This window comes from Pipra filicauda, unplaced genomic scaffold, assembly GCF_003945595.2.
Source record: "Pipra filicauda isolate LSUMZ 115617 unplaced genomic scaffold, ASM394559v2 scaffold32_size4067784_pilon, whole genome shotgun sequence".
NCBI classification, from domain to species: domain Eukaryota; kingdom Metazoa; phylum Chordata; class Aves; order Passeriformes; family Pipridae; genus Pipra; species Pipra filicauda.
This window is the reverse complement of record NW_024104454.1, coordinates 469815-541903: the sequence shown is the minus strand read 5'-3', so window position 1 is coordinate 541903 and position 72089 is coordinate 469815. Positions and strand designations below refer to the sequence as shown.

The following is a 72089-nucleotide window of genomic DNA, read 5'->3' as shown; positions in this document are numbered from 1 at the left end:
GCGCTCACGTATTAACTTTTCCAAATTGTCCTGACAATTTGGAAGGACAAAGTGCTGAATATAACATGATTATCTTTGTTAGACCCAGAGTTAAACTGGAGTGATGTGGGTGTGACAGGGCCATGAGACTCATGTTCCCCTGCTTGTGCCCAGGGATGGACACACCTGCTGCTCAGTAAATGCAGAGCAGAAGAGTTTTTGTCAATGAGAGGCCTCCCAGGATGCATTTTCCAAATTAATTTCCTCTGTGGGTGGAGAGCTGTAATGTCTTGAGAAAGGTCTTCGTCCATCAAGGGACTTGGACAGAAGCACCCCTTTTTTTCAGGAAATGATGGAGTTGAGAGAAACCACGGACAAGCAACACATTGGCTTATTGCATGCAAAATACACCTGTCTCATCAGGGTCTTCCAAGTGCAGCTTTGGACCATTTCCAAAGCCTGGAGCAGTGCAAAAAACACCTGAATTCCCAGTGTTGGAAACACCTGTTATACAAGAAACAGACCTACAGGTCATAAATTGTTTGTTGCATTCTGATTTTTACCTGGGATTTTCCCTTCAAAGGGTGGGTATGTGGAGCTGTTCTATCCAGGCTGACTCCCAAGTGCATACTACAGTTTGGAGGGAATAAATAAGCAGTAGGTGCAGAGCACCCCTACCTTGTGCTATGAACATTGGTGTACCTGCTATAATGTGCGAGTCAGAAGCTTTATCAGCTCTTTTAGCAAAATAGATTGAATGTTGCAAGCCCAAGAGGAACTGGAAGGGACATTAATATTTATCACTAACATTGTGGAGGGGCAGTACTATAAAAGGCAAGTAAGGTAAGTGGGTAGGTAGGGAAGAGAAAGAAGGGGGAAATTAAAGAGACAGTGTATTCAGATTGAGGCAAAAACAGTCTCGTCAGCTGCATTCTCCAAGGCCTGGAAAAGATGTATTAGAAAAATCAATGAGGTGGACTCAAGTGGGGTCACAGTTTTGGGAATCAGAAACTCCAAATCTGGTTAAAAACCTCTGTGAGCATTTCATGTAACTTTCCATGATGAAAATTGTCAATGTTTTCATGGAACATCAAGAAAAAAATCACGTTAGAGTAAAACTTACTTTTTTTTATATGTACTGAAAGACACATGTTTCTGTGGACTGGAAAGAGTGGCTCCTACCTGTCTGTAGGTGTCTGTGTACAGACAATGGGAGGACACCTGGTGATTATTATTCACTAAAGCTCCTGTACTAGGCAAAGATACAGTTCCAGTCAGTCTAACAGAAACCCACCCCTTCCCAGGCCCACAGTTCTTACTCACAAGCCAGCATTTAGATATGCAAATAACAACATATTGTTATCAGCAGTTTGTCCAATAATATTTCCTTTGTTTCATCAAAAAGGCGTATCAGTTCTGTACAGTTGGCAGTGAATATGCAAAGAGGAATTTGAAAAAGCAAGACCAGCCAGAACAGCAGCCTCTGCCAGTCTGATTGCAGGCATCGCTGATGTCAGACAATGCATCAGAAGGTTAGGGTGCTAACGACTTGTTGATGTGTTTGACATTCTGCAGCTATCTCTTACCAGGTATTTTCACAGTAGGTATTGTTTTTATAGATGTTTCCCTATTACTCATGAGCTGGAAGTTTCAAGGGAAAATTTTGAAAACAAGACAAAAGCTCGAAGGGACAGGGAAGAAGTGAGAGAGAAAGCTTGTCTGAGCCCTCATATATACTTAGTCCAAAACACGGAAACATGAAATACCATGTCCTTGGTCACAAGCATGTTACAGGATCAGAAATATAGGACACACAAACGCACCTTCTCAGCTACAGTAATATAACCATTGAATAGTTTGGGACCTTTAAATGTAATCTAGTCCAACCCACTGCAACGAGCAAGGGAGAGTCATTTGTTTATATTCATGTATACATAATCAGCTGTAGTCCTTGAACAGAAGTTAAAACATTAAAAAAAAATGAGATAATTTGAAGTAATAGATCCAACAAAATTGTCATCCTGAAATAATCTGGCTAGTTTATCTTCTTTGGGCTTTTTTTGTCTGTGTTTCCTTTGGAGATTAGCAAGACAGTTTTTAAAGCCTAATTAAGTTTCTGCATGAAAATGCACTCCTTTCATTTTGGAGAACTAATCACATTTAATCTGCAGACAGTAGCCATTATAACAAATCTGTCTGTCCACTGTAACAGCAGGATTATGAAAAAATAAATGGAAAGTGACATTCACATCAGCCTGAGAGTGTTTTCGGCAGTCATCAACTGGCTTTTCGAGTTACTATGGCTTTAACCCATCATCACTTTTTCATTACAACTACCAAGCAGTTGAGTAGGTTAGGTTGCCAAGTGGCTTTTTCAGGCATTCATTATGACAGTAATGTTTATGTTTGAAGTTATCAAGCCCCTTCTGAGTGAACTGCTTTCTTAAATATAGAGTGCCATGCTGCCAGCTAGAGACCAGCTGTGTGGGGCAGTTTTGGAGTCAAGGTTCTTTAGGGACAGAGGATATTCAATTGCAGATTCAATTGCAAACGGAAGAATCCATTAATGTATTTTGGGCTGCATATCCAAAGAAATTTGTTCAGTAGTGGAGGTGCTGGAAAAAAACGGCGTATTCTTGCAAGGGACTTTGTATAAAACAAAAATGTGTGTATCTGTATGAGAAGGCAACTGAGTAAGAATACCAATGCAGTGAAATACACCTAGGAGAGAGCAGGGTTGGGGCAGGGAGGGTAGGGCGGGGGGGAGGGGGGGGGGGTGGAAAGATGAAGGGGGAAAGAAATAATTTTTCATAGACAAAAGGATTAAGAAGTATGGGAAATATTTCCATAACCCTGCCAAAGAGAAAGAGATGCATTGTTGTATTCTACACTTCAGCCAGAAGTGCAATCAGTACTTTGCAGAATACATGCAGAAATATGGCTGCTTAGGAGAATATGTGTTCCAGGGTGATTCATATCAGCTAAATAAAGGTAATTAAAGATATAAAGGACTGAAGTAGTAAAACCAAGACTGAGCTATTTAACCAAGTGTGACAGCTTTGCATGACTGATTATTCATGACCTACTCCTAGGTAGTTAAGAAACATAAAATGTGATTCATAATCTCTAGAAAGAAAACAAGTTATTTATTAAGAAAGTTAACTTCATGACGCTCCCAAAACTAGTATAAATATTTGAATTCCTATCAATAAATTTTCTTAAAAATCTGAATAAATACACCCAATCACATAATGCACATATATATACAACTATCTGTTTCTTAGCTGGCATTTAGAAGGTAGGCACCAATATATGCAATGCAAATGCTACTCCAAAAGCCTTATGCAATTAGTTATTATTTCTACCTAATTCTTACCATGTATTTTTATGGAGATCAACTCTATCAGCTAAGGAATGCTAAATAAGCAGGCCTTTAAAAAAGAGAAATGATCCACCAAATTATCCTCTGATCAGACTGAAAGGTCTCCTCTTCACAGGTATGTAATTGTGTAGTACACTAAATTATGACTGTAAGGTGTATTAAAAACTCTTCATTAACTCTTCACATGCAGTAATCTCGACTCATTTGATCCATCAGTTAGCTGCTAATACTGGGTGCACTGAAAGCACATGTACATGGAGGGGTAAATGTGAGAGCCACTACTGCACTATGAATTACTAGCTCATTGCACAGCTTGTGCAGCCCTAATTATAGCTCACAAGTTCATAATGAATCAAACATATATAATTCTACAAAATGATCTGTTAATAAAAAAAACCTTAAACTAATTCCTGTTTATTCATCTGGACATCACAGCACGAGAAGAGATAAATGCTAATTTACATGTCATTTGTTGGGGTTTTTTTTCAAATTTCCCCTCCCCCTTCTGCTGCTAAGAATGACTGTTTCTCTTGGTTTGTTGTGATTTTTTTTTGTATTGATGAGGTACAGTATATAAATATATATTATAAAAAGTCATGCCATTATGAGCATGCATTATTATGATTTTTTTAATTAAACACAAAACAAACACCAGGAAATTGCTATTAAAGGTATTTACCATAAAATAACGTTGCTTGACTATTGAATGCTGTAATTGGATATTGCTACAGCTGCCAGTGCATTTGTAATTGAACTATTCAGGTATTATGTGGAAGGAATTTTCCTGGAATATCCAGCTGAATCAAACGCTAAATTTCACAGGCTAGCTTATACATCCAGTTTTTCTTTCAGGGTAAAATCACGGTACAGCTTCTTTGGTATTGGTTTTGGAATTGCTCCATTATAGTTAGTTTTCCTTCATTCTATGTCACTTGCATTTTATCAAAGAAGAAAAAGATACTTTAATACATGTAAGCCCAAAAAAATCCCCAAACCACCTAAAAAAACCTCTCCCCACCTCTAAACCCCCTTCATATTCATTTCTACAATTATTTTCCATCTTGTTTTTTGCTTCAGTGTTTGATGAATAATTTATAGTCATATTTTTTACATTCCTAGGTTTGTTCCATTTTGATTGCAACTACAGTTTCCAGGAACAAAACAAAGCTTACATTTAAAAATCCTCTCTGTCATATGATTATGGAAGTTATTTTTAAAAATGGAGTAGCACTTTATATGGTTGCCTTTATATCTGACTTCACTGCAGCCTTGCCTGCTTTTCTTTGCCGCCAATTAACAGTTGCAGCAAAAGGAAAAGGACATATTTTGCAAGGAACCTGCAATGGGATGTTCAGCTTTGTCTTCTTTCACTGGCTAAGGTTTTTGTTTCTCTTGGGGATAAAGAGTCATAATAAAGGCATATATTCTCATTTTCCTCCTGGAAATTCCATGGAATTTCATGTCTAACCTCTCTGAAGAACTTGAAACACTCTATGCAGCTCTGCTACAGAAATATCATTCTTTTAAATTCAGTAGGATGAATTACAACATCCTACAAAAAAAATATTTATGTATGACTTGAAAAGATTTATATTGGACTTTGCAGGACTTGTTCCTTTCACCCATTCAAGACAACTTATCCACAGAGCTTAAATGCAGTTTTGAGTCTATGTCCTTAAAGATACTAACAGCTGTAACACAGTGTAAGTAAAATAAAGGCAGACCTACTTCCAGAAAAACATGCATAGTTATGCAAAACATAAATTAATGTTATGCTTATAGGATTAGATATGGAAGATACTCATGGAGTTTGTCTAAGCTGCCTCTCTATTTATGAAGGTTTGAAACATCCAGAGACTAAAGTAACCAATACGAAGGATAATATCTATGGTTTCATGTGGTACCTGTTACTCGGACAACAGAGCTTCCTGTGTACTGAGCACCTGCTCTATATTATCCTCCAAATCTGCTTTGTCTCAAGAGATCTTTGTAATAGTAGAACAATTAGCCTCAGTGTTTTTATACTGCAACAATGTCAGCCCAAGACACAATGCAAATGATGACCTGAGGTCTCAGGAATTTAATAAACAAAAACACCACATGCAAACTCCAGTGGGTAGAGATTCCTATAATATGTATGAGTGCTGGTTTTAGAGCAAGCTGGAGTGATCTTGCTGGAATAAATTATTGCATAAATGTGGAACATCCTTCTTTGACCTTCTGGATTCAGGCAGCATTTTCATTGCATGATAAAAAGTGTTTGTGGCATTTAATAAACTTGTTATCTGGTTCATATAGGTTCTCACTGCTGTTATTATTCTTTTAGTTAGTCGCAGTGCTAATAACAGTCTGCCAGTCTCAGAAAAGACTGGGTTTGTGGAAAAGCAAACAAAACCACAAAAATCAAAACCAGAACAAGTCACAAAGAATCTATGCTGGAAATGAAATTTTAAGTTTTATTTAGGCACATGTGAGGGGTCATGTATTACTGCCACACACTGTTTCAAGGCAGAGTGACATAAAACAAAAGCGAAAAAGCAACTGGCTTGTCTTTATCAGTGTATGACCTAGAGAGCGTAAGAAGCTGATACTCGTTGCCCCTGTTTCAGGGCAGTTACAGCCAGACAGGTGTGGCAGCCCATCATGCTGCTAATCTCTTCTATCAGCCCAGCATGAATGGGTACAGCTCATGAACCAGAGTCCAAAGGGTGGATGTGAGAGCATTCTCTTGCTGCTACCCAGAGAAATGGAGGCGACATTTCACCTGTAAGCAGGACCATTTAGTCCACAGTGATTCTTGCCCTCCAGAACACAGGGGCCTCCTTGGATAAGAAATACAGGGAGCAGAATAAATTCAGCACTGCTAGGGCAAGGAGCTATTCACCTGGCAGGGGAAAAGAGTCTCATGTTCTCACAATAAAGGCCACAACCACAGTGCTGCAAGCTCAGTAAGGGCTCGGCTGACAAGGCAGCCTTCATCTTGGGGTGCTGAAGTGCCAGATGGTTTTGTTACCCCTGCTTCCCTAGGACTACAAAGCCCCCTCAGTTTGCGGATCCTGCCGCTATGTCCCCGCAGGCAAACTAAACCCTGCAGTCCCCAGGGCCATTGGACTCTCTCTCCCCATGCAGACTGCTGGGGGGGGAGTAGCTAGTCCTAAAACATGCTGGGAACTGCTTGAGAAAGTGACAAAAAATGTGCCAGGGATGTTGTGAAAACGCAATGGCATAAACAATCAAGCAAGGATGTTTCTTCATTGTTTAATTTAGCAGCCCAGATATAAGCACAGAGGCCACACGCATTTAGTTCCCATCAGAGATTTCCATACATCCAAGTGCCTGCTCTATGCAGAATGGACCATATCCACCTCTGCTGCCACCTCAATTATTTCAGCAGAATTATAAGAATTTGATCAGCTACAAGAAACACTGAAACAATGCTGGTTTGAACTGTCTCAGTTCTTGAGACTTTACTAAAAATACCCACTGAGAGAGAGACCAGATATTGTAAAATTTTTCATCATTCTCTCCCCTATCCCTGATTAGATGTGCTTTCTGAAGGGCTTCCAGACAAAAATTTTTGCTTTTTTATCATTACTGCTTTGTTTCAGCTTGAAATTAAAACCAAAAAATTAAAAAAAAAAGTTTGCTTTTAGCAACAGATGAATGCATAATGATCGAAAAGGTAAAGAAAGGGGATTTTCCATATAATCAACTTGCCAAAATTAATTTTTCAATGCAATTATTCTTCCATAAATTCTGTCTTTTCTTCTTTCATTGAACTCACACTGAAATAATACTCTTAATCCCCAAGAAGCTTCAATATTTTTGCTGTAAAGCATTGCACAATTTGTGGTATGGACTAATGCCATGCATTAGCCATGAAGCAAGGTTTGACGTAGCTAAAGAACATCAAGTACAATACCACATTTTATCAAAACCAAACAGCAGAACAATGCACACAAGGCTCTCACAAATATACCAGACCCATCAGATTTCAATCTGATAAAGTCAATACAGAGAAGAAATATAGGGTACAGTTTGTCTTCATTAACACAGAAATAGGCACAGCAGTTCCACTCTCTTTCTGCGGTGTGCTCTTAACCCAAAAGACCTGGGGACCAGCCTCTTAGGCTGAAATATTGGGAGTTCAGAATTTAAAGTTCTGTTGTTTTCCACCAGAGCTCATGTCCCTCAGAAATACCATGGAAGGGATTTGCCCTCCCACAGGCAGAAAGACCGTGCAGCATCTTGGTTTCCTGGGAATGCCTCTCTGGACACCTTAAGCGAGGGATTGACCTCTATCCCCATCTCTGCCTGCAGCTAAAAGGGAGGCACCCACACAGATAATCAGTTAGCTGGCAGAGGCTTAAGTCATATGGCTTACTGTGGTTTAATGTATCCCTTGTAAAGAGGAAGAAATATGTTAAAAAGGAATGTGGGGTGCACCACAGTGAAAAAGTGGAGAGTAGGAGAGGATTGGGCTGAGCACTGGCCACTGGTGTTGAAGCGAAGTGTCTCGCCAGAACCGCAACACAGCCATCCCTCACCTTCCTGCTCTGGGTGTCAGCACCAGGAGCACCAAGGACACCAGGGAAGCGTCTCAAGGGCATCCAGCAGACAGTACAGTGGAGACAGACCCCAGCTGCTTTCACCCAGAGCTTGCAGGTCTAACTGTGTTTGCGCTGAGCACTGCATGGGCTAACTGCCTAGGGATTTATCCCAATTCCCAGGTAAGATTGGCTATTGGCCATGCACACAGTTCAAATACTACCAGCACTTGAGCAGGCTAAATGAAAGCTACCTTGGGTCCATCTGCATGTCCACCTGACATATTGTCTTATAACATCCGTTTTCTACATTGACAACTTAGGTGGGTAATGGACCGACGTGTCTTTCACTGGGCATCACAGAGTAAAACAGATCTGTTGTTTCAGTTTGTTCGGCAGGGTGCCAAGCAGCACCATGCAAAATTGTGCAAGCCAGTCCAACACACATCAACAACATCACTCTTAAAACAGAGATCCACCTAGCAAAGTAAGAGATGAACACTGCTAATTAAGGAGCTACATCAGTCCTGGGCAACAGGTGAAAAATCACCAGGGACGCATTTCTGCTGCACTGGGCGCTGTGCACAGGCAGTTCAGCAGAGGAGCTGTGCTAATTTTGTGGCTAGCCTGCTTCCACAAAAGCCTGCACCCAGCCTGGCTGCTCACGATGACACAGGGCACCCCAACGCTGCACCCTGCCCTGAGCCACACCTGAACTGAACCTGCTGGTTCTGACACAGGGGAAGCCTTAGCACACCACAATGATTTTCTTAAGAACACAGCTCTTACCACCATCAACATGTTCCTCACTCACTTTCTCTGCTCGTTTTTGGGGGAGATGCATGTTGTAGAGGGGCCTGACGGCACTGCATACCCCAACACAGCCTGTGTTGGGCTATGCTTCTCTTTAGTGGATACCTTGGGGTTTGGGTTACATTGCCTAAAGCCCTGTCTTTGTGGTTGCATTCCGGTTCATGCCTCTGGTGCAGGGCCTAGAGAGAGGAGGTATGGAGAAAAAAAAGCATTGACCCCCAAGGCTGAAGCCCAAATAACATAACTCACCACTGACATGTTTAACAAAAAAAGACACATCCTCCACTGGTATGTTACACACGTGGTGGTTAAAAAAGTTTAGCAGAGAGCGAAGCACTGGAGTGAAGGTAATTAAGGAAGCAAACACTGCTGGAACTCATGTTATGACTGATTTACAGCAGAGCCAAGGGTTTTCCTTAGTTAAGTAAATAAGGCGCCAATTCAAACTTCAATACTGCAAAAAGTCTGTCAGTGCTCCTGACTTTGGGGAGTTTGAAAATAATACTACAGGAGTGATTTGCCCCACCATGTTTTCTCTTTCAATCACGATTGAAGGCAGATAACATAAAAGGTAGGTTCAATTTTTTTTTAAAAGGAAGAACTTCTAAACTTTTATTGCATTTGCTATGGGCAAGGACCTAGTCTCCCTGAACTGTTTTTTTCCATGCAGTAATCAAAAAGAATTTTTTTCTGAAGTCTCATTTTAAGGGACAGGGAACGAACATTTGATTATTTCATTAAAGAAGAAATGCACAAACACCATAGGCTGGTTCTATTTATGGCTGAGCTGTCTGATATATGTTATGGCTTGGATTGACATGAAACCATTGCGACTTATAGTAAACTAAATAGGGACCATAAATGGAAAATGTTTAAAAGGCCATTACATAACTGAATAAATGAGCCGAAAATCTTGTCTGCATGCCTCTCCCACACACATTAGCTGAGGATGATAGTTTCACCTGAGATTGAATCTCATCTGTTGCCGCTATATGTATTGCCAAGCTAAAGCAAATATTACTAATCACATATAATTATTTTTTAAAGAACATTGAAGGAAAACAAATGCAATCAGATAAACTGACTCCTTTTGCAAATTCACCAAGTTTGCTCTAGCATCACCACATGTAACATAGACAAGAAAATATCAGATATAAAGAAAACTACCTTTGTATATACAGAAACTAAAGGGGATACTTACTATGACACAAAGGTTTTCATTCCAAGTATTTTTCTTATCATCCACTTTTCATGGTAACCATTGGGTTATGCCACCAACCACCAATAGAGCAGCCAAATATTTTGCAGCTCATATGGAAGAAACACAAAGGACTCAGAAGGTAAAAACACCAGCTATGCCATCTGCCCAAAGCCGAGTCCTATCACCTTTGGGAGCGTGCACGGCTACAGCCTGTGAGCCAAGAGAAACAAAATCAGCTAAGGAGAAAACTGCAGCTGTTTTTGGCTACCTGATTAAAAGCAATCGTAGCACTGCTGAACAAGCACTAGGAGAGGGGGAACAAAGTTGCATGACCTAGAGAGACTCTGCAGCAAATGCTGTGGTACCAGCAAGTGCCCAGCCTCCACCAGGCCCTCACTCACTGCTGGGATTTTGTTCAGAGGCATCCGAAAGGCCACAGAGATACACATGTTATTGCTGGGCTGCTCTGCAGTGACCTGCACTTGCTTTCCCAGATATTTCCTCCTGGCATTTAAAAAGTAGTGTCTTGCTGATATTTTCTTGTGAAAACCTCTCAAATGCTTGATCACCTATGCTTACTTATAAAATTCTTCCACGGCTTCAATTACCTCAAACATTTCACCTATCTGCCAGGTTTTTGTTGAGACTATGTTCTTCTATATAATGAATAGAAATGTATCGGAAACAAGCCACAGGAATGTCCTTGTCCTAGTGCTGCCTGTGTGGCCTGGAACAGCCCCTGTCTTCCCCTGTGCAAATGTGCAGATCTGCCCCCAGTAAAATACATTATTCTTCACCCGGCAAGGCTCAGTGGGTGATGGGTGCTGTGAAAATGGTCGTCAGGTGCTCATTTACCAACTATATGTCTTGATTCAGGATGTTTGCTTGAAGTTCAAGCGTCAAAGTGCATTGCTTGGCATTTCTGTGCGCCCCTTCTTGTCAGTTTCTGGGAAGGGTTTAATGTTTCTCCATCGGTTGTGATGACTGATTCTCCATGTGCCTCTACAACTTCATTTTACAACAACAAAGTAAATCTGTTATCAGTTCATAATTAAATAAATATTTATCTGGGGCACCTCATATGAATGCAAATAGCCGTTCGTGAAGTTTTCTTCCATAAGCAACTTGGAATGCCTCTTAATTTTTATTTTTCCTGACATCTTCATTTCAATGACAAATTCACCTGAAATCTGTACTGAAAAGTTACATCATGTCTTAGATTCTGTAAATGCAAGGGGAAACTCTAAATGGAAGGTTTCCAGTTTCTGTGCCACAGTGGATTTACAAGGCTCTCAAAACACAGATGAACTATTTGGTATGGCAAGAGGCAAACCTATCAAATCATGGTTAACAAATTGCCCACTTTCCAGAGAATCAAAATCAAAGTGTGTTTTTATTAGAAATTGAAAACCTTTAGGGTGTGGGATAACTGAGCAGTGAGTAATTGGGATATGGAATCTTTCATCTGCAGCAGTCAACTTCAAATCCAAATCCAAGAACCAGTGTTAAGAAGGACTAAAACTTCTTGCTGGATGGTGCCAGTGCAGTACCATCATCCCTGATGCACAAAGGTGGTGCCTAAGAGGACTGCCATTTCCAGAACCATCTTTCCAGACCTCCTCCTGTATCCTGCAGTCGAGGAGGGGTAAGGCAGGAGGTGATTTTAAAATGATAATGAAATCTACAGACAAACCATAAGCAAAATTTTATCTTAGTAGTTTCTAGAAATAAAACGTTTCATGCCAAAATATCATGACTGCTTCTGGTCTAGAGCAGGGGAGGACAGAGTTATTCACAAGCTATAGTTTTTTTTCCCAGAATGTCGGAAAACAAGTAACAGAGTCTTAAATCTGTGTCATAATTACAAGCAGATAATTCTGCCACTTTTCCTACATTGCTGAAATCAATAGTCTACCCATGAAGTGAAACAGCAGTGCTCTGAGAAATTATATTTGTGGTAGCTCTGCTTTCTTTTATCTTTTAAATATTTTTCATTGACCTTTTAGGATTTCTGTAACATTTTTTATTCAAGAGCAAGCATATGCAAATGGGTTTTCTGCTCTATTTCCTTCATTAGTAATATCTAATTCTGCAGGCTTGTGTATTTAAATCTGCATCTATAACATAGCTTGTGGTCAAGATGCCAACTGTTCTTTCACATACATTTAATTTTCCTGGATGAAATGCTGATTCAAGTGGACTTAATAAAGAAGTAAATAATTTAAGCATGGAAATGAAGCTGTTGAATGTGAGAGATCTTCTCCAGTCATCTCACTACTGCATACCAATGGTGCAGTTTAATCTCTACATCTTTTGTTTGGTCTGATTAGGCATATCCCAATTCCTACTAGGCATCAGGAAGAGAGCAAGTTATCTTTAGAAGATAGCAGCATGAGGCTCAGTCCTTTCTTCCTGATATATCTGAGTCCCACATAATTTCATGTAACTGAGGATGATAGCACCAGGTGCCAAGTTATTTTAGACATCCCAAATCTTTTTGCTGTGGCCTGGCAAGTTCAGTAAGATGTTTGCATCTTCTTAACTCTCGGGTCATCGTCTCTCTTTTGATTTTGCAAAAAAATTCTCCAAACACCAAGCTGAAGAGAGGCTTGTTCTAAGCAATAGAATTAACGTAGTAGTACTAAGTAAATTAGTGGTTAGCACTTATCTATAGTTGCTACAAACTGATCGGATATGACAGCACAGCCAGCATAGGTTTCCTTTCATTTTTTGCATAGGTTTTCTACTCTTCCTGGAGTGCCATGCAGAGCATGATACGTACCTGCATGGTACGTATGGGAGAGTCTGCTGACTCTCCCAACACAGGCATTGCGTATCCTGCATGGCCCAAGCCCAAATGCAAACACAAAAAGCTTTCATTCGCTACAGGTGGTCCTCAGATTCTCAGTCTTACTAGGCTGCAGGCAGCCTTTTGTTACTATCTTCCTAAATGCCAAGTATTACTCAGCTTAGAAGAACTATGTTAATGTATTTTGTTTGTATCAGCTGTATTTTGGATGACTAGATCTCCTTTTCTTGTTGCTATGTTGATAGGGATATGGAAGTTCAATGGTGAGCAAGAGTTCTCAGCTTCTTTTCTCTTTATCTTCTTACTGAGAACTCAACTGAAGACTAGAAGTGGAGAATGAATGAAACCAGAGCAGTAAAGTGTTGCAAAAGATATGATCTACACATGGTACATGAAAGAAGAAAAAAAAATAACCTAAACTCCTTTAGCTTGTTCTGTTTCTTTTGAAACTACTTATTCCACATATTAACCTTTCACTGGTACTCTCCCACTGGTCAACAAGAAGAATGAGATTGGCTAAAAGTTCTAATTTTCATTAAAAAAAGCCAACTTGGCAGGTTGATAATTGGATCAATGAGCTTTTCTGACAAATCAGAAATGTTTATCTATTATTGTTGTGGTGGTGGTGGTTATTTTGCTAAAATCTTGCACTATTCATTTGCCACAGTCCATTTTCCACAGATGGGCAACTTTTCATAAGTATTTTTTTTTTAGTGAACAAACAAAACCCATCAAACCTTATTTTCTAACAGTCCCAGCAAAAGCATTTCACTAGAAATGAGAGTGCTTCATGAGGTAGTTTAGTGCTTCGTGACAGCTAAATGAAAGGAAATAACCTCAGCATAGGACAGCTACCTGTATCTGGTAGATGCACTTGCATTCAGCATCTATTTGTATGTCTTTGACAAAGTTGCTTCAGCTCACATCCACAGATGTACACACATAAGCCTCTGAAAAACACCAAATAGAGATTGACTTTATTTTCTATGTATAAACAGTGTAAGGAAAATTATACTGCTGTTTCTGACAGAAAGATTTTGAAGACAGGATTGAAAGGTATTTTACTATACTACACCAGGATGAGCTATAAAAGTGTTATGTGCATACAGGAAATTTTTGTTGCATCTTTTTGTGGATAGAAGAGCAGTTGTCTGCAGCACATGATGCTGCCACTGTAGAAGTATAGGCCAATCTAGGTTAATGCTCCCTACAATCTAATGAGAACAACCTCTCTTAATTCCTTTTAAAATTTTAACTTGCTTTATCACTCACTTGCAGGGAAACAGCACACAGTAAACAATTACCTAACAGGTTAGAGGTGAGGCTCAAACATGACTCAGAGCAGGTCATTGTGAACTGTTCTCCCACTTGTCCTCTGCAGCCAGTTTGATTTTGCACATATTCGAATTTAAAAGGTTTGTCTATGCACTGCTCTTCTGTCCCAGAAATGCCTATAATATCTTGAAAAATCTAGAAAAAAGTAACCAAATACAACAGTGAAATCCTAGCAAAAAGTAACTTTATGAATTGTCAATGCATGCAGCTTAGTCAAAATATTTTGAAAAAATATTTCTTCCATAGAGACGTTCTTGTTTCATCAATGCCTACATGATTCATGAAGACCTATCGTAGAATCAGAAAAAGCCAAGCTGAAAGAGATGTAAGATCATGCTAGTTCATCCCTCACCCGAAGGAAAGAGCACCTGCACTTATGTAATTCCCTAAGATGTTGGTCTGACTTGTTCTTACAGATGTCTGCTGTTGGGATTCTGATCCACACATCACAACTCTCTTGCGTACATGTAACCTCAATTTCACTTGCTATGGTTTAAGTTTGCTATTTCTCCTTTTGTCTCACTGGAAAGGGGGAAAGGTTTGTCTTTTTTTCTGGCGATGTTTACATGTTTGAAGACTGTTACCTACTGTCTTTCTGCAAAATAACCCTGATTTTCTAGCCTTTCTTCATGAAACATCTTTACTAGACCTCTAGCCCTTCTTGCTGCACTACCAGGTTTTGTTTGTCTTTTTTTTGTCTTTTGTTGTTCTTGGTGGTCGTGGTTGAGTTTGGTTTGGGGTTTTTTCATTTGGTTTTTCTGTTGGTTTTTTTTTTTTAATTAGCACAGTGTCCAAAGTTGAACATGTTACTGTATCTAAAGCTAGTCTTACTTCTGCTGAGTAGGCTGGAAGGGCAGTGTTGTTATCTCGCAGGTGTCACACCTATTTATATGTTCTCATCTATTTTTTCACAACAGCATTGCACTGCCAACTCGTTTTTAGCCTGTGATCCACTGCAATGTTACACTCTTTTTTTCTACAAAACAACCATCCAATAAATCATTTACCATCTCATATTTGTGCAACTTGCATATTTGTGCAACATATTGAGCCATTGATCTTGCTTTTGTCTGTCTGGAATGGCCTTTTACTTATTTACTTATCACTTCTGTACTGTGTCATCGTTGTTTGGAATTTTCATCCCTTCTTTCAAAGGGCTGGCTGCGTCTCCTGGCTGGCATGACCCACAAACTCAGCAAACTGTCTCTCTTTTTTTCATAAGCAAAGTCATTAATGAAAATATCGAATAGTACTCGGCCCATGAAAGATCACAGTGGAGCCACATTTAATTCAACTTAGTTTGACTGTGAATCACTAATAGCCACTCTTGGAGTGCAATTTTGGAACTAATTTGGGCAGAGTTTAGAGTCATTTCATTAAGATCACGTTTCCATACTTTGTTTATGAAGGCATCGTATGAAAGGTTAGCACATTGAACCTAACATGTTCCTTCTTCTATTTATAAAGAAATGTTAGCGTGTCACACTAACACAGAATAAAATTGGTTGGATTTGTGCTTGGAAATCCATTGTGGCTTTCATAGGTGTGTTACAGATAGATTATTTGTAGCAATAGTTTTGGAGAAGCTGAAGTTACATCTCCTGACCTACATTTGCAAGATTGCCTCAGTCACCTTCCTAAATCATTTTGAATGTGTTTTGAAAAGACCAACTGATGTGAAACATTCAACTCATATTCCTTTACCTTTCCAGTCTGAGGTCTCATTTCTTTTTCTTCTGACGTTTATTTGTGTGACCATGCTGATCAGAAGCCCAACCAAGTTTCCAGTGGGAAAGTTTCAAAAGTTCAAAATGCCCTCACTAATCAGATGGGGACTGTGAAAAAACGAAAAATAAAAGAGTTCTATTCCAAACTGAAAAATAACCTTTTTTTACATTGTGTTATATTACAAAAAAACCCCAAACATTTTCATGATATTTAAAAAAATAATATGTTAACAATTTAGAAATTAGAAGTCATGACTGCTTTTACTTATTTGCAGCATACCTTCAAAAAAACCCAGCAACAAACAACCCAACATTAAAAAAATTGTGATTAATTTAAGAAGCTTTTATTTCTTTGCCGTTTTTCCCTGAGACACACATCAAGGAAAACCTAGTAGCAGCAATTTTCCACTTCCATACCATACTACATGTATCAAGATTTAAAAGCTGTGTTATTTACCTTTGGCACCCAGTGCCTAGGCTATTGTTTCCAGATGGTGAAATAAAACCAACAGGCCCAAAGTAGAGTTAAAGGTTTATGAACAAACAACTCCAGAGACCATTACCTGAGCTGTCTCACCTGTGGATTATACTGGTTCCCTTTGGCAAACTGTTGCTTTCTGCATATTAGTTCAGAAAACAAGGATGTATAATAAAACAGAAGGCATTGCAGAAATAGTGTTTTCAAATGTATCACTTTCCAGAAATAATTCAATGAGAATAGGTGTTGCAGCCACATCTCTCACATCTTAGCCATACACAATTGTCATAAGCCAGCTTTGTGCCGCAATTACTTAAGGCATTGAGAAAGATTTGTGTCTGGAATACAACATGGCACACTGATAAACTGGAGAGTGTCTGAAATGGTTGATATCATCCATTACAAGATCCCTCCAAGTGACCAAACATAATACAGCACATTTTATATTGCTGTACACATAACAAATTCCACTAATAAGTAAGCACATAGAACTCCACAGAGGTATGAGCACACCACCTTGTTTACCCAAAGCAGAATTTAGGAGAAATGCATTTACAATTACACTCAAGGAAAAAACAATGAAGCCTGAAGCTCCATTATCTTAAACCAATAGCTGGAGAAAAAAATCAGACATTGCCAGTGAAAAAATGAGAGGACACATGCTGGAGTGATTAACAAGTTTGGACTTCATAGTTAGGATAATGGGCTTTCTCTGGGAAACCACTCATGTATAATCACATGGGTACATTTTCACATACAGGTCATAGTTATGATTTACGCTTTATTACATTTGGTAGATCAAAAACAACACACTTGAGAACATCTTAAGACAGTAAAACCTCAACTCTTTTACTGCTATCCCTTTCCATTGCAAGGCACTCTCAGTGCACTCGCCTGCCTTTTCACCAGAACATGGCAGGCATGGGAGGATGGGCACTGTTACTGCAGTATGTTGACCTCCCTAGCTATAAAGAGATCTGCCTTTTGCTATCCATAGGCTTCTTGGACAATAGACCTCTTACTATCTCCTTACTACCTCGAGCTCTTTATGTAGGATATGAAAGAATATTTGTGGCTATCTTGCTTCAAAGAAACCCATGCATTTACTCAGAGTCATATTTTCTTTCCTAATCTTTCCTGGAAGGAAGTAGCAGCATCTACTCCTCACAGAGCAGTTTCTACCTCCCCTTTTCTACCACCTGAGCCAGAGAAGCAAAGCTATAACTCCACATCACCTCTGTGTCCATGCTCTTTGGAAGACATGTGCAGAACAGATGTCTGACCTGGACACCACATCCGAATCCAAATGTGTAGACGCTTTTCAGCATCAAATGGGAGATGTAATTTTCTGCTTTGCTCCTTTGGAGAGATGGGTAAGCCCTGGGAATAATCTATTCAAAAGAAATTACTTGTCTATAACCAAACCTTTTCAGGGTTATGATGATCCACTTCACTTTCGGTTTCTTTGTTTGCTTTTTTTTTTCAACCAAGCCCTTTTCATGGGCTGAGGAAGGAAGGTGTGGAGATTGACTGAGGAACTGAGTTGTGTGTGTTGATCAGAGGGTTTTTTAAATTTGTTATTTTTACTAGCTTATCTGGTGAACACGAAGAGCCAAATTCCAGAAGTCGGAGATGGAAAAAAACATACCTATGTTTTGACCCTAACTATAGGGTCACAGCTATCCTGTCCCTCTGCTAGTACCAGATTGTTTTCTGCAGTTTATTTTCCATCTTGGTTTTTCATGGGATAGGTGATTGCTCACTGCCTCTGTAAATCAGGCCCTACTAGTGCTCAGTGATGGGGCCTCAACCACTTCCCTAAGGAGAGATGAGGTAATTGTTCTCAGATATTAATATAAGCAAATGCAGAATCCAGAGTTCAAAAGGACTAGATGCATCACACTGCAATTTCAGTCGTAACAGTTATAATAGTTTCTAATTCTAATTGTGCACAGCAGCATGTTGAGCACAGAGCAGCTTTGCTGCCCCAACACCTCCAGTTACACAACCAGCCCTTCAGAAGGACAAGTTGCACAGTCAAGAAGTTAATCCCAAAATTAATCTTTGCAGTTTCCCCTCTTTTTAATTATTTTCCACCACTTATAACACGTCTCTTTATCATTGTGATACACACACACACATGCACAAAAAAACCCCAAACCAACCCCGAACTCCCAAACCCAATTATCAGTTGTTTCGATCCCCTTTTTTCCCATACTCCTTGAGCAGCCTGGATGTCAGAGTTTCAGAGATTCCTGTGACTCATATGACCTCCTCATGATCCTGTGAGGACACTCACTGATGGGAGGCATCTTTCTCAAACTAGCACCCTGTGTTACTAGCTCCCCAGCAAACTCGACCTTGCTACTTGGCAGAGGAGGTTTACAGTTCCCCCGGGCTGCCACATTTTGTGTTAAGAGGGGTCCCCAGTTTCATGCCCCATTCTCACTTGTCTCTGGAGATCTCTGCTTTGCTAAAGCATACAAAACCACTCTTAAGGCCAGGGAATCATCATAGCAAAAGTAAAACACAAAACTACCTCATTAACATACAAAATTTAAGGAAAGGTGTTGCTAATTTATATATTTTTACACATGCTAGATTCCCCACACACACTCCCTCTCCCTGTTCCTCTCTATTAAGTAGGTGATCACTTGAGATTTCACGAATTGGTTCACACTAATCTAACTGCAAATGGTTGCTAGGGGGGTAGGAAGTCATATCCCTCTCCTGTTCCTCTGATTGCAGGTTTCTAACTCCTACCCTGTGTTGTGACTGATGATCCTGAGGCCTTAGGATATGGAGATCTAGCAAAAAGTCTTACCCTTTTTCATTTCAGAATAATTTTTGGATCTGTCAGTGAGCGGAGGCAGCCCATGTAGCAGTGCCGGTGCCAACATCAGGCAACAAACAGGCACAGAGAAACAAGACAAGGAAGCCACAGCTGTCCTTTCAGCAGGGATTCCAAGTCAGCTTGAACTGGCTATGACTAAATTTATCTACAATCAAACTCAAGGTGTTTCACATGGTGGCTAAGCTGGGACATATGCTTCTGATTAGGCTTGGTTTCCAGCTTGCCCCTGTCCAAGCTGAGGAAAGGCTTGCTCGTGTAAACCCTTTCTGGGATGGGGGATCTGCTTAAAGGCTCTGTAGCTACAGGTCCCCAGTAACTCATAACCTTAATATCCAATCAAAATATCTGGTTTTGATAGCTCTCCCACAGTGTTGCTGGCTGTTACAGTGTGACTTTTTTCTGAAACGTAAAGAGTCTAAAAATGCTGATGACCCTTGGGCGTGGCTGCATGGAGTTATTATCTTGTGAAACCATTTATTAAAGGTGACAGCAAAGCTTATTAGCTGACTTTGATCTTTACTTGAGTATAAACAAATGGGTTACCCATGCATAGTGAATTAAATTCTTTCTACACACCAGAAAAAAAGTTTAAACACCAGCACATAACTTTTCATTGTATGTGTATTGAAAAATTACATTTGATGGAAATCAAGATAAAAGGCAGGTCTCATTAGAACTTTTCAGAGACCAAATTTTATGGCAACAGAACATACCTGAGATGAGGCAGTTCTTGCTCTGACCATGGGACACTGAAAATGGGTTTTCGTATTCTGCTCCCTGAATTCGTTAGCACTGGGTTGCTCCTCACCAGTAGAAACACACAGCCCAGCACGCGAACGACTTTTCTTCACCAAAGTAGTGAGCTCAGGCTTTGGAGAGCTAAAGGGTGATTGTCTGCCTCAAAATTTGTTGCAGTCCTCCACATTTTGAGCACTGTCAACCCTGATCCCAGGTTTTATAGCAAAATTAAAGAACTGCTCCATGTGACATGCTACCACTCGTCTGCAGCTGCTGACAATGGCGTATATGAAAGGGGCTGATACACTAGGGTGATTTCCTTGCTCACCTGTACCAGCTTGGTCAGGGTCACAGAGGGAGTCTAGTTGAGAGAAAAGTCTGGGGTGGTAGGAGGGCACAGTGTGTCCATCTTACAGTGGTAGCAAAGTAATAATTGGATTAGCTTTATCATCTAACTCTAAAGTTTCTGGAAATTAAATATAACTTCTACTATCCCCTCACCTCCATACCTACGGGAAAAGTAAAAAGGGTCCATAAGACATGTGATTGCACGACAGCTGCTGAAAACTCAAAGAGTCCCCATGCAGAGTGCCCTTCTCCATTAGATGCCTTCTGGCATGCCAGTGATTTCAGTCTGAACATGCTGAAATGTTTCACTCATGAACTATAAAATACTGAAAAATATTGGTTTGGCATGAATAACTGGTGAATCATCGGCATTTGTAATTGTTTGGGGGTATGGAGCTTGGCTTATTTGTATTCTGGTTTCACATGAGAACATTGATATGAAACAGCAGTAATTGAATCTGATAAGCTCTGGTGAGCCTTTCTGCAGGAGAGGAGGTATGATTTAGAGAGAGATATAAGAGTACAGAAGGAATTCTAGAAGGATGCACAGAGAGTTGCAGGTTGCCTCACATCACAACTCATAGATTTTATATACTCCAAAAATGAGTGATCATCATCTCAGGCAAAGCTAATTACCTGAGACATTATGATTCTATCTGCCATGAGAAGGATGAAATTCAAGGTGTTCCCCTCTCCCTTTTTTTTTTTTTTAATTACCTATCTGTCTATTTAAACTTTCTTTGAAAATACAGGAATCTTAGATAGCATAAGATTCCAGTCTGTGAGTCTTTGGTGGTGAATGTTGTTTCTCCTTCTGTCCGTGTTCAGGCACAGGCTTCATGGGATGGCTGTGTTGAGAAGTATCATAGTTCACAGGAAACTAACTGGGCAAGATCAGACCTGTGGTGTGATCCTCCATTCTCTCCAAACTTCAGTGACTCACTGAGAGAGCCCCTAGTTACAGATTTGGGTTGCACTTTTAAATTTTCCCTGCTTGGCAAATTCACAGCCTACAGAGGGCTGGTTTAGTCTTAGCCAGTGAAAACTGATTCAAAAGATAGACAGACAAACTCTTTACATTCTGTTCCAAGGAAAGAGCATGTTCTGTGGGTAGAGCCATCAATGTTATAACCACAAAACTTGGGAAAAGTGGATGTGAGAAAAAATTGGAGGCAGAATCTGACAAATAGTGTGAAAAACTGACAAGACTTAAAGAAGGTGCAGTCCCTTCTCCCAGAGGGCTTCATGATATCCAGCGGACAGCTGTGTTTCAGCATCCTCATGGCAGCATCACCTCAAGGAGATTCAACCATCCCGATGATCTTCTGACCTTCCTGCAGCACTCATAGAAGAATTTGGGATGCATTCTTAAAAATCTTCACCCTACATCTGCTTGGCACATCTGAGAAATGCAGGAGATGAAGATGTACACTGGAATTAGACCTTTGTATGCAGTGAATCCTACAGTCTCCAGGGACTGCAACCTGAATAAACACAGCACTTCTCCTCACCCATAGGTTGCTATGGAGCCATCCTGCAGCCTTTCCTAGTGGGCTGTGAAGAACAATAATCTCCTTGCCACACAATGCTGAAGGTTGCATTATTGTCCAAAGCTTTCAAGATTCAGAAAGGAGCTTTAGAAAGCAGGGTGCAAGGCATTGTGTTCATCCTCTTAACATCCTCAGTTATAAGAAGGAGGCTTTCAGTGTTCATCCTCTGAAGGTCTCTTCACCACTCTTAGAGCGAGACGGGGAGGCTCCTCTGCAAAATTTGCAAGGTGTGTCACTGATACTGAAATTTATCCCCAGCTTCACACCTTGTTCCCAGGGACAGTAAAAATGCTAAAATAAGGAGCCAAAAAGCTTAGGAAGAAGAAGCTACAGTTTGCCTATTTGTTTTGCAATACCTGCTTCAACATTACAGGTCATCCATTTCCCTCTTCATTCCCTGTGTTGAGACTGAATCTTATTTTTGAATTTCAAACCAAGATGAAAGCAAAGAGAATATCACACCATATTGAATACAGAGGGAAGAAATTCTTCAGCAGAAATAGTATTTCAGTCATTTTTCATAATTAATTTTTTGAGGCACACAAGATGATACAGTGTACATAGATATATTGCTATAGTTTCTTCTTAAAGTTATAATTAGACTTGTAAACACTAATTTATGTCTAATTTTTGCAACCAGCCTCTGATGGAAAGACTAGAAATAGAGTGACTTGGATGTCATTAGCTTTTTTTGCACATACAGCCTTTGTATTTTCACACAGAACTGTTGGGCGCATTAAGACCTGGCCATCTACTCAGTCTCTTCCTCCTACTTTATTTTTTATTTTCCCTATTGTTTTCTCTAACATTTAGGTGAACTGAAGGAGCTAAATATCTGAGGAAAGGGTGGTGGCTGAGGGAAATTCTTGGCTTGCACAAATTTTAGGACTTAGACTACACTGTGCAAAGCTCCATCAGCAAGGGAGCATATGCTGAAAATCTAGATAGATAATCTGTCTTTCAGGTTATTATAATTAACCCACTTATACTTCTTGGAAGCTATTAGTATTGGTAACTCTTAATTGCTCATCTCTCTGCAGTACCAGATTTCACTTACCTGAATCAATTCTCACTTTTCCTTGATGCAGGCCTGCACACAAATTTGTATCATGTTTAGATGTAGGTTGACTCTATTTACAGTACTCCTATTACTTATTCTCAATTTACATATGATTTGCAAACTCTGAATTTTGCCTTGAATTTTTATTTCACATGGCCTTAGATTGCAGCTGAAAGATGAAGTTTTCCTTGATTTTAAGTGACAACCAAAGAAGCATTTTGGTTTGCTTGGGGATTTTTGTGGTTTTTTGGTTTGTTGTTTTTTGTTTGTTTGTTTTAATTTATTTATTAAGTGTGCATTTGTTTACCTGTTTCCAAACAATATTCTCATTTGCCTCAAATATTGGCCTCAGCTTCCTTGAAACGAAAGCTCCAGTGTTTACTGGAAAACCAGCTGTGTGCTTATTCAAAACTCAATCTGAACTTGCCTGAAATCCAGTTCCAATTCCTTTTGAAACCTGGCTTGGGACTCCAAAGTTCTCAAAATATGACCACCCTTTCAGGACATGGGCCTCATTTTGCATTTTAAACATGGGGTTTGTACCTGTGTTTAAAATTCAAACCTATTCTCCTATTAATGTGGGCATAATGTTGGATCCCCTTGAAATTCTGCGTTCAAACACAGGCTAATTCTGAACGCTTTTAGAACAACCATCCCCAAACATCCATATACATAACTTCAAATGCAGCAGAACCACTCGCTTAAAATTAAGCACATTTGCAGATTAAAGAGTACGATGGTGTGATTTGCCCCATTGCAGTGAAGCTCTTGATTTGAGGTTCAAGCCCAACTCCAGATCTGCTGTCACAGCAACAAGGTCACTGGGGCAGGCATGCCACACTCCACCACGTCATGCTGCCAGCCCGGGATACCAAACACAGCAACCACAGGGGCTACAGGCTGGCTTATTGCAGAACTACACTCTACACTCTCACAGCCTACTGACACAGCCACGGTCCCACACAGAGTGCAAATACAATCCGCATGGGTCTACTTTGACTTTCTTTTAATTATAAGGATTTTCACTTTTTGTACCTCAAGCTGCAGACCAAATCAGGATAGATGTTCCCTTTCTGTAGCCACCACTTAGATGGAAAAATAACACGAAGGACAGGATTTCATAGCTTTAGCTGCTTTGATTCAGTAAAGGAAATGCTTAATGTGAGTAACAGCATCCTTAATCAGCCCAGCCCTTGCACTCAGTTCAAAATACCTTGAAGTAAAATCAGTGATGAAGTAAGGCCTTTGTCAAGTTTAGCAGCCAAACAAGAAAGGCAATCTAGCTGTGTTGACATAATCCATTATTTCAGTGAGGGCTGTGAGACATAAAACAGGTTTGGAAATCCAGTATCTTCACAATAGATGAGCTATTCAACACATTAGTAAATTTAAGCTATTGGATTTTGTGGTAGTTACATCAGTCCTTTTGTCAATATTGAAATATTCTTCAGTACTGAAAGAATTCATACTGGTCACTTCCAATCTCAAGACACAAAAAAGGAAAGATAAATATTAATCAAAACATTTCTTTCATGAGTGTTTTATTTGAATTTATATAATATCCACAAAAATAGAAACAGTCTCTAGAACCATTTTGTGAATATATAATCTCCAAGCCGAGATTTACAATGGCAATAGTGAAATATCTAGCTTGGGTTTGTTGCCACACGTAGACATTGAAGATGATGCTGTGAGAAGCAAGCAGGAATTATGCAATGTGCTGCAGAAAGACGAAAATTTAACTAAACATTTTAATGTCTATGTAGTTCAACAACCTACATACAGTTTATCAGGATGTTTTTTGTGCAGAAAATATTGAGAGTGCTCATGCCAACACCTTTGACATTGTGATTTGCATGTAACTGTATAAATACAATATATTTTCCTATCTAGAGCTTTATACATATGAAAAATTATGGTACAATAAAAATCTATACACATGGTGCTACCAGTTCAGCAGCAGCTAACTTAAAGGAGACATCTGAAAATATGATTGCTCAGCCTCTGAAATATAAAATATAAGAGCAATCAGAAATGCTTTTTGTCTAAATAGCAATTTACATTAAAATTCATCTCTTCATTTTCTCCGTTTGCTTAGGTCTGATAAAAAGAATCTCTTTGGCTGGTTGCATCTGTCCTTGGCAAGAACTGTAATTTTAAACAGTCCTTTGTGTTTGTCTTAGGCAAAGGCTAATATATTTGTAAAATAGAGTAAATGTTGGCTGTCTTCTATTCCAGCTTTGTGCTATTGTAATGCTGAATGACAAGTACCTAGTCTGAAAAGTTCTGCAGAGTGGAAACAGAAACTTGCATGATTTCCACGTGTTGAAAGATGGGACAGTGGAAGACACATTTATACTGCACCCCAGCATAAATCACTCTCTACATTTGTACAGTATGCTTCTAAATAAAGCTTTATATTTCAAAACCTTTAAAAGCAGGTTTAGCTACAGCTCAGCAACCAAATGGTGACACTCATGTATCACTGGTTCATTTTATCTCCCAAGAAATTTCATGAGAGATCAGGTAAAAAGCAGGTTTGTGAAGGTATTATAGTCAGTTGCTGTAGGATATATGTTAACCTATAAGGTACAACTATATTGCAGATCTGTGATGGTACCACTGATTTCAGATTTTAACCCAAGGTTTGGACTGGGATGTGGTGTGAAGAGCATGGAGCAAAGGGCTACACATAATCAGGTGGGGGGAAGAAATGATCTTAGGAGCAAAGTGCTCTCCTCATCTGGAGGCCTGATTCTTGTTATATGAACTACAAAATTATGGTAAAGGAAGTGGAATGTAGCAAATTAAGCTAAAAAAGGAAATTAATTGAGTTGCGTGAAAGCAAGCAAGGCTGGCACAGTCAGTCAAAAAAAAAATAGACTGAAAGAAAAAAATGCTTTGAAGTACACAGGCTTATTATTTGATTTGTAAATAAGATGAACCTCTCTCCACCCAGGTTATGAAAAATAAGAATTGTCATGTATGGGTAATTGATGGTGACGGCTCTGGCATACACAGTGTAGGAGGCAGTGTTACTGTTTAACATGCCCTACATGTGTAGATAACAAGTTAGGCTCTCATGTTTGCCTACAAATTGTTGCTAAGCGCATTTTATAACCTTTATATTGATACTTCTGTTGTCTCTTGGTTTCATCTCTATTTCCTTTCAAGACAAACAAAAAATGGAATATCCTGCAACCTCCAGCTGTACCCTGCTGAATTTCAAGCTAATACAGATTCAAACCCAAGGGACTCCTGAGAAAACGGATATTGGACGGATTTAATGTTTTTAATCTCAATTTTTTTTCTTTCTTTTTTTATCTTGGACTTCTCAGCCCTTGTTATTGTTTTCCAAAGTCCCCATCCCTGAAAAAGTGAGTTGGTATTGATCTTGGTTTCACCTCTGTTAACATCACCAAGAAAATCCTGTTTCTCAACTCCCACATCTCATGTACTCAGTGACCTGGTGAAGAGCTGCCTCCTCTAGTTTTTATTTCCCCATGTCCTGGATGTGGTTGGTGTCAGCAGGAAGCATTTGTGGAGAGAGAAAGAAAAAGCTGCCAATGAACATACAGTATCTGCACAGCACTGCTAGAGATGAGCCCAAAATACCGACCCAGATCTGAATGTCCCCAAAATCTCAATGCCTTTAAGTTGACGGGTTTTTCTCCAACCAAGAATTCCAAGCACAACTTGGAAATACAAATACAAATACAATACAGAGTTAGACTTGAGAAAAAGCAAAGGGAAAACTAATATTTTACACAAAGGGGTTTTTTGCATTTCTCAAAGGTTTCTTGAAAGTATCTGTCCAAGTGAGACTTGACCTGCCAGGAGGATCATACAACTTGAAGAAACTGCAGACCACTTCCTCATGTCATGGGACTAACATATGTTCTGCTTGCCCATCTCCTCACAGTTCTACATGGCATGGATTTGAATGCTTTAATTAGGAGTGCAAGAGCACAAGAGGACTATAAATATTCCTACTGGGAAACAAGTGCCTTTTGGTAGGTTTGCACAGTCAGAAAACAATCATCTTCCTTCAATATCTTTTGGTCCCCAAGTCTGACTCCCTTCCTGCAGTTCACCTCCAAGATATTAGTTAAAACAAATAGCCCTTTTCCTGGGATGAGCTGGATGCTCTTTGGAGATTAGGATACTCCGTATCAGATAAGGTCTGGTCCTAAACTTCTGCCTGCAAAAGAAGGTCACAGTGCTGGAGGTAGTATGGGTTCTCCACATAAATGCTGACAGCCACCTTGCTGAGCCACTGCTTTCTGTGGCTGCGATAAACCAACTGAAGAGGAACCCACTGTCTAATTCAACAAGCAGCTGAAAGCCAGCAAAGCGTTAAAACACTCAGAAATCAGAGAAGGGAAGGAACAAGTAGTATTGGCCAATGAAAGCTATAAACCAGCTGACTATGGAAGAAGGCTACTTGGCTCAGAGATGCTTTACTGTTTTCTCCACTTGTAGTTGCCTTCCAAAGTGGATTATCATACTCCCTAAATGCCCTAGTATTTAGCTCCTTCCCTTTCTTTTCACGACTCATAAATCACATTATGCCTGTATGATTTAAAAAAAAAAAGAGGAAAACTTCACAAGAAGGGAAAAATAATCGTAATTCTATAATGTTAACTTATATCACAGAAAACTGTGTACATTTTTTCCCCATACAGGACTTACTTCAAATAAAATAATTTTAACACCAATAATGATAATGTTCTTTCTTCCCGACAGAAGTAGAATTGTTTTTTCACCCCAGTTTGGTACATAAATATAAGAAAATAGTCTTTGAATATTTACATCCACGTGTTTTAAATGTTATTTCTTGATATATTTAATTCTCATTTTCTCTCCAACCACGGGCATTCTTTCCAAATTTATATACTAATCTCCGACCATCCACACGCTCCAGGATTTCTCTTTTATAGTAGTATCTGTTAAAATAAAAACATACAACAAAAATTTAAGAGTAAATTCATCTATGGTGCTAAAAGGCCACTGCCAACTAGACAATTCCTCGGCTGGCTTAAAAAGTCTTTATTTTCTGTTGAGAGATATATATAATACCTAAGATCATTATCACTGAATGACAGAGAAGGAAAAATGGAAGTCTCCTTTTTACTTTATATTGATTAGCTTCTGAGTTCGAAGTTTACCATATATAAGGTAAAAGCATATTGCTATATTTATCTCACACCCTTATTCCATGGGGATTTGTTCCCAGATAAGCCAGGATCTGAAATCAGACCAGGAAAAAACCTCAGCTTCCATTTAAAAGTACATTTTCAACTTCCAGAGATTATGGAAAAATGCTCAAAATGTTAAATCAAACGGGAAAGAAAGTCCTAACATAGAATTTGTAAACCTATTTTAGGATAATGGGTCTGGGATATGACTAGTTTCTGAACATTGCTGAAAATAACAAGGTCTCTGGCCATTACTGGGCCATTTAAGCCTCTCCAGTTCAGTAGTAGGTGAACTTTTATCTTTCTGCAACAAAGTTTCCTTCCTACTTTTGTTGTTTGGGTGGAGAGCAATAGAATATATATATATATAAACAACTGTTTATGTTATATATACTATAGTATATAGAAACAGGAGAGGAAGAAAAGACAAAGAAGAATATAATCCTACAATGTCAGAATTAGTGGGAGAGATTTAGCTGTCAAAGAAAGCAACTGATGCTGTTGACAAATCACTTTTAAACGTCAAACAGATTCTCCATTCAGCTAGTGTGTTTATGTGCTGCAGTCTTCCTCAGCAACATTTCAGCTCACCTCATAGCCCGGCTGAGTTTCTCGTAAGTCATGCTGCTGTTGTTTTTCTTCTTTCCCCAGAGCTGAGCCACAGCTTCAGATTTTAAAAATCTGAAGACACCTTCTGACCGGTCTTCCCACTTGATTAATCCTGGATTTTTCTCAGGATTGAGAAGAATATCTCGAATAAATTCCCAAAGATGAGTTCCTCGAGGGTCTGAAAGAGGAAAGGAGGTAGGAAAAAGGAGTGTCTCAGGAGCTTTCTGGGCTCTAATTGCCATTTTTATGTCATCTGCAGAGGGTGAACACTCAGTAGGGACAGGCCATAGTTCTGGAGTGCAGGACCCCTGTCTCAGAGATATAAAGGCAAAAAGCACTGGCAGGCCTTACACTGAGGCTGGAGGTAAGTGTCAGCCTCAGGCAGTCTGAGCCCTTTGGCAGGCAGGTAGGAGCCCTGGCAAGCAGAGGAAACAGAGTCCAAACCACCCACTGCTTCCTTCTGCCTTTGGCATTCTTTCTGCCTTGAAGAGAACATGTTTAAGCCTTCCCCTCATCTCATTTACCCATTTTTCCTGATACTCTTCTACAGCACAACATCTAACCTGATATTATTGTGTGGTACATGAAACAGCCAAGCTTACTGTGAAGCAGGCACTGAACCTCCGAGCACTTAAAAGACAGACAGAAGGCACAGGAGGTGAAATGCCATTCCACAAGAATGAGTAAGTAAGAAGGTGTAGAGTGGATAGGGGGACAGTAACAAAACTAGCCAGCCAAAATTGTATGTGAAAAGCATATTAAAAAGCTTGACAACGGTATAGAAAAGGCAAAAACAGATCTGCAAGTTCAGCAGATAGACCTCCCAGTTTAAACACAAATGCATCCCACAGTTACTATAGAGATGGCATCAGAAAGCCCAGGTCAAAAAAAAAAAAAAAAAAGATTAAAAAAATGCAACAATTCAGATGAAGTAGTTTATGAATGAAGAATAACAAACAAACTGACAAGGTTAGCCAGAAAGACAGCAGTCCTTTGGTCTGACTTCAAAAGTATGCAATTAGACCAAATTAAGAAGGAAAGAAGCTAGTCAAAGATGTGAAGATAACTCAGAAATGGTATACAGTGCAACATAAGTAGAAATGGATTTTAGTCAACTAATACAATATTTTTCCTTGTTCTTGTAATTGTTTTCTAGAACCAGTAACTAGCCTATCTGGACATCAGAAACATACTCAATGGTCATGATACAGAGCAGTACTGAAGAAACTGGAAATGTAGGGGGTTAGCCCAGACTGTCAATGTAACCTGTTCTGTATGCCAAGGCTGTGATTGAGTTCTTAGAATAGTAGAATATCTCTAGTTTGAAGGCACCTATAAAGATCATTGAGTCCTACTCCCTGCTCTTCGCAGGACTTCTAAAACTGAGCCATATGACTAAGAGCATTTTCCAGATACTCCCTGAGCTCTATCAAGCTTGCTGCTCTGACCACGTCCTTGGAGAGCCTGTTCTGATGACTGACCACCCTCTGGATGAAGAACCTTTCTTTATTGTCCAATCTGAACTTTCCCTGTCACAGCTTCATTCCATTTCCTCATGTCCTACAGCTGGTCATCAGAGAGAAAAGATCAGCCCTTTTGAGAAAGATGTAGACTGTGAGGAGGGAACCCCTCAGCCCTCTCTTCTCCAAGCTGAACAAGTCAGGAGACTTCAGTTCTTCACAGGTCTGTCTTCAGATCAGTCCTATCTAATCCTTTCATTAACAACTTTATGATACACACAAATAAAGAAACGAGATATCTGTGTGATATAAAGTTCTAGAGTTCTGTTTGGGCAAAATGACAGAACAGTCTAAGAAGAGGAGTCAGGAAAAGACATAATCTGGAGGCCATATCAAAACAAGATGAAACTGAATACCATGAAATGCAGTGATGGACTAATATTAAGCTTTTCTGTTATAAAGAGGGAATTACACAGGACCCATAAAAATGTCAGTAAAGTACATTAATGGAACTACGTACAGAAATCACAATTATGCTAACCTGTCTTCAGAGTCAGGTTGAATAAACACTACAGAAAACACTGGTGAGAGGAGTGGAAAGAAAGTCATATCAGAGGAGAAGAAGGTGGCAAGATTGAGGGGCAGGTGCTTGCTTGGAATGTCATGCGTGAGAAGTTCTGCAAGGAGATGCTGAGCAGGGTCTGTGGTGGATGCTGCACCTGGCAGGCACAGGCACGAGCATGACGATGTCCACGCACAGACCTTCCAGATTTAATCCCAGGTCTTCCTCATCATTCCTTTACTTCATTCCACCAGCCCAGCTCAACATAGGGCAGAGGTGGCTGGTTTCTGGTTGCTTCCCCATAAGCCCTCACTGATAAGAACAATTTGAAAAATTTAACAATATTGAGTCACATATAATGTAAACAAACAGTACTAGACAGTCAGATCCTTGGAGAATTCAATCACAATAACAATCCAGCCAGTTTTGCTTTCAAAATGATTCCTCTTCCCTTCTAAAAAAGATTTGCTTTTCATGTGTTTCTTTTTCCTTCAATCAACTAACCAATCATTATAAACATGGATGTTGACTTACTGTGCTTCTTGGTGTGGGACTTTGGGGTATGATCTTGCAATTTTTTTGCATCTGAAGAGTCTGCAGAGAAGGAAAATGAAGTCTATTTGTAAATTTGATTAAAGGCTTTCCATTGACTAGCAGGTTGAAAGAAATAAAACCACAAAAAAGAACAAATATCTCTTTTAAAGATAATCACTTTTCGGAAGGTAATCTAAGTGAGGAGGGAGAGTTTTGTTTTCTTTACTATATGTTAATCAGCACACTTCTCAAAGAGACCATTGATGAATAAAGAATGAATGCAGAGGTAAACATTTGGCTTTTGAAACCTAAATTTGATTAACAAATACCTCACCTCATGTTATGTGTGAGAGAGAGAAAAATAAGATGATCACATCTATAAAAGGAATCCTGAATTGTCCCATTATGTCTTAGACTTTGCAGAAGCACGTATCTTTGGGGGCTTATTTGCTTCTGAAGAGATGATCTAATGTGAAATGTATGTGCTGGTACCAATGCACAGAACACCTACCTGACTAAAACATAATGAACTGGCAAAGCATTGTTGTTTGGGGGGGCAAGGTGGGGGAAAGGGGCTGCGCTAGTAGGAGTTTTTGGCAGCTGGACGTGCATATATTTTTCTGTGGCTCAGAGCCATAGAAACAAGCCATTTCTCATCAATGGTACTTTATCACCTGCAGCCAGCCAGAGGAGGAGTAGGGTTTCTGGCACAAGTATTTCTTCAGAAATGAAAAAAAGAGTTCCGCCTGTTCATGACTGTAACCTACCTCACAGTCTGCACGTTCAACCCTCCCGCCCTCAAACCACCACAGCCTGGCTCTGCTCTTGTTCTTAATGAATAGCTTTCATCTGATTGCTCTAAGTCTCACAAAATCTGTGGGATAGTCCTGAGAGGGAGCCCCTTCTGTGTTTGGTTTTCAGAATACTTTGTCCCTGAATCCCATAAAGCAAAGCTTAAGGTCCCACGCATGTTTTCCCAGCTTCTATGAATGCACAATTATCATACTTTTCATGGAAACCAGGCATTTGCATGGGAAAATGACTCACAGGAAATATTTATTTGCATAGAAACTTGTCAGATCTGCACAAGCTACTGCAATAACTGCATGTGAAAAGGTAGATGCAAAGTTATTCACACACTTGCTTTATTCATACATAACTGGAAACATCAACTGAACAAGTCCGTGGGGATAAGCCTAACCTCTGCTATTCTAAGCCTGATAAATTACTGTCCTTGACCCCCAAGCAGCAAACGTGCTCTGAGTCATTTTGCCTTTCCATTCTCAAAGAGCAGGAACTAACCCGAACCTCACTCAGCTTGGAAGGGGGTGTGGTGTGGGGGAAGTAAAATGAAGCTTATTTCACTGCCTTTCCTCAGATTATGATTCCCCTGATGTTATTAAAAGCCTGTGGGAATTCCAGGTAAGGACTGCAGAACCCAGTTCTTTATTTGCCCTCATATAAATCCTTCTCATTTTAAAATCTCACAATTCGCGTGCAAATGTTTGTTATGCTCTACTTAGCTGGAGATTTATTCTTGGAAGTTCAGTTGCCTTCTGCCTACCCGGTGATTTATTCTGGATTTCAGCTGTGTAAATAGCCACCTGCTTTGCCACAGCTCCTACATGGAGACTGGTTTCAATCATGCCATGTTAGGAGACTGGGGCCTGACAGATGAAAAGAGTTATGATGCAGTTTCAACAAAGCTGTCTTGCAAAACTTTTGACAAAAGGTTACACATTATTTGCATATGATTCGGGAATGAGCTATTTTTTTACGGGATACACAAATTTAGTTTTTACAGGAGGCTGTGCCCTTGGCGTGCCACCCTAGCTCTAGGCTTAAGCAGTCAGCGGATAAACACACCATGCCAGGATCTGGGCAAGTCCCCAGCCATGTCAGAGAGCTCTGACATCCTAGTAACCATCTTATGAGAGTGGGTGGAGACGACAGAGAAAGCAAACAGAGTGTTTGGTTGGGGTTTTTTTTAAGGTTTGGTGGTTTTCTTCTTCTGGTCAAGTTTTCTCTCTTCTCTCTCTTGCTTTTCTTTCATATCCTCCTGGGACTTCTACTACTTTCTCCCTCAGATCTCTTTGCTTAACAGCCTCCTAAGAAGAACCTGCCTTCCCCCCCCCCGCTTTCTTGCTCCCCTGTTATCTCTGCTCTACTCTTTTCCCACTGCCTTACTCTCTCACCTCCATCCCTGGTGCCTGCCCCCAGCACAGGGCCCACAGAGTGCCCCGACACACGTGACCAGAGTGGACTTTCACCAGGCACTACAGCAAATGGGTTTGCTCTTTCTTGCTCTTTAGCAAGTAGAGTGCAACTCTCCCTCATGGAAGTGAGGAGGTGTTCGGTGACCATCCTGCCATCAGCTGAGACAGGCTCCAGTGGGAGGCCTTTGTGCTGGTGCAGTTGGGCAGAGGGCTTGGTGCCTGCCCTATGGCTTCCCTGGGCCAACCCAAAGCTTGGCCCCAAACCCAGCTACCTACTCAGCATGAGTCACTGGCTCACTAGAGAAACACAGCCACTTCTGGGGAGGAATACGGCCCTTGTTTGCCCGTACCCTACTATACCACGGAAAAGTGTAGTGTAGCTGGAATATCTCGTCTCTCTGACAGCAACATCTGCCCCTTTGACTCAGATACTTTAAAAGATATGTGGAGATTACAGACTATTTTATCATCTTTGTCTTGACATAGAGAAGAGAGAAACATTTCTTTAAAGCAAGCTATTGTAATAATGACAGCTAATAAATCTGTCAGAATCAGCATTGCTTGGTTTAAAATCACTGGAGGCTCAGACTCAATCCTGCAGCAGAAGACCACAGAGACTATTACATGTTGGTAGCTCTGAGACAAGTGACAAACAATTAAAAATATAATTACAAGTTCCTTACCAGAAGATTGGTGACTAGGTGTCATCATGGAAATCTGAGCACGACAGAATGTTTTACTGTCCAATAACTCTGGGAATTAAAAAGAAGACATTTAAACTAATAGCCTCAGACAACAACAAAACCATCTCAGAAATGCATGAAGTGATGTTAGTTACCTACTGTGCTACCATAGCCACTGTCATACAGATAATTCTCTTCTTTCCAGGACACCATTAATGACGGATCTGAAAGTAAAGGACCAAAAGGAAAATCAGATCACTAAAAGGACATTTTTTAACATAAATATTAAGCATTGAGGGAATTAGGAATTTGAAAAAAAAAAAAAAGCTGTCAAGGGAACCAAGAAGTGAAGGGGCTATGCACAAAATCATTTCCTTTCGCTCAAATTATGGATGGGGTTTTGCATATTTAGGCAAATGTATTTACACAAAGCACCGACTTTTAGAAATAATGTAATATCCTCTTCCTTTTCCTGACTAATTTATACCTGGCCTTGAAGGACATTTCCTGTGCCAGATCAACTTTAATTCTACCCAATCCAGTCCTGAATTCTCAGTCCCTCATAATTATGACAGTGCGTTGGTGCCATAGAGATGAAAGTGTTCTCAAATATCTACTAAAACAGAAGGATGCTTATGATGAGCATTTATTTCTGTAATGGTAGAACTCGAAAGTCGTCTCTGAAACAGAGCTTCATGCTTAAGCACATAGTGAGAAACATCAAAGCCTCATCCTAGATGAAGGACCATTTTATTCCAGGCACATCAAGTCCCTTCCTTAACCTAAAAAACACCTTAATGATTAAAGGGCAATAGTCTTTAGTGACCTTCTGGTCATATGGATCAATATAAGCAAAAATATTGTCTTTATGATCTGTATGTTGATCTGGAAATTACTCTCTTCACAGTTCATTTTTGAGGTCAGAAGTCTTAAAAATCTCCTTTTCTTTTGAAACCAGGTCAGAAAGGATGAGATATAAAGTTCAGATCTAGGTTACACCTAATTTTTCTCATGTTCATATAAATGAAATCAAAAAAACAAAAATGAGTTATAGCTAAATCATTGTGTTTGGCTGAGTTACCACTTATGACATAGGAATTTTGCAGGCATGCTAACTAATAGCTGCATGTTTGGGCACCCAGGGCTTGCGTTCCTACAATAGCACACACCCTTTGCTTGCTTAGACACCTGATCTGCCTAATGTTGCCTCTGAAAACAGTCCTTACCTAGCCAGAACACTGGGAGACAGCTTTCCTTCCCATTTTGGCCTCTTTCAGTGCCCATATCTTTGCAGCTGTGATGGTTTATTAGAATGAGGAAGGCTTCCCCTCAAAATCACCAGCCCCGTCCCTACTGGCTCAAAAGGAGTATGTTTCCCAGCAGCCCGATCCAGAGTTCCTGCTCCTCTCCATGCAGAAACTAAACCCACTCCCACCGCCTGTGATCAGCATCACCAGAGCCCCACCATGCCACTCCTGATTTGGCATATCTAGGAGAACCATATATCAGTTAGTCCTTTCCAGGATGTGCAGCTGAGGTACTTTGCCCTGCACTATGTACCTCTAGTAGTAGGAGGAAGTCATATTATAGTAAGATCTCGTAAATCAGGACTCAGAGGATTACTGGAGTTACCTCTATGACAAGCAGCAAGGCTGCTGCATGAGCATCACCCATACTATGCAGGCACAGGCAAGGAGTGGATTGCAGATTACAAAGCTTGCCTGCTGCAAGGAGAAGGTGAATGGTGTCCCTGGCTGGGGAGGCTGGGCTCCTACAGGTTAGTTGAATAAACTGGCTGACAGTATTTGTCGGAGACGCCACATGCAACAGATGTGTACTTGTTCTGCCAGCAGATATTAAAACGTGGCTCCTGAATGCACCCACATACAGAGAGGCTGGGACTAGAGGGATAGAGAACGTTTGGATATGGACAGGCAAGGAAAGACAGTGCTCTGGCAAAGGAACCAGGAAAATAATCGTGCCTGAAGAGGACAGTTGAACCAAGCTGAAGTTCTTTCTTCAGTGAAACAAAGTCCTGTGAGCAAAGGGATCTAGCAATGAAGACACTAGAAAAAGAGACTTCAGTTTCCTTGAAACATATGAAGAAATTGAAATGTAATGGGTTTTTTTCTCTCCAAGTTGTTAGGTTGGGAAATTTCCTAGCATTTCAGACATTAAAGGAACTTAATAACAAAATATTTTTTCTCTCCTTTTTTTTTTTAACTGGACATATTGTTAAAATAGTTGTCTTGAAATCTGAATGAATGAAGCATAGAATGAAGTCCTCTACAAAGCTGCATTCATTGAGCACCACTAATGATTTCAACTCTGACCATTAGTGTAGACTGCTGATACTGCAGGAAAAGTGACCATGTGCATGTGGTGTTACCCAAAACTTCAGAAGCAGATACTGACTAACATTTGTGTTACTTCTTTAATTCTGCATGATACACTTTCCATTTTATTTAATGCCATTTTGATATCTCTCTCTTGGAATGAACAGTTTCCCCTTTTTGTAACCATCAAAAGACAAGTTACCCAACTGTCACTCACCTGTTTGCTCTGTCTTCACAATGACATTATGAGATTGGTACATATCACTACCACACTGGCCTGCAAGAAAGCATAGATAAAACCTATGAGAATGAGCACAGAAGAATCAAAGGTATTAGCTACAAGCAGCAACTTCCACAACTAGCCAGAGGGCTAGTTTTGGAGCAGGAAACATACCCTTTCCTCTTGGTCCATCAGAATTCTGGCTTAAGTCCTATCTTAAAATTTAACATTATAGTAATTATAGAGCTATAAGCAGAATAGCAAACACAGCAACTATGATTTGCCAGGTAGGTCTCTGGGGAATGTGAGTGGCTTCTGAAGATCTCAGAATTCAGAGCACTGTACATGTGTCTCTGTCTAATATCTATTTACCATTCCATTTTAGGTGTTGAAGGTTGCTGTAAAGCAGTTGTCCTGCTGTCCCAGCTGCCTGAGTGAATTCCTGCAGGCTCATACTACACAGATGCTCCCCGTTGATATCAAACTCCTGGAAAGGTATGCAGTTGGCATCCAGTTGGTTGGTATCAAGGAGATGCTGCAGCCATTCCCAGACTTGAAACTTAGTCCAGTACTGAGGGTGTATTTCATGCCACTGGGTTCCATAGAAGCTACTGGATACTGGAAAAGAGAATAGATATTTACAGTCTCTGTCAACATAATAGTCATCAACAATATGTCATCAACAATAAAGATCTATGGCCAATTGCCTTGGAAGTCCACAGATATAGACACTTTTCTCAGTCCTTAACACTGACTCAGTAGCTACTGCTGGAGAAGATGTTGGGGGGGGGGGGTTGCCTCAGTTTTCCAGTTGAAAACTGATAATTATTTCATTACATATCTCTTCACTGACTTAATTTTCAGGAATGAATTTAGTAGTGTTGGCTAAATGCACCAAAATTCTTTGATGGGAGACACCTTACAGAAGTACTGTTGAAAAGGGATGTGTGAGCCAGTAATTTTAGTGTATGAGAAAGTGATGGAAAAGCCTTGCAAAATTCTCATAATGTGACATGGAGACTTTCTTTGAATAAGAACTTTGTAGGGATTGAATACGAATTGTGGGATTCAATCAAAGAAAGTTAAAAGCTAAGGCTCTCTCATCTTGCTCCACAGTAAAAGCCTGTCAGTGTGGGCCACAGCTTCATGACTGACTTGGCATTCAGATGAATGCCAAGTAAGGTAAGGTGGTTTCTGAATGTAGTTATAAAACTCATTTTTAGTTATGGAAGCTGCCTAATTTTCTTGTTGTAATGAATCTTTTCTTGTTGATCTTTCAAACTGTTCTCAGTCATATGTCATTGCACGACAATAATTTACATGTGCAAATGAAAGAAATTGTAATCGGGATAGGATAATTACGTAAGATAAGAGCAAAGGCAGGACTGCTTTGGTCTGACCTCACAGAGTTCAGTGCAATTTATTTCTTGGGAAAGAAGGGCAATGGAGTATGCCAGGTAGAGGTAATGGTGTGATAAAATGTTCACAAGTGGACAAACAGTTTAAGATTGATGAGAGATTACAGAAGGAGGAAAGACTGCCATGGCCTAGCTCTGCAGTAGTCCCACTTCAGGATATGGCACCAGTCTTTACTAGTCTGCCCTAGAAGAAGATTAACCACACAGCTGTGAGAAATATTAACAACACTGTAGATATTGTTAGAGGACCACAAGCAACAGAGTTGGCACATTTTAGGAAATCGCCTTCCCCCAGGTGCCACTAGACCACGGGTCTCTTCAGTTGACATACAGGACACAATGCTAGTTTTCAGAGAGCATAGTTACTTAGGTTTCTTTATCAATATTAGCCAACAAGGCCTGTGTCAGTAACTTAGAGAATTTGCAGGACTGTTTCTCATCCTCCTGTTGAAGGCTTTGAGGAATGAGTGTGGAAATTATAAGAGCGTGGTATGTCAGCTTTGATGAAGCTGTCAAATATCCCCCAAAAAAGGAGGTTAATGTGTATTCTTATCACTTCAGAAGGGTAAAGTAATTTCAGAGGCCATTAGAATCCTAATGTAAATGAAGATATTTTAGTGAGAGGAAAAAGCAGCTAGGTAAAAGTAAGTGAAGTCGTGAATTACTGTGCAGTCTGGTCTGAGATTAGATGTCCCTGTGCCTCCAAAACTTAAGTGAATCCTGAGAAGTTTCACATTGGAAATTTGAAAATAGACCCCCACCATTTCCCTTCACAAAATCCTGTGCAAAGTGAAAGTCAGCCAGGACTTTTTTTCTGCATGACTCTGTTACAAACATATCAGCACATTTATTAAGTACATGTTGATGTATTCCTGTGTATCTAGAAATTGCACACAAAAAAGAATAAGACTTTAATTGAGTGAGAACTTTCATTGTAAGTTCTGTTGCAGTATTATTTGGATTAGAAGGACAACAGCATTGTGTGTTTTTCTGCTTAGATTTTAAGGTTTACCTGTCCACTGAACAATTAAAAGAATTTTAAAATTATATCAAGTACTATACATATATAGAGAGAGAGGTTTATATATATATTTTTATATTGAGAGAATACATATGAATACATTTTTATAGACACAGACATATAATCAGAAAACAGTAAGAGGAAAAAAAATATCTCAAGTCACAAGCTATCTAGCGCTCTAATGCCAGTCTAATTAGAAAGTTATCTAGTACTTTGAGTGGAAAAAAGCAAATGCAGTAAATCAGCAAAACGAATATTCTCCTGGAAAGCCAGAGAGGTGATTAGCATTGAAGAGTAATGCAGGTTCAGAGGAGGTGGAAGAGGTAAAGTAAGAGAGAAAGAATTCTGAATTGAGAAAAGAGAACTTTTGGCACTTTCAACTCAATTTAATTTTAAGAAAAAGAACCAGTAAGGAAATTAACAATAAACTGGTCTGGTTTGCAAGTTCAGTTTTTTACTAAGAAAATAACAAATGGAAATTTTTGTTACCGGGAGTGAAACTCCAGTGGATTAGTACTACTGAATATAGTACTTGTACATGCTTAAAGGTGTAGCAGTCCCTTTCCCCTGGCTCCCCATAAAGAACATGGCTCAGAGTGGCTGAATTGCTCCTACCATTGCATGTGGAATATCCGTCTGTCCAGGAAGGCTGCTGGTGGAGTAGATTACTGCTGGAATTGATACTCATTCTGCCAGCTCCTTCCAAAATCATGATCTGTAAGTGAACCGAACAGCTTGCTTAGTGAGCGGTGCCTAGTCCAAGAGGCAAATGGCAAAAAAAAAAAAAAAATCCTCTGAAGGTGAAGTAAAGAGGCCAATTCCATTTGTAGAAGATACAACTGAAATCAAGAACATGTTGACACAACCCCTTTTCTACTGCCACAGAATCTTCTTATGATAAACATTACCATGATTAATTTGCATATGCAAGAAGCAAGTTTCTACAGCTGCCCATCCATAAATGAATAATCTGTAATCAGAAAAGAAACCGAATGAAAAGACAAGGCTCCTGACAGAGCAATACATGAAAACTGCCGAGCTTTGAGATATGAAATACCAAATTGTTTTACTTTTTTTTCATTTTCAAAGAGAAATGTGATTTAAACACGCTTTTCTTTTTTCTTTTCTTTTTTTTTTTTTTTTTTAGGAGAGAGAAAAGACTTTTCAATAACTTCAAATTCCTACAGTCAACTACAAGCCATGCTCAGAAAATCCTTCGCACAGAAGGATGCACATAATAATGCTATAGGGAGGTAGCATTATAGGGAATATCTTGTCAGTTTCTTATCTGATCTGTGTCAGCAGCATCTATAACACTTCTTCGTAACAAATATTCCAGATCATACATTTCAGATCACCAAAAAAAATTAGACAGTCAGAGCTCTTAGAAAAGAGACAGCCATTGTTATAACAGAACTGATATTTTGGAGTGACACCACCCCCGAGATATCATTCCTTCTTTTAAGAGTCACAAACTGTCTTTACCATGTATCTTAGCATTAGCACCATGAGAAAAATTGTCCTTTATTTTTTTATACTTGAAAACCCCCTACTTGTATGATATTTCAGAAAATGTCACGTACTTATCACATGCTTAATCATTCCGGTGAAAGTATACAAAATTCCCCAATAACGGGTATTTTATGTGATCTTTCAGTGGTTTAAAGTTGCAAATTTTAAAAATATACATTATAACCATAGACATTATTTGAGATGGAGATAGTAATTTGTTAAAGATTATAAAGGCTTTAGATTGAAATTGTTATATGAATAAAAACACTCGCACACACACAAACAACAAAACCAAACCATTGTTCAAAAATATTCTAGGTCGAAAGCCACAAAGTCCATAAAAACAAAACATTAGACATCAGGATGGCATGTGCTCACAACTGGATTTCACCTTGGAATTAAAAAGATTATGAAATACAAAATGGACTTGTGAAGGTTAAAGTCACTAGTCATGGCTGTTTATCCACTGAGGCTAATGAAAAAACTTCCATTGAGAGCGCAGCCTGACCCCCTACGAGATCATGCCAGCTTTTTGGTAGAAAAAAAGGAGACAATAAAAACACTTACAGCCTTGGTTTTAAGGAAACAGCCGGAAAACAACCTGGGTTGGTATTTTGCTCTATCATTTCAAATAAATCACGTAACTTAAAAGTTACAAGTATCTCTTTCTTCCCTCCCATTTCTCTACCCCTCTATATATTTAGAACAGGAGAGGGAGAGAGAGAGGTTACTGACAACTGCTTAAAAAGCGAAAGCCTTAGGAAGTTTATCACAGGGAATGGTGCATATCAGTCAGTACATTTATGCAAATTAGAAGACATTTTTTAGCCCTGTGTAAAGACCTCACTTAGTTTGTGAAGAGAAAGGTGTAAGGAAGGATTTTAATTTAATATAGCGATTATAAAGATGTTCAGCATAAAACGTGTATATAAATTATATACTTGATGTGTAAGAACTTTTAGGAAATAATGCATGTTTGACAGCCAATACATACACTTCTGAGGTTGTACAGATTGATGATGTATCAGGTTATTTCTTTAACTTTGGTTTTAATCATTAAAGATTATTAGGTATGAATGAATGAAGTATTAATGAACAAGACCTTATTACAGTATCAAATAGAGGTAAGCTAAAATACCAGCTATTCTGGGAAAACTATAAAACTTGAAGATTAACAAAACACACTTAGGAACCCAGTTTGGTAAATTCCTTTCTTTTTAAAAAATTATAATTTGCACTTAATGTTCAGTTTAAATCTATTAATCCGAAGTCATATTTACAGAAACCATCTCAGAATTTCAAGTATTGTGTTATGTAGTTTTGTATTCTGCAACTTCTGCGGTTTCTGGAATTCTACACAGTTTTCATAAGTGTTACTTTTGCAAACACAAATGTGTCTGAGAAAATGTGTGCATATGAAACGAAGTTATTTCTGTGTTCAAGCTCCTGTGCAATTTTGCCCTGAAAATTCAGTTCAGGTAAACTCTCATTTTTCCTTCTTCATAACTAATCAGGTGAATTTCCAAAACAAAAGATCCTATGACAGTTTGACTTGGCAACTGAAGCTATGGATAGTTAAAAATTAAATCATGTGTCTTGCATAGTTTTTTCACCACAGCAGTAACTAAAACCAATGCACATTAGAGATCTGAATAGAATCACTCTGACAGCTTTTCTCCTAGATTTGTGTTTCAGTTATTTTTCTTTAAAAAGTTCTCTCTCTGTCACAGTCTAGCAGACAGTTGCTTTTCACAGTATCATAAACATCATTAGTAGTATTATCAGATAATGTGTATGGAACTTTCCCTAAAATTTAATCAATCAACACATCCCATCTTTGGAAGCTATATAAGTTATCTCAATCAGAATAACTTTCAGTATCACCTGTAGGAACAATTATGTATGAGAGAGAGAATTTGGAATATGACATTAATCATAGAAACAGGACTGGATTTAGCTTTAACCCAAACTTTGTTCTGTGTATTACTCAAGGAACAGGTGTTTTAGTGTCTTGAAAACTGTCAAGTCACCTTCTTTATCTTAATGCAAGGGTGTTGCTTATTTGGAAGTCAGGAGGTGTATAAAGTCCTACTAATATAACTTCCACGCCTTTGCTTGGAACCATACAGCATTATGCTCAAAAATATGTATCAAAACTAAACTGTGATTTTCTTCATGTCATCCTGTATATGACTTTATTTGCTAAAAGTTCACGGAAGATTTTTGCTTATATCAGTGTCGCATCCCATACTTGGAAAGATTTTGAGTCAGGATATTGGAAGCAGTGCGTTCTTCATTACTTTAGGGCCAAATGCTCAATTCTCTCTGGTGTACAGACAAACCTGGTTAAAGGGTGTGAAACCTCAAGGGGAAGGACATATAAGATGTTCAGTTTTCTTTTAATTATATTCCATGTATCAAAGTGAATGGTGGAACTAATGAAGCCTTGTTTCCTATGAATGTGTATCTTGTGGTTGGAGTCTCTAGTGTCTAGTAAGATGTGAGTGCTGATTGAAGTTTTTCCCACGGTTGGGGCATTCATAATATCTCATTGTCTCAAAGGAGTGAGCTCCAGCGTCACTCTTTCTTTCAGATCAAGTATTAGTGGATTTTCCTTCTGTACTTGGCAGCCAGTTTTCATTAATCCTGTAAAAACTTCGTATCTCTGGGACTTCTACCCCCATATCAAATTTAATTAAAATTGGCAATGAAACTCAAAGATTGTTACAGGCCAAATGCAAAAGCCAAAACACAGACTGAATAACCACAAATGCCTCATTTCCTCAGGAAACCATGCTAAAAAGGGGTTCTAGCTGAGCTGAGATTTTGGAAAACAATTTGAAGATCTTGAGGTATGTCCCTCTGCTAAGACATGGTACATTATAAATGAAAGCACATGTACATACATGTGTATACTCACATGTATTTTTATACACATACATACACACATACTCCTCTATGTCTGTGCCTTTCAGGTGACTGTACACACATCTCCATTCTGTTTCACTGAAGAGGAGCTGTCTCTGGAGTATAATCTTATAATGCCACTAGAAACACTGCACAGATACGAGAAGAAGCAAATAACACTTTACTCAACCAGCACAGTTCTGCGTTGGCTTTCAGCAAAATTCTTTCTAGAGTCATTCCTATTCGAAGGGATGAATCCATTTTAAAAAAATAATCTTTCACCTGTATTCAGTATATCAGGTGGTACTCAAAGGCTAAACCCTGAAGGCTTCTCTTAGTGAAAGCTCTCACTGGAGTCTGAAGAAGTGTTGGCCAAGTCACAACTCACAACCAGCAACTTGGCAGTAACAGGAGGTCATTTGCTCTGCTCTTCTTGCCTTCCTTGACCACCCGACCACTCTGAGTAAATAGCAGTAATGGAAAGAGCAAGGAGCCATGGTCTGCCCATGGAGTAAATCCAGCATTGCAGAAAAACATATTTACAGATCCTTGAACCTTGAACACTGTATAGTGTGCTCTATGCAAATTATTTTATTGCACTACAGGTGTGCTCTGAAAATAAGTGACTCTGATAGCCATTTCCACATTCAACCCAATAAGTCTTAACATCCATATAATGGGTTTCTCCTTTCTTTGAACCACAATCTATCAAGAACAGCTCCTATTAAATGACAGGAAAATTCTGAACACAGAATGAAAAGCAAATAAGCAGTACAGAGAAAGTGAATTAATCCTAAAGTAGTAAAACCAGAGTGATTGTTCTAATATCGATTTGTATAGTTGCTTATGTCATGACTCTGAAATGAATTAAGGGAGCGAGGAGGGGGGAGCCTGTAGAGGAAGTGGCCTGAAGTCCTCTCGTTTCTAAAGCCATGCACTCTATGCAAAACATAAAAATTATGTCTAGGGCAAAATTGACTGAAACTGCTAAGCCATGACTCCACCTGTAAGCTATGCAAAGTCTGAGAGTGACTTCTAGCTGAGACAAGCTCAGTGCAGCTCCTCCTGGCGTGTCCAAAAGGGTGGATCTCTTTTGGCGTATTTACCTATGGGATTCTTCCCCATTTTTACCCTTTTACCATCATGGCTGAACTTCAAATGTAGATTTCACCTGGGCCTGTTTTCTTTGAAGTGTGTTATGTACACAGTGAAGACACAATCCCTGCTTTTCAGGGTTTGGAGTTTATGGAACAAGTATCTACAGAGTATGTTAAATATTTTAGATCATTACTACACCTTGGATTACAGTCAAAGACTTAAACAGTAATCTAAAATAAGTAATACCAAGTGATAATTGCAACTGCAGAGTAACAAAATCTGGATTTTTAATACTTCTCTTGAAAAATGAAAAGATAGCTAAGTGGGCAGAATTTTCAAGACATCGGAAACAAAGGACGTGTAAAACACAGCACGTGGACTTGTTTTACACATGCGGCTACTTTGGAAACATAAAAGCATTGTACTTTTAACATATATGATCAATTAGCTGCTTTGCATTCCAACCACCTATTTTACATCTCTGGTGGTGGTAAGGGCAAAATGAATATATGAATGTTGAAAGCCTGTTTGCATTTTAGTGTGAGCTTCTGTAGTGGGTCTTCTGTTATCTACTGTTATGGGTTTTCTTTTTCCCTTTCACTTAATGTGCATTACTGCCAAGGCTTCAAGGCCTTAGTCTTAGCCAGTGTGCCTATACATACAGTTATGGCTGACCCAAAAAATTGCCCTATGATCTTTATCTGTCTGATTTGCAAAGGTCTCAGGTTCATCCTTGGTGTCTGTGCCAAACTCCCAGATAAGATATCATCCTCGCCACAGCTCAGTTTCAGATATGAAACTTTTCTGCAGTGTGCTAGCATCTCTTCTGGCCACATAGATCCACATGTAGCCATTACATACTGCTTTGTTTCCATACCTTTGGTTTAGTGGCTATAAAGCAGAGAGAAGCTCAAAAGAAACAATTTTTCTGCAGGTGGATTTGCAGGGATTTGCTTCACAACAAAAAGCTCAACTTTGAACCACTTTGCTACGACCTTCAAAGCACCATTCAGATGACAGCACATACAGTTTGCCCTATTTGATGATAACCTCAAGACTCACCACTAATAGAATTGCAAAAGCTTAGAGAGCTTTGAAGAAAGTTCATACAAAGAAACACTCTGATCACATTTAATATTTGTTGTAAAACATGCCAAGCATTTGATGCATTTCATTTTTAGTCCATCACATGTACCTTTGGGCCATAGTACTGAAATGTGTTTACTGAATCCCACTATGAGTGTGAAATTCAAGGAATTATAAGAAAATTTTCTAAATAATCTCCAATATTGCTTTTATTCAGGATTCCGTTTTGGGGCTTTGGGGCCAATCTTTTTCACTTCTACACCTCTCTGAAGTGCACATTCCTATGCTTCTGTATTTTTGGTGTATACAACTGTGGTTCATATGCATAAACCCACCTCTGCATGTGCAAAACTGACTCTTGGTGAGCTTTCAGAGACTACATTGAGACCTAGATCATTTAGTGTTGTGGGCTTTTGGAAAGGAAGAGTTTGGTTTATTCTTTTGTTTTCTTTGAACCTTGTATATTAAATGTATACATGAAGGTAAACTGAAAGACCAGAGAAAGGAAGATAAATAGAAAAGGAGTGTTTAACATTTACCTACATTACAGATAGGATCATGATAAACAAAATCAAATAAAGCTTGATTGGAATATTTTATTACTGAAGATATTATTTTCATGATGCACTACAAGGCAACTGTTGTAAGAGATATGTGGTGGTTGTTTTAACATGTTCATATGGAAGCTTCTAAATCTTGCATATATATTTTAACTAAAGAGAACCTTGGGTAGAAAAGTTAGGATCTAGATCTGTATCTGAGCTATCCCTCTGCTCCAGGGTTTGGGTTTGGTTCTTATCTCTCTTTTAACGATGTAATTTAAAGACAAAACCGTAGTTCAGCTTCCTTTTTGAGAGAGAACAAAGTTCACTTTATGAATGAAAAAAAAAATTACTTGATGATATACAAAGTCTCATAGGTTGTTTTTTTCGCTGACCCTTTTTTCCCCAATAATCTTCATATGAACTGACTTCAATTTTCAAGGCATTCATTAGTCAAATGAAAATGAAAGGGAGACTTTTAAAAGAGAGGGGGTTTGTTTGTTTGTTTGTTTTTCTAAACCAAAAGCAAACAGACTCAAGGCATAGATGTGTCTGACAGTGCTAACTACCAAAGGTTTGTACTTTTGCAAATTTTACCCATAGTCATGTTACCTTGGCACAGAAAACAGTGAAATGGAACCTGTCACTTAACAAGGATCCAGTGTTGCAGATCCATGCATTCTCGTCACACCACAGACTAGATGTGTGTCTTCTTGCCATGCCACTAGTTTTTGAATATGAAAAAAGCAGGATCATAATTTATTTTACTGTCAAAAACCTCATTCTCCTTTTGCAGCAGTTCTGTGCACAGATCTGTACAATATAATAAAATTGCTAGCCATAGAGTTAAGGCAAAAGTGTGTCAAGAAAAGGTTTTATTTCTTGTGATAGATGTTCGGTCATATTTGCAATAATGTATTATCAGAATTTTTGGAACAAGTAGATAGATTCACTAAAAACTGGCCGAAAAAAAGCAGGCTGTTTTCTTTTTATATTTTTCAGAGTTGGCACTGCTGTCATTACTGTCTGTACCATCTCAGCAAGTTCAGGATAATTTGGGTCAACCATTTTTTCCTGAATATTTAGAAGTCATTTGTCATAGATTCATCAGGCTAGCCTCAGGGATACAGAGTCTTGGAAACACAATAATGGGAAAAGCTCCCTTTGCTCTTTATTCTTCTTTCAGCACTTAACACCACACCTCATGGAACAACTCCACACCTCCTTTCATGTCCTTCCTATCTCTCTGGTACATCCTTCCTCTAAGCAGGAGCCAGCTCATCTCCCTAATCTCCTTTTGCTAAACATCTCTCTTTTGCTTATAATACACTAAATATACAAATGGCCAAAAAGCACTCTAGATGGCCCTTTAACTTGATGAGCCACACGTCTGTAATTACGCATGAACCTCATCAGCTAACAAAATATTACCATCATGTTCTAACACCTTCTCCTTCTCCCTTGGCTCTGGTTCCCCCACCACTTCCCTCTACCTTCCACGACAGCTTCTCTTTGCATTGCTTTAAAGACTAACAGCATATTGAGGGAACTGTTTTCCATACTGCTAATATAGCCTGTGTGACTGTTCAGTTGTTAGTGAATAATGACAATAATAACAATAATAATTGTGCTTGTATTCATGTTTGGCTCTCATTAGATGCTGAATCGTTGCTGACATAACAGCTACTCAGATACGTGCTGCTGCAGCAGCCAGTATTTCATGTGGAAGTTTATTTTAACCACTATCACCACTAGCACTTCCCTTTTGTTATGGGGCTGGTCTGGTTTTCAACAGTAACAACCACTAATTTGCCACTTTAAAAATAAAAAAAGGGTTGTTTTTTTTTCTTTTACTTTTTGTAAACTCTGTTTCATCTATGTTGTTTTAATAAAGGGCATCTGCCTGGAAACTGCAGAGTTCCTTTTTGGGGCTGGTTTCTGAGTGAGAACATAGGATGGAGACCCAAAATAGGGAAGTGTCTTGGGGAATGTGTAAATTTTCCCATTGGAATTACCACTTTTTACATGAATTGATTCATTCAATCAACAAACCAATTGTGTTTTTTTATTAACATGAGGGTCACAGCACAAATTAACTGGGATGGAGAAGCTGGAAATTAAGCATAAAGCATTTTATCCTAATTTAGGTAGCTTCCTGGGAATCTAACCCAGTCAATAGCAGTGTTTATATCTTATTACAACCCAGTGACTAACCACAATCCGATCACATTCTTTTGCTGACACAATAGCAAAAACATATTTCAAAGAGGAGATGTAGCACAGTGCTCCATCCAGGATGCTTGCTTGCCCTGCATTCCTCTCCAAACTACCAAATCCCAAGGTGGGCATCTGCTTGCAAAGGAAGGTGTCCCTAGGAAAGCTGTTAGTGAAATAGCTCAATGGAGCTCACTGAGCCTGTTTCAGAAAGCTGCTGTGAGACCATTACTTTGACTGCCATTCAGCTTTGTGTGTTTGTGTGGTATTAGTAAACATTTACTTGGAGCCCAGCTGTATCCATGTGGTTTCTTTATATTGTGTTTGTTATGAAAAGAATAAGAGCTGTCTGCTTTACTGCTGGGTTTAGCAGCAGGCTCACTTGCCCTGCATGCACAGGACTTTTGAGGAAGCCCCGTACCTCCCAGAGCCACATGGCACTGAGGCAGTACTTAACATATATGCTGTGGCTCATTTATGCTCCCTGACTTCAACCAGAAAACGGGGGAATGAATTTTCCTTGCTCTGCAGCCACCTTCTACAGGTAAGTCAAGAAGCTATGGGAAATGATGTCTCCCCACTTCTGTAAAAGCTAAGAATACCTTCCTTGTCTCCCTCTGGCCTGTGGTTAGAGGAGCAACACTTCCGTGGTGTTGCTCCTTCTCACCTGGCACAGCAAGAGCTGCCCATCCTGTTTCCATTGATTTCCCCAGTGGTTGCATTAAACAACACAATGGAGTATTTATGTGTCAGTGTTAGGAGCAGGTTATTAAGTAAAACCCACCGTAAATAGAGCCGTTAATTCAGTTGCTGGCATGGCTCTCTGTTATCTTCTCAATACCTCCCAGAGGGTATTAGTCTTACCCTTTCGTTTGAGTTGGCAGCAGAGTTATTTTTTTGCACCTGCTGCTCTACTCTGATAACAACACAGGTCAGCTTTGATTTGTTGGAATATAAACAAAAAAAGCAAAGCCTGGCATCTGCCTCAACAGCCGGGGCCGGTTTGACGATAGAGCTTTTCCCACTGGGTTTTGCACAAATGTGCTCTTTCAATTCTTATGTGAACTCTCTCCTGCTTCGTAAATAGTCCTTTGCTACAGGATAGCCTGATGTCAGAAAAGAGCTCAGCTTTGCCATCAACAGAAACCTCAACCGGTCAAAGTAACACACTGTTCTAAGACTGAAGTCAGAAAAGTTATACAAAACACATAAAGAAAAATCAGACACAGTGGTTCCAAAATTACCAGGAAAAAGCTGCAAATTAAGTGTAAACCATAAAGGAACTTTCTTGAGAGAGAAAAAAACCCTGAAGGATTGGGAAGGTTTGCTTTCCTGTATGGGAAAGCACTCCAACTCTCACTCTACTATTTTACAAGAAAAAAAAATTGAGTCTATGAGAAGTGCGTACTCAGCTGGGAACTGAGCTACTTTTAAGTTCTTCTGAAACTGCTGTAAGAGTACCTATGATGATGGACAAACCCCTAAAATACTGACAGCCATAGAGCAGAGAAGGAAGAGTCCACATAGACAGAAAAGGCAGTAAATAGCACAAAGGATAGAAATTAAGGAAATATGTCCATATTGCAAATAGTAAAATTGAGGCACAGAGCTGAAATTATTCACTTAAGTCATATAACAAGTCAACAGAGAAGTCAGTCCAACTCATATCTTCCAGCTCAAGCTCCATTGCTATCCATTGCATCATGTTTCCAGCAAATCTTTCAACATGCAGATGAGTTAGGTTGAATGTGGTTTTTTTGAGGACAGGTAGAAGGTATTAAGTAAGGGAAAGAATTCTCTACAAAAAAAGAGACCTGTTCAGACTGAAACCAAGATTCTTCTATGCATCACGGCTATTATGTGACTAGTAGAGATTTGAATGATAAGTTAGCCATACAATTAAATCTGCACTTGAAGTATGAAATCAAAAAAGCTGCCCTTGACCTATGTATGACCCTGAAAATGAGCTAGAAACTCCTAAGTAGAGCTGGCTGAAATTCAAAATGTCTGTTCTGTGGAACTGTAGGTATTCCAAGAGGTTTTTCCTTCCTTTTTTTTTTTTTTCTTCTCTTTTAATCACAACGAAAGGAATTTTAAAAAGAAAGTTCCCCGGCAACTGGGAATCAACTGACATGTAAAAACCTATATTCAAATTGTCCAAGGATCAAAAGTGCAGCTCAGCCTGTTATGTAGAGTTATTTGTAAAAGATAGAAAATGTGAAACATCGAGCTACAGTGTTGCTGCAAAAAGGCAGTAATGTTACCACAGAGCAGCTGCGTTGGAAGCAATAAACTTGCCTAATATGGCTGTTGTGTACCAGGGTCACCAGGGAACCCTCTGTAGAGCCCAGCCATGGTAATCCTGAAATGCAGGCAGGCTCTGCAGACTACCAGGTCTGACTGCCTCAAACACCTTGGATGTGAAGTTGGCGATCCTGTTGCTCCTCTTTCACTGAACACTGGTATTCCTTTTCTTCCCCCTTATTTCTTTTATTTCTCCTTTTTAAATTATTTTTCTTTTTTTTTTCTCTCTCTTTTGTTTTTGCCTTTTATTTAGTCAGACTGGCTGACCTGGACAAAGAAGTTTCTCTCAATACAATCACAAGCCTGTAATCAGTAAAACAGACCAGTAAAACAGACAAAAAATATCATCTCCAATTATCTATCTTCGGCACAGGAGTGCCAGGTCTTACAGAAACTGCAGAGTTTGTGACTGATCTCCAGGATGGGGGCTGGAGGAGTCAGAAATAGGAAAAAAACCCTTGCTTCCTTCAGTTTTATTCTTCAGTTCCCTTGTACAGGTATGTATTCAGTCTTTAAAATAACTGGAACAGATTTCAAGAACGAAACCAATAAAAATGGTTTGGGACTATTTCAAGCAGCTATTTTCCTCAAAAAGAGATTTATTACCATGGAATTATACCTATTTTAACAATGTTCTCGGAAGGGAGTGTTAGCAAAGATCCTTATAACAGCTATTTTCAGGTGCTGGGGATTTTTTTTCTTCTTTTCTTTTTGCCTTTAATGATTAAATCTTCATTAGATTTTTAATATTGAACACGTGTCTTAGCATAAGGAAGGCTGATGCCTTGGTCCTGCTCCTTGTAGTCCGGGGTTTGGGGAAGGGCAGCCCAGGCACACCAGCTCTCAGGCCATGCACATGTTCCTGCCAAAGGAAACCTACTGTGGCACAGGGCAAAAGCTGCAGGCATGGAAGTTGCAGGCAGCTCAGTGTAGGACTCTTGGCATGAACAGCCCCTCACTCAGTGCAAGACAATCATAGTCACTCATCCATACCTACTGACAAAATACACATGGATGCCAAATTCCATTAGCTTTGCATTTTAAAGGATTAAATCAGGAGCTATGCAGATTAGCAAACAAAATTGGTTGAAACTGGAGAAAATATTTGAACTCCTATTTTAAAAAGTATGGTAAGAAAGCCTGTACAGGAGATAAGGGATGTGCAAGTCTTAAGAGGAGCATCTGAGGAAATTGGGGTTGTTTAGGCGGGAGAAAAGGACGCTTATGGGAGACCTTATCACTCTCTGCAACTCCATGAAAGGAAGTTGCAGCAAGGCAGGGGTCACTCTCTTTTCTCAGGTGACAAGTGACAGGATGAGAGGAAATGGCCTCAAATTGCACCAGGAAGGTTTAAATTGGATATTAAGAAATAGGCTGACGAGAGAAGTGGCGGGGTCTCCATGCCTGGAGGTATTTAAAAGACATGTAGATATGGCACTTAAGGACTTGGTTTAGTGTTGGACTCAGCAGTGCTGGGCTAATGGCTGGAACTCAATGATCTTAGTGATCTTTTCCAGCCTAAATGATTCTATGATTCTACTTGGTGGAGGCTGCTTGTGTGAGTGTTGCATATTGGACTCAGCTACAAGCAGACTAAGAAAATTTACTGGATTGACTCTTATCCAAAAATATTTAATGATTTGAGATTTTAAAGAAGGCAAAGAAGTTTCTATCTGTTGTTTCAAAGGATTACAGCTCCCTCGTTAAAAGTCTTAGAGAAGGTAAGGATATGTCACTAAATGGAGGAAAAACTATATCTTTTTCATTTTATTCATTCCACTTTTGATAAGTCTGTACAGATATCTTACTCATCACCTATTAATTCAGTCTTCTAGAACTTTTTCATCTTCCTCTACCAGGGCAGGTGCCTGGGAATATTAAGAGTCTTTTTTGTAAGTACTATGTTAGATCTCACTGGAAAAGGGATGAGAACGGCATCCTGAATGTGTCAGAATTTGACTCCTTGATAAAGCCCCTCCAATCTGTGAGACAATTGCTTAACCAAACATACTTTAAAAGTACATCATCAAGATGCAGGCTTCTAAACTGTTGTGTAATAATAATTATATGTTACAGTAAAAATCATTAAGAAAGTTTGGGGGTAATCATCATATCACAAACTTAGTCTGATTCCTGACCATAACATCTTGGGCAATTTTACACGGATTCTTTAACTATATAGCAATAAAAATTAGTTCCCGTCTCACTGCTAAATGAAAGAAATCCCAGAACAGTTTTAAAAAAACCAAAACCAATTCTTCTTATGATGGCACCAGTAATTTGGAAAATAGAACATATTTTTACACATAGTTGCTTAATCCTTACAGACTTGTAGGGGTTCTGGCTACATCTAATTGTGAGCTGAGAAAATACTTCAAACATTTATGTCTGTATCCTTCCTCCCTATAGGCAGGAACTTTTATTCTATGTGTTTAAGTAGAATTACTTTCTTTGCACTGCCACAAAGCAATTCTCTTTTATTACCCCATCTTATTGATATATAACCAGTGATTACTCAGCTCCAACTAGCTGTTTTGTCAACTAGTTCCCATACTCTTTCCTGTGAAGCACATTTCACAAGATCAGCAGAGGAATAGGTAATGATAACCATGTGCAATGTCAGCTTTTGGAAAGGGAGCCTTTGAGGGTTCTTCGTCAGAGGGAGACATGCAAAATGCCAAGTGGCAGTTGATTGCTCCACTGGCTACATGACTCCACGTTTACTCATTCTTGCCCATCTGTAGACAAATGACCAACAAATGCCCCAAGTATTTTAGGCATTCTGTGAGGGATTTGGTGCAAACTACATCCCCAGTAGAGCTTAAAGGAGCTCTCATACTAAGACTGCTGATGACTTCCACGGAAACAAAATTAATTCTTACTTTTTCATATAACAGCTGTGAGAACAAATCCTTCTTTGCTTAGCCTTTCGATCAGGAGCGTTACTCATTAATTTCACCATTGCCGAGTTTGTAATGTTACCTTTTCTTGAAAACTTGCTGAAATGCTTCCTTGGTTCATCAGGGGCCAAAATACATGTAAAGCTGCAAGTGTGCTGAAGGCAGGGACAGAGAGAGAGAAGCAGATGTTTGTGGTTCAGGATCTGGAAGCGCCCTTGAACACTGGGCTGGCTGAGCAGCTGAAGCCAGAGCACTTTTCTGAAAATGGTGTTAAGCTTCACCATTGTTCACAAGGCGCTAATTAGGAAGAAAAATTCATGAGTTTATGGTTGAAATTCAATAGTAATGAAGCTGTGAGATTGGACAGAGACTTCACTAAACATCACAAATTAGGCAAGCAACAAAAATAGTGTTTCTGTTCATTTCCTCATGTATGGCAAAGCCTTTATATTTGGTTCTACCACATCCTAACATTGTGTGTCATTAGCGATGACAAATGACAACTAAGTTTGTGACCCTTTTCTTTTTACATGCTGTTTGCTGCAGGAATGCCCAGACCTCAACCAGAATACCTACTTTACAACTTAGGAAGAAACTGATGAGAAAGAGAGCCTTGAAATACCACAGAAAACCCTATAAAGAATGGGCACATTGCCCTCAGAATAAGAAGGGGGCATTCATCTCTATCTGTTTCTTGTTCTCAGCACACTGACCAATTTTTAAGTCAGACAGGTATGTCCTGTAGCACCCACTTTCCAACCTGTCTCTCCGCACACTAGGTCACATCTCCAGTTCATGGAGATGGTGTTCATAGTATTGCAGAAAGAGCTCGGGCACTTTTGTGGGGATTGAATCTGAACAAGTAAATAGCAACAGAAAGCATGTGATTGTAGACTCCACAGAACAGATCCAGGCTACGTTGCAGTCAGTGAAAAGTTTCCATACTTATAAAGAGCATGTAAGGGGTGAACAAGGAAGGAAAGGTAAGCACTCATTCTGGAAAGGTGTCATGGCTCATGGGCAGTTCTCTGAGTTCACTGAATCAATAAAATCTTTAATCCTCTTCTGTGGGAATTGTACATAAATACACACTTCTTCACAGGTATAGAATTCCAACCTCAAAGGGGGTTTTGGTGCAAATTGCTGTGGGACAAGCAACCTGCTAGCATGTCAATCCTGTCTGAACATAGACGCACCTACAGAAATCCTTCCTTTTTTCCTCTCTAATCTCTCTTAATCTATGTTTCTGGATGATTTTTCTTTTTTAGTTTGATCTCTCTCCATTGCAATTTGCTACCTTGCACCTCCCAGACAGAACAAGTACGGATGTTAATAAAATTCACTGGGAATGACAAAAAATCGAGAAAGTTCAATGGGAGCCAAATTAATTTTTTCTTTATCCAACTTTCCTATTGTCTGTTTCCACCACTGCTGAAAATCCACAACACCCTGAGTAATATGAAATTACTATGGCAATACCACAGCATATTCTCTCGGGTGACAGGAGTGTAATAATAACCCACGTTAAACAGACCACATTCTATTACCTGATCTTGCCACAACTGGGGTAATATATGGTTGTCACTCTATACATTGCTGTGAAAGGCTACCCAGTTTGTGCCGGGGCAAACAAAGCATTATTCTCCTCTGATACTAGAGCATTTAGTAGTATGACTTGGGAAAAATATACTTTTTTACCATCCTTTACAAATTACATTTTGAGCGGAAAATAATGGAAAAACTAAGTTTGTGACAAGGAAACATCAACTCCACTAATGATAACCTCACCTCTGCATGTAAGACCAGTGCTCAAAGAGGAGAAGGGTGTTTGGAGGATTGTGGCTCTAATAAAGCCTTGAGCACACTTCATAAACCCCTGAACTGGAATTCCCAGTATATTGATTCATAATATCTCTGTTTAACACTGCTGTTCCTACAGACTCCGTCCAGTCCTGACATCCAAATTTCACAGCAGATGTTGAAAAACTAGAGGAGAACATTGAAGTGATTAAAGGATGGAAAAGGATGAACCAGGTCGAGATCCTAGAGGGTTTTAACGTACTGTAAGTTTCTCATGAGAGAAGCCTTTGGAGCTTAGGCTACCACAGCTATCAAAGACTAGGCTAAGAAAAGACTTGTCCCCAGCTATCTATACAAGGAACAGAAATTTGTCAGCCAGGGGCATTTCACACTAACCATGAAAAGACAACAAAATCAGATGGCTGAATGTTAAAGCTAGCCCATGTCAGACTGAAAATGAGGTAAAATATTTTTAGAGGAATCGTACTTAATTTCCAGGACACTTAAAAAAGTTCTGGTGAATTTCCCACCATTGGACTTCTACTTTTTTTTATTCAGGATTGGAAGTTTTCTACATGATAAGCTCTACTTCAAGTCATGTAATTATCTCTGAAAAAATCTGGCAAGTTCGATGTTGTTATTGCAACAATCACTTGGTTTTGAAAATTGCAAGGGCCAGGAATTAAACTGTCATTGGGATATTTACAAGAGAAACACCTTAATCCTGTTGTTTTTCGAGTTTTGATTGCAACTGTTTTCTTTAGTTTCTGCATTTGCACTAAATATAAAACTACTATATTTTCCAGTTCTGGTATTTGCTACAGTGAAAAATAGATGTCAGGAAACTGGCTTAAACTGCTACCTACAAATTTGTTATCAAAACAAAACTTAAAGGAGTGCATTTTTTTAATTTCACTGTAATTTTCACAAATTACAGGAAACACTGGTGCAAGTTAGATATGTTTAACAAAGTGTCAGGTGAGAGAAGTACAAATAAAACCACTAAATGAAACTTTTACTTCAAGGTTCATTTCTGTCATTATGAACTTGTTTAATTGTCTAAAGAATAGGAAAGATAGGAAAGACAGGATAGTTGGATGTACTTTAGAGGCAAATATGACATATATTTTTAGATTAAGTAATCCAAAAGCACATTACTGATATAATTCAATAACTTTATAATCATATACACAAGAGTTATGTGCTTAAAATGTCTCATGTGGTGAAATGCAAACATTTATCACTAAGTCCATGATATATATTTTACAAAATCAACATACATTTGCAGTAGCTTTTCCTTTACATTCACTTCTACAATTACTTAAACAACTGTGTCTATACCTTAAGGGGCCAGTTCTGGTTCTATTAAAATAAAATTACCATTGGAACAGAAACAAATTAAACAAGCAAAGACACTGTGGGCCTCACACTATATTTACCTATCCAATGCCTGAGCCGGGTTCTTTGTGGTGCTTTAGCTTACTTAGAAGGGACTAAGCTCAGTAGAACCCCCCTCACCACAGAACTGCCAAGAAACTGCCTTGAGGCTGAAACCAAGCCAAATTATAAATGTACTTTAGGATTTTTTGTTACAAACACAGTCACCATCAACATCCTCATCACCAAAAACAACAAAAATACCATAGTTGTAAAGCATCTCCCACTTCTGCAACACAAGCACTTTCAACAGGATTGAAATAGTCCATTTTTTTGCCCCTTGTCTTACTCAACAGATGATCACTATTGACAAAAGTAGCAGATTCAGGACCTGAAATATTATTAGCTACATTATAATAGAAAAGATCCTCAGTATCTAGCCCCACTCAAACATAAGTATAACAGAAATATTTAAACAGAAATTACAAGTTCTGACTAAGAAACCAGAAAACTTTATTGTAACGTTAAAAAGCCTTTTGATCAAATGAGCTTAGCTGCTCTTCCCAAGTGGAAAGGGAGAGGCTCAGTATGGTGGCCATGAGTCCAGCAGACAATTCTTCTCTTTTTTTTTTTTTTTCATTTTCACTGGCATTTTAAAGGAAGTAAATTTAAAAAAAAAAATACCTCAAACACCTTACCTCATTTAGCTGCAGATTCTGGACTGGAAATCCTTAACTGAGGCAATGGGAAAACTGTCTACAGAACAGTAGGTTGGGTAAGCACAGGTACTAGCTTATGTCAACTAAAGACTCCCAGGAGTGAAGATAAATGGATGTGATACTAATTTTAAAACATTTTGCTGAACACTCAGGCAGCCAATAGGGGAATTCCTTAGGTCACTTCCTGTTCATTTGATTGGAGCTGCAACGACAACAACCAAGATGAGGTTGAGAGCGTTTGCATAAGGCCAGCTCAGTCCTAGGCATTCAAAGAGAACAGGTCTAACCGGGTTACACGCGTGGCTCCAGAACAAAAGAAAAACCTGGTAATGGATGAGAGATTGATTTCTTTGTAGTTGTTTTTTTAAGACCATCCCTTTTTTTTTTTTTTTTTTTTTTTTTTTTTTTTTTTGTAATGGAGGTTATTTCAGGTAGATAGGGAGATCATAATTAGGATGGGGAGAAACGAAAAGCAGGAATGTCCTAAATTAAAATTAGTCTGGAAATAACATTAGGAGATGCACGGCATGGAATAACCGTGTGCTGGCAGGGAGGTGGACTAAGTGAGCCTGTATGATGGCCTCAATTCTTTCTTTTATACCTTGAGAATTCTGCAAAATGCATGACTCTGCAGAGGGGAGAGTTTATTGGTCTTTCAGCTTCCCTGGGTATTTGAGAGAAAGTAAAAAACAAAAGATGAAAAAATCATGAGCGTGTGTATATGGGGTTGAGTACAAAAATTCATCTACATGCAGGTTAGCAGGGCAGAGAATCAGCAGATGTGTGCAGTCCAAAGTTTCCTTGACCACATGTGACTTATCCCACCATACTGTAACCATGAACTTGAGCAGAAAATGAGGAAAAATGAAAATATGAAGCCTCATCTCTTTCTCATTGTTTCACTGGTCAGAAAAGGCACCTAACATAGAGACAGTTAAAAATGCAGTAACATAGGAAGGTTCTGAGGTTCCATTAACTTGTATGCATAAAACACAAGAAGTGCAAAATATTATTATACAGTGACTGTTCAGTGGTCTGTGTGAAGTGAATTTTTTAGTCTTTGCTCAGTTTTGGTCCCAAGTTTCATCATAAATCTTCCCCCTGACAGATGCTGACAAGTGTTCTCAGTGCTAGATTTACCAAGCACAGGGAATGAATTGTCCTTCAACATCCAGAGATACTATTAATTATTAATCAAGGCTCACTGTCAATGTAGGGGAAATATTCCACAAATATTATTTATGCTGAACCTGATTTCAAGATAAATAATGGATCTCAGACTCGAGGAATGTCACCTTTGTTCCTACCATCCACACTAACACCAATTAAAAACTAAGTTGCTTGTGTTCACATAGATAAGGTGCACCTGTGCACAAATGTTGCTTGGGAAGATTCACTTATTTTTCACCCAGGCTAGAGTCAAGTTCCATAGCTTCTCACATTGGTTCCTACCTATCAAAAAAAGTTGTAAGATGTAAATGTACATTTTGGAGAGCTGTATTCTCTTGTAGGGTTAAGGTTGTCACTGCAAACACCTTTGTGGAGTTTTGATAAGTAGGCCTACAACCTATAAGCATTCATGTCACTGAGTCTAAGTATTTACATACTAGTTCATGTCTTGGTGAGTATTTATACTAAAGCTTTTATCATCAAAATTATGTCTTTACATCATATCAGTATAAATGATCAGTCCAGAGCAGAACAGGAAAAAGCTAAGAAGTAAGCAAAGAACTAGAAAGCAATGAAGAGCACTTCCCTTCCCAGTAAGGATACCTTTAACAAGAAACCCACATCTTACATTCTCCGACTGAGTAAAACATGGGGAATTAACAAGTCACATTGAAATGAATCTCGTTCATATGCTGCAGAAGTGCCACAGGAAGATGTGACCACTGGATCCCAGCATAGACAGGGAAATCAGAATTTTCCTACTGCTAAAAAGGACATTAGCAAAAGCAGAAGAAAAACGGTTCAAATATGGTACTGAGACTGGTATGTTACTTTCTGTTTGTGTGACTGTTGGGCCCTTTCTGTTTCAGCTCCTAAGGGCAGAGACAGCTCTGGTTGCTAAGACGCAGGATACTCCCAGACAGACAAAAAAGCACATTGTACCAACAGGTTGGGACAAGGTGAAGCTAGCTTGGTCGGCACACCAGCATGCATTATTTATTACTGTGCTACTTTCAAAGGCAGGGTGCCACACAGGGTGGTGGCTCCCTAAATTTACTGTCCTACCTGGCCAACTATGCTGCCCCCATGCTCCCAAGTATGCTTATTGATACTTACATGTGGTTCAGCACAGAGAGGATTACAGATGGCTTTCGGAGACAGGGAGACCTTTCCCTCTGCATATCCTTCTTCAGCACTGCAGCCACAAAATTAACATGAATTTAGTCCCCACACAATTCCAGGTGGCAGAGAAAACATTAAAAACTTTGTAACTAGGAACTAGAAGGCCACATTCACAGTATGGCAGAAGAGTCGGTGCAGATTCCCAGAATTAATTTAATTATAGCCATCAAGCATCAAGGAAATTACCAAAATCTGTCTAGATTCTTAAATTGGCGTCTGTTACTATAATGTCTTACACCTGATGAAAACAGAGAACAAATGTATGGTAATTTCTACTTTTTCATTAATATTAATCTCTGTTTCATTTGTTAAATTCCAGTGGAATACCAAAAGGTGACTATAAGAAGCTGATATGTAGTTAGACATGTCAAGCAATTTGAGAATTCAGTGTATGATATTCCTGCCTTCGTTCTGCAGCAAAATCAGAAGTGATTCATAAACTTTGATGTAAAATAGTACACTTTCTGTAAAACATCACTAGAGAAGCCAGAAGGAGTAGGACAGGTGCTATTCCCAATCTGTTTTCTGTGTTATAGGCAAGCGCCACCTATTACTATGGTTGCCCCTTACAAAGGCTTGCAGAACCTTGTAATTTTTTCGTCACAGTTTGCTGTATTTTTGCCCTTAGCTGTTGGGCCAAATTAAAATTTTCCATCATGAACATTTGCTTTGCAACAAAATTTTGAATAATTGTCATCCATAATAATATAAGTTTTTCCAATAAATTCAAAAAGACAAGGACAAAATGCTGTTCCTGGTATTCATAGTAAGAAATGTTACTGTCTTTTCTTTGGAAAGCTCAGGAAGATCTATTTTAAAGAAGGACTGATTACAATGGGTTGTCAAGTTAAGGGTGTACTACGTACTATTACAAATAAAATCCAACCAAAATTAACCAGTTTAAAGCTCATTTGCAAACCACAGAATCACAGAATCAGTCAGGTTGGAAGGGACCACAGTGGGTCATCTGGTTCAACCTCTCTGCTCAAACAAGGTCATCCTTGAGCACATTGCACAAGATTGTGTCATGACAGTTCTTGAATAACTCCAGTAAATGGGACTCCACAACCTCTCTGGCCAATCTGTTCCAGTGCTCGGTCACCCCCACAGTAAAGAAGTTCTTCCTCATGTTCAGGTGGAACTTCCTGTGTATCAGTTTCTGCCCTTTGTCTCTTAGCCCTCTTGCTTGGTATCACTGAGAAGAAACTGCCTCCATCCCCTTGACACCCTTCCTTCAGATACTTATAGACATTGATAAGATCCCCTCTCAGTCTCTTCTTCAGGTTGAACAGGCCCAACTCCCTCAGCCTTTCCTCATAAGAGAGATGCTCCAATCCCCCAATCATCTTTGTATCCGTACACGGGACTCGCTCCAGGAGCTCCATGTCTCTCTTGCGCTGAGGAGCCCAGAACTGGATACAACACTCCAGGCTGAGTAGAGGGGTAGGATTGTCTCTTTCGACCTGCTGCCAACGCTCTTCCTAATGCACTCCAGGATCCCATTGGCCTTCTTGGCCACAAGGGCATCCTCCTGTCTCATGGACAGCTGCTTTTCCACCAGGACCCCCAGGTCCTTCTCCGCAGAACTACCTTTCAGAAGGTCAGCCCCCAGCTTGTACTGGTACATGGGATTATTCCTCCCCACGTGAAAGACCCTGCATTTGCCCTTGTTGAATTTCAGTTCTCTACCCATCTCTCCAGCCTGTCAAGGTCCTCCTGAAGGACTGCACAGAACTCTGGGGTATCAGCCACTCCTCAAAACTTTGTGTCATCAGTGAATTTGCTGAAGAGGCACCTGGCCCTTCATCTAAATCAATGATGAATAAGATAAACAATGCTGGGCCCAGTATTGAACCCTGGGGGACACCACTAGTGACAGGCCTCTGTCAATAGTGTCACTGTGTCACTGATCACAACCCTCTGGGACCTGCCATTCATCCAGTTCTCAATCCCCTTCACTGTCCACTCTCCCAGTCTGCACTTCCTGAATTGGTCTATGAGGATATCATGAGAGATGGTGTTGAAAGCCTTGCTGAAGTCCAGGTAGATGATATCCACTGTTCTCCCATCAAATCATAGTCCACATAATGGACTCCATGATGAAGAGCTTTCTTATGCAGTGAGTGACCTCCATTTCCTGGCTTCACATGATTTTCCTAGCAGCTAACAAAGACTACTCCTGTGCCTTCACCAACCTGAAGAAGCAAAGTTTCAAGTGAGTTCCCTACTTGGTCTAGCAGCTACTCTCAGTACAACTGGCAGAGGTCTGCAGAGGTTTTATTCACAGGCTCACCCCACAGGATACCCAGTGCTGAAACACCTACCTTTGAACATCATTCATTCAAAACTTCAAAACTGTACACAGAAAACAGAACTAAAAGAACATTATTAACATTGTGACAGGTTAGGAGGTACAGTACTTAAGACACAGACAGGAGGGTACTCATTCAAAGAGAAGCTAGCCAATACTATGCATACTGGGAGTGGCCCTGAGCTGTATTTGCTGCACATGAATCAAACTTGAGCTGAAAACTTCTGTTCATTTCCTCATGAGTTTTCTTATGGTATTCATCCTCATGGCATTTAAGGTATTATAGTAACACATGTATTTATAATGTAAATAAACATTTAATATATGTACATTAGTGTGTTACATTATAGTAATGCACTAGCACTAATATTACAGCATTAGCACAAAAGCATTTATTGATCTTTATGCTTCCCTAGTGGGGTAAGAAGGTAATAATTTATTGTCTCTCTTTTAATGGGGAATCCTAAAAAGATCAAGACAAATATGTTTATTAATTCAAGGTATCTATTCTGAGATGCCTAAACACCATGTATTTAGAGCACTTAGTATTCTATAGTTATGTAAAGTACTGAAAGCACAGCTATCATTCATTCTCATTTCAGATCCTAGCACTTAGCAGTTCTGTAAATCAGACTCCTTTTCTCCCAGAAAAGAAGGAAAAAGTTGATTATTTTTGTAAAACATGAACAAATGGTGGTGTTAGTCTAGAAAACAGCATAAACATTTTGTCTGCATTTTTCCAAACATACTCAATCTCAAGCAAAAGTCCATTATAGTTCTGCTGATCACCATCTGGACAAATTATAAGTAAAGATAGTAATGATGAGGAGCTTGGCAATGGTCACAGGAGGATATGAGCTTTGCAGATAATCTATGAAGATTCAATTTTTAAACCAATACAGCTATGTATGTTAGCATTTCTTCACACACATCCCAGTCATCAAACAGACCCTATCTTCCTGTAAATTGGATCCAATAAACTGAAACTAGTTGAATAACAAAGTTCTTCAGTTCTTCATGCTCTCCTTAGGAAAACGAGATGTCCTGAAAATCCAGATATTCCTCAAAAGATGTATTGGACAACCTGATGAACAAAGGAACTCCCTCAAATTCCTTTCCCAGAAAGCCATCTGCCAACCAGAAAGTAGCAGTAGTAGAAGTGGTAAACACCACTTCTGTTCCTGGAGAGGAGCCCTCCATCTTGACCCTTTGGTCTCCTTTCCACACATCTCAGCTCAAGAGTTGGATGTTTTCTTGAAAATATTGCAGTGGGTTCTCTCATCATGGCAGTATAAAGGTAAAGAAAAGGCAAAATCAAGTGCAAATATGTTAACTTAAGGACTTGTAAGGAAAAAAAAATTATGTAAGAATCTTTGGAGGGATCACTGCAAAACTGTCTCTCTCCCGAGAGATTCATGGGAAAAAAAATTCCATAGATGTTTGCACTAGGAAGTAGAGTGGGGATAGGGCAGAAAGCAAAAAAAAGAAAAAAAATGACATGTTAAGTTTTCCACGGAAAAGATAAGGATAACAAATGGCTAAAATGAACTGGCAGGGCAAATATGAATTGCTTACACAAACACTGAAAGAAAGAAGTGCAAAACCTAGAGACAATAGAGGCTTATAATTAATTATTTATTTGTTTTAATCTCCTCAGTGTGTAGGTCAAACCAACTCAATGTAACAGTGTTGCACAAACTGGTGGGAATAAACTTGTCTGAGAAATGGGGAGAGAAAGATTAATAGTAATAAATGTCTGTGGCAAATAAGAAGATATGGAGCAATAAGAAGGCCATTAAATCCAGTACAGCTTCAGTTATGCTTTGCTTCTCATTTGAAGGAAAAATGTTAAAAAGTTCGTAAAGAGTCAACACTACCAGTGGGCAAGAAACTATTTATAAGACTATTTTTTGTGCATATGAAATGAGAGTTCCATGGATTTCTGTGAGGTTTTGACAATGTTTGTCTAGTAGCATTTTTTAATATATTTGTGTATATTGTCTTTTCAGGACTCCATAAAGTTTAATTTATTATGAGACTGTACTGACTGTGCAATGATCTCTCAGAGGAAAAGCTTCACAACTATGCAATAATGGGTGTTAAACAGCAAACAGGGCAAAATGACCTAATGGGTCTTTTCTATCTGTTGTGGTTTGAATCTCTTAGCACTTTGATCCTGCCAGAACCAAAGCAAAATCATGAAAACATAATGAATGCAAACACAAAGTAATGCGCAAAAATGAAAAAGAGGAGCACAGATACGGTGAGATAAAATTTTAGTGGGGCTCAAATACTTTTCCTGTTACATTCATAAACCAGGACATGATAAAACCATGAGAGCCAAGAGAGGCACAACCATTGCTGAGTGTTGCACTTCCCACTCCCCAGATTTGATGAATATAGAAATAGGTTTGTGCTGGGACCACAGAGACAGGAACTGGAGCACAGCTATAGGACCTAGAAGAGGTCTTGTGTCATGTGGATATCTTATCGTTGTGCTACAAACATAAGAAAAGCGGGGATAAGCACTACAAATTGGTTGGACAAGAGTTCAAGTTCATACCTGCACTTAGGTCCTTACTAGTGACTGTATTTCCCTATTGCATTTGGTATACAGCACATATGAAACATTTTAGGAAACCTACATATGTGCAAATGGCTCCCAGGTGCTGAATGCTGATTTTTTTGAAGCAATGTGTCTTACCAAATTAAACTTTTTCCAGTTTAAGGGTGTTGGATTCCCAAAGAGCCCTCTGGGGTCTTTGTAAATCTAAATGGTTTGAAATGGTTTTTAAATTCCCAAATTTAAAGGCCGTTCAAAAAAGAGAATTTGGATTGAACTAATCTTCAGAAGAGACTTGCAAGGAGCATGTATAGTTTCTGCTATCTGCTGGGAAAGCAGAAAATTAAAAAGTAAGTAAAAGAAGAGATCGAGGAGCCAATAAAATTGGAATGAAAAGGAATGGCAGGGCCAGTTATGTGAAAAAATGGAAATCCCACACACTGTAATCAGCTACTTTCAAGGCAGTCACCCTTGTAATCTATACAGGATGGGAAAATGAAATAGACATGAGGAGTCAAGGGCAACCTTGGACACAAATACCCATGTCCAGATTCAGATCAAAAGCAGTTGAAGGGCAGGATGGCACAACATACGTCCTAACTGAGAATACAGAGACAGACAAGTTAAGGTGCAGAGTGTCTGACTGAGAGACTATGGATTTGATTAGTTATGAGGAATCTATGGTAGCAGTGCTACTGCCCTGGATTGCTCAAGTAAGAATACATCCAACAGAAACACAGGGCAGCACAGATATGTGGGTGACTAAGATCTTCAGTGTGAGCTTCTCGCCCTCCATGACATTGAAGAGTAGTAAAATTCTGTATGAGTGCAGTTTCATGCATGTCTGTGTGCATGTGGGTAACTATTGCAGGACTGAATGACTGGAGAGGGGATAAACTGAGAAACTTCTTATGCATACATATGTCTTGCTGCATAAATGTGAGCCAAGTGCATTCAAAAGAGTATATTCATATATTTGGCAAAGGTTATTAAAGAAGACTCCAAGATTTCAGCATTTAGAGTCAAGGAATGGAGACATCTGCCATAAGGAAGAGTTGGAATAGCTTCACAAAAATGAAGGAAGGGAGGTCTAAGAACAGCATAGGTACAAAGGACAATAAAAACCCAACCCTTGATGGTTTGAGTTAGCCTTAGGAATCATACCAGAATTGATTTTTTTAAGGGCATCTCGAAGCAAGCAGCTACCTGTAAGATAGCATGAGGTGTGAACAATTCATAGGCTGACTTCCAATCTTTGTGATTATGAGAGGATTTCCTTTGCCAACATCTGGGTAGGGGAGTGAGGGTTAACCCTTGAACATAGCTATAGCAGGCAAATCTTTCCAAACCAGTTTATCCCAGATCCAGTAACTACACAATGTTCAGTGCCTGTGAGATGCAAATATCAAGTTTATGATTAACTGTGTTAAAATTCCATGGAACTGCAAACACTTTTATTTGTTTGTATAATGAAATTGAAACAATGCACCCTTTCCTTACTATACTTTCACTTTGCTAGCAGTTAAAGGAAATCTTTCAGTAGATGTATGTCCCATATCCTTATATGTCCCAAGAGTTTTCTCACATCCCTTACTGGGACATACCAGTACACCATCTGCCAGGGAATATGCATATTCCATGCATGCATGACCAGGGGAAATATTGTTCTAAAGGAGATAGGGGATAGACTCAACAAGTATTTAACACTGACCTCAGAGAAAGCCAGCTGGTTCCCACTACAAATCTTGCACCATGGAGCAGAGACTTTTGCTAAGCAGAACAGAAATAAGACAGTGGCCTGGGTTATTCCTCTGGGTTCTGTCACATTCTTTCAGCAATTTGCCTCTCGAGGTCTTTCTAGTCTATGATGCTAATGAGGCTGCTCTTCTTGAAACATATAACACTACAAAGATGAATGCATTCCTGTTTGTGAGACATTTCAAGTTTCAATGGATATGTCTAGATATGAGGACTCTACAGAGTTAATTAGGGACCTCATAAAGGAAGGTCTTGGATATACCAGACTATTGTACTAACACTTACAATGCTTACGATGCTAATTGAATTTGAGGGGAACAGAAATTCAGTCTTTGTCCTTAGAGCTCTGCTGCATTAGTCTTTGAGAGGGGCTGTCCCATCTGATAGCCACAATATTATCCCTATACCTTTTACTCTGCAGAGGTTTCATTTTTCTAATCCTTTTATCTGGCATGTTGTTCCCAGATTAAATTATGTATACATCATTTTTGCCAGGACAAGGGGACAATTTAATTCAGCTCTGTGGCCGTATGTGCAGAGGAGTTGCATCTGCCTCCTGCAAAACAGGCTGCAAAATCGTGGAAAGGCACCATGTGAATGTCACAGGCAATGCAGTGAGGCACACTGGCACGAAGCTGGCACTTCATCACCCCTGTACAGGGTTACTATGCAACATTGCATTAGTCAGAATTAATTACTTGATTTATTTAGAAAGAAAAACCTTCTCCCAAGTTTCTCCCATGTGCTTTTTGAAATGGCTTTTAGGAAACTGGCATGGTGCATCTGTGGGAGGAAAGAATGAGAAGAATTGTAGTGACTTTACTAGGATTTATTCTGTGGCTTGCAAACTGGGCTCAGTGACCCACAGCAACACAGCCCTGAATTTCAAAGGAGTGAGTCTCTCCTTGAACCGCTCCCTAACACAGCGAAAGCCTTGGAGCTGGAGTAGTGATCTTCAGGAAACTTCACCACTGGTCTCATGGCCTGCAGGAAATCTTTTCTATTACATGCAGACATATTAACAAGCAGCAATGCCTGTTGCAATCATCCTTCTGGTGGGAATGAGCCCCCCAAATAGTTAAGTAAACCACTGATTAAGAAGACAGATGGCTTTACCATGCACCTCCACACACATATGCACATTGCAGAAATGTCCCTCAAGTGCATACCTGAAAGAAACTTCTACGGAGCTGCCAAATCTGGAGGAAAGAATGGACACAGCCTTTAAGTCAATGTCTGTACTAGGAGATTGCACCACTGCTACCAAAGTGAATTGGATATTCTGTCATTACTGCCAGTTACACAGTTTAGTTACAGGTCTTGACGATCTAATCTAAATGGTGACAGGCACGAGATGTGTAGATCTGATCATTCTTGTGGATGGACAGAAAGTGAACAAAAGCATGGTCTTGGACTTCAAGACAGATACACAGGAAAGTGTGTTAATATGGCCAGAACTTACAAAATAAGAAAAGGAGAGGAGAAGAAAAGGAAAGGGGGAGGCAAAGGAAAAGCAAGGGGATAGAGGAGTTTCAATTTCTGGACTGTATAGGAAATGGTAAAGTCACTTTCTGTATTTTTTTTCTTCACCATACACTTGGATGTATTTATCTGATTTTTATATTCATGTATGACCTCCAGTGGTCCTTTCAGACCTTAACCATTCTGTAATTTCATAGGACAGTTCAGGGTAGAAGAGACCTCACTAGGTGTCTAGTTCAACCTCCTGTTAGAACCACAGCCAGGTAAGTGATCAGACCAGGTTGCTACAGGCTTTAGGGCTTTTTGGTCCCTCCAAATCAGTTCCTTGATCAATCAGGTGAATTGAAACTATTATAACTACCATTATACCTGGTCTATCATCTAGACTAGTTCTAAGTGTTACTCAAAATGGTACTTGTACCTCTTCCTTCACAAGACTATTCAGTGATATATGACGTTCTGGCAAGAAGCTTATCCCAGTCATCTGGCTCAGTTTTACCCTGCTCATGTTCAGCCATATACTCCAGTTATAATCCACTGTCATATTCCTCTCACCGTGTCACTTCATCTTCTAAACTGTACATCATATCTCATTTCCACATCTCCAATAATGCTGTATGTAGGGGCACTGAGGCACCATGAAATGCATTGTCCATAAGGGTACAAGTAAAAAGAAAGCAGCCACCTGCTTATGTACGATTGTGTGTAGTAAAAAAACAACAGAAGCAAATTCCCCAGAAAATGATGGTTAATTATATGTGAGTCCAACAATTGTTAAATATTACCTTCAGCATTTTTCTCTGCATAGCACAGTTGCATAAAACAAACTCCATTCCCAGCATCAGGTCTAATCTCTGGAAAATCAATAGTAGTCAAGGCAGGTAAGCCAGAATACATTCTTACATAGATTCATCACTCGTTGCAAGGTACAACGAGAAAGAAATTATATTAGAACTTGCAGACATGTCAGCAGTCTTACCATTCCAAACATTCGTCATACTAACACTGTAACATGTGAACTTCATGTGAATTTCTACTGACATAATTCTTAAAAAAATGTGTTTTGTTTACAGTAAAGAAACACGGGATATGTGTGTTAGTATCCTACCCTAAAATATTTTCATGTGCAAGTTTTAAGTCAGGAACATAATCTTCCTATGCACTGTTATTTGTTATTATTAAAATAATGAAAAAATGAGGTAAGGGAAGAGAGACTGGTAATGATTTACTAAGCACACTTTGGTAACTATTAATATGGTTTGAGATGCAAGGTGAAAACCATGATCTGTGTATAAAATAAAGACCATGTTTTAAAATCACCATCCAGATCAGATTTCCTTCACTTAGAATTGAGAATTAATATTATATATATAATTTTGACTGACATTTGTCAGAATAGAAGGGGCCATTTTCAATATTTGGAGGTGAATGAAAGCTATAAATTATACCATGTTCTTGAGTAGAGAGCATTGAGCAGATAGGAGGCTTTAAAATTATACCAAGTTTTTCTAGTGGGAAATATTTGCTGTTCACTTCTGACAGAGTGCACTCTAATAGCCAGACAAGCAGATTCAAGAATTCACCTTCACTGGATTTTTTAAATGCCCTGTTAACATTGACTCTCACTCACAGTCATGGGTTTCACAGCCTGATGGACTGGGAGCAGAGGAAAAAGCCCAAAGAGTAAAGTAATGCTCTGATGATACTCGGTTCAGCCCTGCGGCAGCTGAACTTTTAAGGGTTTCATTTGCCTATTTAAAGTCAGCTCCTCTTAACTAGTATCCAATGGTGTCAGTGCAAATAGCTACATCACCAGGCATTTTTCAAATTGTTTCAATTGCAAATTTTATAGACAGATGAGTCCCTTGCAGAGAGCTATGAAAATAACAAATATCTTATACGAAAGGACAATGGCTCAGGTGACTCACTCCCTGCATAGAGGATGGAAAATGAAAGGGTAAGCCCTTGAATAAGAACTGACTGAGACCTGAGTGAGACCAGTTACGGGGATAATTAGCTAAAGTCTTTTCATTTATACATTAATGAACCAGAAGATCAAAGACTTTGGCTAGGCGTATAACCACGACTGCAACATTGTCTTGCTATGCAATAATGAACTCATTATTTGCTGCTTTCATAAATTACATGTGGTAGACTATTTTATTTTTAATACTGTATATAAAGCACAAAAACAACTACAATATTATTTTAGAAAATTTTAATTGCTAAGCATGCACTTTCATGTAATAAGTACATTCTTACTTTCAGCTGATTGCTGCTACCAATTCTATCCTTCCACTGGAAATTTACTGACAGATGGCAAACCTTTTCTTATTTTGTGGAAGAAAGGGGAAAAAAGTGACCGAATGACCAAAGCGGACTTGAAGTATGTTCCATCACTTAAGAAAAACCTGAAAAATCTACCTCACAGGTAGGAAAAACAGACCAACATGCTAAGATTACGTAAGATTGAGAAAAATAAATATTCTAGCACTCAACCTCCCACCATCTTTTTTGTGCCAAAGTGTTTCTGTCATTTATCATATTAGGGACAGATATGCCTGGATCCATGATCTCAGAGTTGATGTTTAGCTTGGACGATTATGTATTTAGGGGTTGATCTTAAGAAATCTGGAGTGTATTTCTCTTACTACTGTAGACTTTCTGCAACACCATAGGCAGGTTATATGATATTTATCTTTCAGGTCCAGAGCTATAAAGCATTGTATCACTTTACACAGCTGCTGGAAGAATAAATGTATAAAGCTTCACAGTCTATAGTCAGAGAAACTTACAAATACACATCTGATTGAAACTTCCAGATAAAATCGCAGCAGTTCATGAAGGAAGTTGTTGACTGTTACTGTTGGCAGTAAAACATGATATAGAGAAAAGCCTTGTCACAAATGGACAAGTTATTATGTGGGCATGTTAGTATATGCTCTTTTAAAATGGTATAAGAAAGAAAGGTATTTTATCTGTTGGCAAATTTTCTCATGCAAAAAAGATATATTCACTTTTATTTATGACCCACTAAGAAGATCTGACACTGCTGGGGAGAAGTTTAAGCTTAGGCACTAAGCCATCCAGTTGCTACAGCAACAGAAAGCAATTATTCACTGCTCTGGGACATAGGGTAAACCTGACACATTGATTGCCATTCATCCCCCCCTCCTACCCCCTAAATTTTTTGACTTAATGATTTACCTTCAAGATGATGTCTCGATGATTCACAACTCAGATGAAAATAAGGGTGAGTGAAATCCCAACATCGAACAGTTTATTCAAAAGCTCTTTTTGCCTGGAAATTATCCACAAGGTAACATTTTTCCATGTGCTTCATTAATTTGAATTACTCTGCAAACTTTTGTCAACCCCCACAGTTCTCACCAAGTATTCACCAAAGCTTTTGTTTCCAGTATGACTATTCATAATGTCTTATTCATCCTGTGACCTCAGTAACGTGTTATGGTTGTTTTTCTCCCTAACTGGATGACTTGAGAACCCACAAAGAACTAAGAAGGTTGCAGGAACACTTCCACTGAAAATCCTTGTGCATGTCAGAGCATGTCATTGCAGAGGTGCAGCTATATAGTTGTTTATGGTTTGTCCCTATTTCACAAACACTATAGTAAACAAAATGGCAAGCCAAATGCAAAGACCAGCAAGTACAGTCCCAGGTTGTTATTAAAATATACATTCCCAAAGCTCTTTAAATGACTTCAAAGTTCCCTTGAGAAAGACACGGAGAAACTCATCATTGCTTTGCTAATATGCGGGATCTATACAGTATGGTTTTGCTGGCTCTTCTTATGTCCTAGAGAGAAAAAGGGATGTGGCCAAGAGACCTTCAACTAGATGTGCTTCCCCAGGAAATGCTCACAGCCTCTGAAAAGGATGCGTCAGCCATAGGAGCTACAATGTTGCAGTGGGTGCCAAGGGGCACTGCCATTGCCAGCGCCAGTGCTGCAGAGCGCCTCATACTCTGTCTCTTAAAGTCTTTCAAGAGGATTTTAGAGGTGAATGAGACCTTGGTCTAGACACTGAGTTCTTTTTGGTAAACAAACAGTGTTTACTATAGTATCT

The 72089-nt window shown here is 39.2% G+C and overlaps 1 protein-coding gene across 1 annotated transcript; it reads right to left on the bottom strand.

The window, feature by feature from the left end:
- Positions 1-25906: 25906 nt before the first annotated feature.
- EHF (ETS homologous factor) lies at positions 25907-71290 on the bottom strand. Its single transcript, XM_039383912.1, has 9 exons — positions 71211-71290; positions 39694-39793; positions 37012-37257; positions 36637-36696; positions 34239-34307; positions 34084-34152; positions 31185-31244; positions 28611-28806; positions 25907-27767 (listed from the first exon to the last, which is right to left on the bottom strand). The coding sequence occupies exons 2-9, from the start codon at positions 39788-39790 to the stop codon at positions 27668-27670; spliced, it is 897 nt and encodes a 298-aa protein (XP_039239846.1). The 5' UTR covers positions 39791-39793; positions 71211-71290; the 3' UTR covers positions 25907-27667.
- Positions 71291-72089: the final 799 nt, after the last annotated feature.

Excerpts from the sequence above, each read along its gene's own strand:
- EHF (XM_039383912.1), bottom strand. The coding sequence starts at position 39,790 with ATGATTTTGGAAGGAGCTGGCAGAATGAGTATCAATTCCAGCAGTAAT. Across the intron at positions 37,258-39,693 it reads CGGATATTCCACATGCAATG|TATCCAGTAGCTTCTATGGA; the intron begins GTAGGAGCAATT and ends TCTCTTTTCCAG. Across the intron at positions 34,308-36,636 it reads TGTGAAGACAGAGCAAACAG|ATCCGTCATTAATGGTGTCC; the intron begins GTGAGTGACAGT and ends CTTTACTTTCAG.